Source organism: Anarhichas minor, unplaced genomic scaffold, assembly GCF_050575085.1.
Source record: "Anarhichas minor isolate MPS153535 unplaced genomic scaffold, ASM5057508v1 ptg000062l, whole genome shotgun sequence".
NCBI lineage: Eukaryota > Metazoa > Chordata > Actinopteri > Perciformes > Anarhichadidae > Anarhichas > Anarhichas minor.
The window spans coordinates 5,369,666-5,437,969 of NW_027466508.1; the positions used below are offsets into that span (position 1 = coordinate 5,369,666).

The 68,304-nt window shown below is 42.2% G+C and overlaps 6 protein-coding genes across 6 annotated transcripts in view; 3 read left to right on the forward strand and 3 right to left on the reverse strand.

Moving 5' to 3' along the window:
- Window positions 1–62: 62 nt before the first annotated feature.
- Window positions 63–11,139, forward strand: LOC142933629 (aminopeptidase N-like). The gene is made up of 20 exons (XM_076077785.1): window positions 63–667; window positions 1,366–1,508; window positions 1,817–1,956; window positions 2,186–2,312; window positions 3,214–3,368; window positions 3,843–3,956; window positions 4,085–4,228; window positions 4,655–4,720; window positions 4,961–5,026; window positions 5,119–5,294; window positions 5,888–5,964; window positions 6,115–6,248; window positions 6,447–6,502; window positions 6,581–6,728; window positions 7,395–7,486; window positions 7,670–7,780; window positions 8,028–8,195; window positions 9,789–9,929; window positions 10,185–10,266; window positions 10,396–11,139. The coding sequence occupies exons 1-20, from the start codon at window positions 63–65 to the stop codon at window positions 10,546–10,548; spliced, it is 2,898 nt and encodes a 965-aa protein (XP_075933900.1). The 3' UTR covers window positions 10,549–11,139.
- Window positions 11,140–13,886: 2,747 nt separating this feature from the next.
- Window positions 13,887–23,185, forward strand: LOC142933633 (aminopeptidase Ey-like). The gene is made up of 20 exons (XM_076077791.1): window positions 13,887–14,551; window positions 15,820–15,962; window positions 16,187–16,326; window positions 16,830–16,956; window positions 17,055–17,209; window positions 17,339–17,452; window positions 17,629–17,772; window positions 18,030–18,095; window positions 18,236–18,301; window positions 19,139–19,311; window positions 19,453–19,529; window positions 19,622–19,755; window positions 19,837–19,892; window positions 19,974–20,121; window positions 20,322–20,413; window positions 21,526–21,636; window positions 21,828–21,995; window positions 22,128–22,268; window positions 22,689–22,770; window positions 23,027–23,185. The coding sequence occupies exons 1-20, from the start codon at window positions 13,887–13,889 to the stop codon at window positions 23,183–23,185; spliced, it is 2,961 nt and encodes a 986-aa protein (XP_075933906.1).
- Window positions 23,186–24,255: 1,070 nt separating this feature from the next.
- mespaa (mesoderm posterior aa) lies at window positions 24,256–25,164 on the reverse strand. The gene is made up of 2 exons (XM_076077606.1): window positions 24,469–25,164; window positions 24,256–24,342 (listed from the first exon to the last, which is right to left on the reverse strand). Exons 1-2 carry the CDS (start codon window positions 25,162–25,164, stop codon window positions 24,256–24,258), a joined length of 783 nt encoding a protein of 260 aa, XP_075933721.1.
- A 2,158-nt stretch (window positions 25,165–27,322) lies between these two features.
- On the reverse strand, window positions 27,323–31,590 carry LOC142933691 (uncharacterized). The gene has a single exon (XM_076077891.1). It carries the CDS (start codon window positions 31,588–31,590, stop codon window positions 30,766–30,768), a length of 825 nt encoding a protein of 274 aa, XP_075934006.1. The 3' UTR covers window positions 27,323–30,765.
- Window positions 31,591–37,907: 6,317 nt separating this feature from the next.
- sv2ba (synaptic vesicle glycoprotein 2Ba) lies at window positions 37,908–48,522 on the reverse strand. The gene is made up of 12 exons (XM_076077901.1): window positions 48,048–48,522; window positions 43,703–43,883; window positions 42,606–42,757; window positions 42,056–42,189; window positions 41,415–41,504; window positions 40,552–40,665; window positions 40,334–40,422; window positions 40,013–40,177; window positions 39,771–39,904; window positions 39,325–39,525; window positions 39,080–39,239; window positions 37,908–38,091 (listed from the first exon to the last, which is right to left on the reverse strand). The coding sequence occupies exons 1-12, from the start codon at window positions 48,520–48,522 to the stop codon at window positions 37,908–37,910; spliced, it is 2,079 nt and encodes a 692-aa protein (XP_075934016.1).
- Window positions 48,523–66,274: 17,752 nt separating this feature from the next.
- The window catches only part of LOC142933741 (gastrin-releasing peptide receptor-like), a 6,674-nt gene continuing 4,644 nt past the window's right edge, over window positions 66,275–68,304 (forward strand). Inside the window, exon 1 of the mRNA XM_076077957.1 lies at window positions 66,275–66,576. Coding sequence (XP_075934072.1) covers window positions 66,275–66,576 — 302 coding nt within the window. The remainder of the gene's footprint in view (window positions 66,577–68,304) is intronic.

Below are 68,304 nucleotides of genomic sequence, written 5' to 3' on the forward strand. Positions count from 1 at the left end.
CTGTACTGGATAAACACAGACTGAGACCCCTCAGAGTTCCTCTCAGCCCTCCTGAGTCAGACATGGGGAAAGTGTACTATGTCAGTAAAAATGTGGGCCTCGGGATTCTCGCGCTGGCGGCCATTGCTTTGGCTACGATTATAGCTCTGTCCATCGCCTACGACAAGGAACGGGCCAAGAATCGAGGCAAGCCTGGAGACGGAGACTCAGACAGCACCAGCGTGCCCACGCCCTTCACCACCCCCTTCGGCCCGAAGAAGCCCTGGGACCACTACAGACTCCCAGTCTCCCTTGTTCCTGTCTCTTACAATGTCACCCTGTGGCCCAGACTGAAGCCCGAAACGGACGGCATGTACGTCTTCACCGGACGGTCAGCGGTGGTCGTCAGATGTGTGAAGGAAACGGACCTCATAATCGTCCACTCCAACAAGCTTAACCTCACCCACATCTATGGGCACCATGCTGTGCTTACTGGCCTGGGTGAGGCCACCGCGCCCGCCATACGGATGTCTTGGCTTGTCGTGAAGACGGAGTATCTGGTGCTTCAGCTACAGAGCAGACTAGCTGTCGGAGCGTCATATGTGCTTTACACTAAATTTCAGGGGGAGCTGGCGGATGACCTGCAAGGCTTCTACAGAAGTGAATACACCGAGGACGGTGTGAGGAAGTAAGCAATGGCAGAGCATAGCATATTGGTGCACCATCATTGTTCTCTCAAAGGGAGAGATCACCCCAGGTATTTTTCCTTTTACCTGTAGTGCTATTCATCAATCTAGGTTGTTTTGGATGGAGTTGCCTAGTGTTGGAGATATTCGCCATGGAGATGTCTGCCTTCTCTCGACTATAATGGGACTATAAGGCAGTCGGCTTGTGGTGCCCAAAGCTCCAAAGACCTATCTTCTTGTGCAGCCATATCACGATGCAGGAGGAAGCATGCATCTACTCATGGTCGAGTGGATCGTGACAGTGCGAGATGTAGATTAGTATCCAGTTGGGTAAAAAGAAAAAAGTTCCTGCGTGAAAGTGCAACAAGAATCATGTGGATTATCCTGAGTAACCGGGTCATGACTTCTGAAAAGAGACATTGCTGTTGAGTTTTTCACATGTATTTTTTTACCACAGGCTGAGTGCCAAATAGTCCCATTATATTTTGAGGCGAGGCGAACATGTCTACGGCCGATATCTCCAAAACTAAGCAACTCACACTAAAACAATGCGGATTGATAAATAGCACTACAGGTATGTGGGAAAATGTTTATATCTGATTTTGGGGTCCCTTTAACAGTAGCACCTAATTTCCATGGCATGGTATTCCGCCTCGTTGCTGTCTATTTTGTGTTAATGCTTCATTGGAACATTTTGCAGAGTTGTTGCTACCTCGCAGATGCAAGCCACGTATGCCAGGAAAGCCTTCCCCTGCTTCGACGAGCCCGCCATGAAAGCCATCTTCAACGTCACCATCATCCACGACCAAGACACCGTGGCTCTGTCTAACGGCATGGAAATTGGTTGGTTTCAGAAACACAGTCCTTTCTAATTTTTGTCCTGTCACAAATCTCCATAGAATCTGGGTCAGTGCAAAAGCAAAATTGTGTGAAATTCACATAAAAATAGAAAAACATATTGAAAACACAATCGCAGTACAACACAAATGGTGCTTGGTAGAATATATATGAGCTGTTTGTGATAAAAGTTACTTTCAGAGCAGAGTGTGTTATGTGTGAGACAGTCAATAATTAATAACTTTTACATCAGCAACTAGATGCTGTTAATGCTAACAGAGTGTCAGAGTCTAACTCTTCCCCTCCCCCAACAGGCACTAAAGACTCTGTCATTGACGGCGTGCCTGTCAGAGTGACTACATTTGAGCCCACAGAGAGAATGTCCACATATCTGCTGGCGTTTATTGTCAGTGACTTTGTTAACATTAAGTCAACCCAAAACAACGATTTGTTGGTAAGGCATTTTTGTTCCCTTTATCTTTTTACATTACCTGTGTGGTCAGCAAACAAATTAATTTGGATCATAGACCAAACACAGTACAAACAACCAGTGTTAATGAGGGTCAGAGGTCACACCATCTGGATTCTATTCCTCTGACCTCAGAATAAAAAAATGTTAGAAAAGAGAAAGGATTCCTCTTTTATTCGTTTTTATGGACTCAAAGCTGCCTCATTCTTTGCAGATCCGAATCTGGGCTCGAAGAAAAGCCATAGATTGCAGACAGGGTGACTATGCTCTCAACATCACAGGGGCGATTCTTCAGTTCTATGAGCACTACTACAATGCAACATACCCGCTCTCCAAGTCAGGTAGGTCAACTATGCATTGACATGCGGGGGCAAACATTTTCCTTTGAAGATAGAAATATGAGTCTCATTTCCTTTATCCCACTTAGCCCCAGCATTCTTTCAATTCAACTGGACGTAACAAATATTATCCTGCTTTAAGTTGAAACCACAGCAGTGCTTTGAAGTAAAGCATGCCAACATGTTCTAAATGGCAATGCTAACATGCTAATGTTTAGTAGGTATGTTTCATGTTCACCATCTGCAGGTATTTGGTCATTAACCAAAGTGGAAATTTGACCTAATGATGGAGCCATATAGAAAATGAAAGGACTGCAAAAGTCATCACGATTCATCCTGAGGGGAACGTGAATATCATGACAAGTTTCAAGACAATCCATCCAACAGTTTTCCCTCACAACCACAAATGTCAACCTCATGGTGGCAAGTAGAGGAAAACTCAGAGGATCACCAAAGTCATTAGGATTCATCCTCTGTGGGCCACGAATATCTTTACAAAGTGTTTTCCTGAATATGCTCTATTGTCTCTGCTCAAGCTCATTTAAAAACCTTGGTTTTCAGCAGACATATACTTAGATGATAAACAATGACTCGGGGTAAATAGGTCCCTCAGGGGTGACTTAATTAATTCAAGTGCATTTCAACCCCAATTTTCTTCTATTTAAAAAAAACAAAACGTTTTTTAACCAACTTCTTCTTTTATCAAATACACCATGTGGATGGTAAACAACCAAACAACTGATATTCTATTGGAACGAGCACTAATCGTGGGATCAGAAAAATGCCAAATTTAGCCGCCATACCCTTCTTGGAAAATGTCCTGAATGTGTCTGTCTGAATTGCAAGGTAACATTAAAATGCTGAAGAACTCTCAGATTTTTGATGCATTTCTTATCATCCCCAGATCAGATCGCTCTGCCTGACTTCAATGCTGGGGCAATGGAGAACTGGGGTCTGGTCACATACAGGGAGACGGCCCTGCTCTTTGACCCGATCATGTCCTCAACTGGAAACAAAGAGAGAATTACAGTTGTCATCTCCCACGAACTCGCACACATGGTAGGCCATAATATTCCTGACAAATTGCTACCATTGCATCTGATCCGGTTTAATTAATCCGGAGAGAAATAAATATTTTATAGTAAGTTGAAATAGGAGTTTATGATCAGGACACTCGTTTGGTGCAAACTCAATCTCAGCTCCACTCTAGTAATGTTGTAAACATACACTTGGCCAAAGTAGTCATCCTCCCTTTACAAAGGCAGATGACAGATATTCACCCCCTGCTCCCTTTTAGGTCGATTGAAAGCCTGTCATCATAAGTAATGTGAAACTCTGTGGTTGGGTATTTTCTTAAGCTTGTTATATTTCTTGGAGTTGAACTTCAGTGGTAATGTTGGCCAAAATCTTAAGTCACAGTCAAACAGCAACAGTTTTCATGGTTCCCTGAAGCTAAACTGAGGCATGACTTTGATCGAACTCTTTATCGCTTTACTCATGATGCGTTATGTTTTTTTAATTATTTTTTTTAAGTGGTTTGGCAACCTGGTGACTTTGCAGTGGTGGAATGACCTGTGGTTGAATGAGGGCTTCGCGTCATACGTGGAGTACCTTGGAGCCGACTACGCTGAGCCCACCTGGAGCATTGTAAGAGCCAGGCTTGTACCTTCAAAAGACAGCGGGCCTTGTCAATTGTATTTCGCGGATCAATGTGGTCCCACAGGTACGGTTGGGTCAGAAAGCTTTTCCTCACTCATCCATCTGCTTGGCTGCAGAAAGACGAGATCATAATGTCCGACGTGTACAAGGTGTTTGCTGTGGACGCCCTGGCCTCCTCCCACCCGCTGTCCCGACGAGAAGAGGAGGTCAACACCCCTGCTCAGATCAGCGAGATGTTCAACACCATCTCCTACAGCAAGGTTTGCTTCTCTGACAATATGCCATACCTTATCTGATGTAGGATCTTATACAGACATACAGTTACAATATTACCCTTTCGCACATTTCCAAAATGGTCATTTATTCGTATTGAGTAAGGAGCATACCCAAAAATGAGGCAATACCTTCTGACATTGGTATAATTTCAAGCCAATTTAATTTGTTTTTGATTTTCCCCTACAGGCAGTTTTACCTAATCTATTATCTCTCACCCGAGAAAACTATAACACCTTTGAATAAAAAAATATTCAGTATGATGAATCTTATAATTTCCTGAATCAGGAGCCTTGTTGCCTCATTGTGAAAACATCTTGTATTATTATATTGGATTTGATGCAAAATGATTTGCTGTTATGAGAAGTTCAAACCAGCCAATTTCTGGTGGTTTCTGTGTTTGGTGTTGTCAGGGAGCGGCGGTGCTCAGGATGCTGTCGGAGTTTCTCACCGAGCCTGTGTTTGCCAAAGGACTCAGTGTGAGTATTAACTCTGTTAAAGGGTCTCATCACCTAATGACTACTGCCACTGTGATTGTGTGTGTGTGTGTGTGTGTGTGTGTGTGTGTGTGTGTGTGTGTGTGTGTGTGTGTGTGTGTGTGTGTGTGTGTGTATGTGCACACACTAGAAGCCGAACCAAACCACATTCATGTTCATTCATTCTGGTGTGTGAGTTCACTTTAAATTTTATTATTTTATTATATTTTATTCTCTTCTCAGTCTTACCTGAACAAATTCGCCTTCGGCAACACAGTGTACACAGACTTGTGGGACCATCTCCAGCAGGTCGGTACAGTTAAAAACTGCAATTGTCACCTGCCAATGAGTCCCTGGGTGTGTTTCTTCTCAAATTCTTGCGACTCTTTGTTTGTTGACAGGCAGTTGAAAACACACCAGGTATGAATATTCCTCACACCATCCACGACATCATGAACCGCTGGACTCTTCAGATGGGCTTCCCAGTGGTCACTATTGACACTCGGACAGGAAGTATCACCCAGAAACATTTCCTGTTGGATCCAGACTCTGTCGTGACCAGGCCCTCTCAGTTCAAGTAGGAATCAGTTCGACCTTATCGTGCAAGTTCCATGTACTTAACAAAAGGTACAGCGGAGGCTCATGGGAATGTTATTAGCTTTGCAAGTATTTGGAAATGTTGAATTTTGATGAAAAGAAGACGAAATTTATGAGGACCACCAAAGTTATCGCAATACATCATGAGGATGACATAAATGTATGTACCTAATTTTATGGCAATCTATCAAATGGTTGTTGAAACATTCCACTCAAATACACAAATGTGAATCATGTGCTGGTGCTGGATGAAAAAAGTTCAGGCATTACCAAAGTCAACAGCATTAATTCTCTGGGGACCATGAATATCTGTGCCATATTTCAAAGCAATCCATCCAATAGTCTAACAGAAAGACCGACCAATAGCCTGACATTCAATTCAATTCAATTTATTTTGTATAGCCCAAAATCACAAATCACAAATTTGCCTCAGAGGGCTTTACAATTGTACACATACAACATCCTCTGTCCCAGGACCAGGACATTGTCATCCCTAGAGCCATGCCGCTAGCATGGCTTGGAACCATCATTGTTCCACTTTGTCACTCATCATCTTTATCTGTGTCGGTCCAGTTACACGTGGTTTGTCCCGATCAAATGGATGAAGACAGGTGTGGAGCAGCAACAGCACTGGCTTCTTCAAGAGACAGGTACTATCATAGTAACACCCATTGCTTTTCTATATTAGATCTGAATACTACAGAAGAAATGTTTTCCTACCAGAAAAGTGGACTCGACCAATCTCTGGTCATGGTGTTAACTGAATATTTTGCACATCTTTCTTTAATATTTCCCATCAGACACCCACTCTCTGATGAGAGTTTCAGGAGAGGACTGGGTGCTGGCCAACACCAATGTAGTTGGGTACTTTAGGGTGAACTATGATCTTGACAACTGGGATCGTCTCCTTTCCCTGCTCAACACCAACCATCAGGTGAGTCACATGCCCATTCACAGAACTTTTTCATCCTATGCAGTGACAACTTTTTGTATGTGCTGTATGTCCACTTTTAGATGCATACAAAAAGAGAGGGCGTGGCTTGTTGCAGAGGTAGCGGCTATTCTGTTTGATTCGGGTTTGGTTGTATGTGAATTTGAACATGTACTTGTTTGTTTATGTTGTTTCTTTCAGGTCTTATCAATCATCAACAGAGCACAGATAATAGATGATGCGTTCAACCTAGCAAGGTAAAGAAAAATAACTATTTTAAGTATTTTATCCTTTACACATTGGATGTCTGCAAAGAATGTGTTTCCTTTGTGTAGAGCCAAAATAATCAATACAACATTGGCCCTGACAACGACCAAATACCTGTCCAAGGAAAGAGACTACATCCCCTGGGAGTCAGCTCTGAGAAACCTCAACTACTACATCCTCATGTTCGACCGCACTGAGGTCTACGGAGCTTTACAGGTTGATACTGCTTAACTATGAATACTAATGCTATGTTCACACTCAAAGCGACAAAAGGGCCAAGCGTGGCCAGCTACATTGTCGCCAAGACGGTGTGAAGAGTTGCCATAGTTGTGTCGTTAAATAGCACCTGGCCAACGGCATTTTTATGCCTCAACACTGAAACTTTTATTTCTTACGTTTGTCCGTCTGTCCATAGATCTGGTGCATTCTCGTGAACGCGATATCTCAGGAATACCTAATGGGAATTTCTTCAAATTTGGCATAACCATTCAACTGGACTCAAGGATAAACTTATTAGAATTTGGTGGTCAAAGGTCACTGTGACCTCACAAAACCTATTTTTAGCCATAACTCAAGAATGTATATGCTAATTATGACAATTTCACACAAATGTAATTGAATAAAATTATGAATTGATGACATTTTGGACAGACATGATGTAAACTGCAATTTTGATTTGTAGCATGCCATGCTCGTCATACAGCGACAAGTGTTAGGCGGCAGTATGTAGCTTCATGTCACTGGCTTCCATTGAAATGGCCTTGTCGCCTGCTGCTGTGTCCCTCCTAGTGTGAACATAGTATAACAGGAGAAATGGATAAAGGGAAAGTATAAAACAACTGGACATAAAAACTACTGCTGATATATATGTTTGTATTTTAGCCATACCTCAAGAAACAAATCCAACCACTTTTTGAGCACTTCAAGACGATTACAGCTAACTGGACCAAAGTACCTACAGGACACACTGACCAGTAAGAATTTGTGCACCAGAGGATGTATTCTTTATAGCAAAAAGCAGGTGACTTACTATTTGGTGACGTGATTCAATTCAATACAATATTTAATTTAGAATGTTTCTATATCTCTCACACTTATTGGGTATTGTCATGCTATATTGCAGTTTCCCGCAATTTCTCAAACATCCCCCTTCTCAGGTATAATCAGATCAATGCTATTGGAATAGCTTGCAGTATGGGTGTGCAGGGTTGCAGCGAGCTGATCAAAAGCTGGTACAGACAGTGGATGGAAAATCCACATCACAACCCGTGAGTACAGAGCAGTTGAAGGCTGTGGTTTTGTGTTTCAAGATTTCCTATTCCCACAACTTGACTGGTTGTGCAGGCCGAGTTAATTCGCCAGAAAGCCAAAAGACAGCCAGTGAAACGACTGTACAAACATTAGCTGTAGCTAGCTAGCTAGCAGTGTTCCGTTACACACCGGCTGTGGGGAGAGAGTCTATGTGTTTGGTATTCATTTTCTACTCTATTGTGTGTTTACTTTGATGTTGACCAGGATCCATCCCAACTTGAAAAGCACGGTTTACTGCAGTGCCATAGCCTTTGGTGGTGTGGAGGAGTGGGACTTTGCCTGGAGAATGTTCAAGAACGCCACTCTTGCATCCGAAGCTTCCAGGCTCAGGTCGGCCATGGCCTGCACCAAAGTCCCATGGCTGTTGAACAGGTATGTGCGACATCCAAATTTGTGGGAGTATTCACCTTTAAGGAGTTTGCGAATGAGACAATCATCTATCCACACAATGCACAATGCTATAAAAGTTACATTTTTATATTTATTTTCTGTACTCTCAAAGACAGACTTGGGTAATTAATAAGAATTAAATTAAATTCATACGTTGGATTCTTGCACATTGATCTAAACTTTTGTTCTACCATTTGACACAAGTTGAACCTAGAGATTTCCTGTAGCATGTGAGACTGTAGGATGTGCGGATGTAACTTTTGTTGAACAGCATCCACTTTGAGCACAAGTAACAATGACAGGACAATGGCACGTAAAAAAAACACTGCATTTTTTTTTTGTAACATCCTTAAATGGCATAGGAAAAAAAGAGTCACAGTCAGCAAACTGACTCAGTAATGTCGGTTTCACAGCAATATTTACTTAATTTTTTCTTAGCGTTGGCTAACGTTAGCCACCGTAAGCTAATGTCAAATAAGACCAAGAAAGACTGTCACAGCAAAACACCTAAGTTTATTAATGAAAACAGTTGTGTTTTATTGCTCCTTTTTTCATTTGTAAGAGGGTGATTGTGCCATTAGGTTATTCAAGAGTCAGTTGTCTCACTTTTAGCATATTTTTTACTATTTACTCAAATTCGACCACTGGCTTTTGCCTTGTGCTAATTCGCTGTGAACTTACGTAGCAATAGCTAGCAATATACACACCGTGTGTGTTTGTGTCATAGCTGAGACTTAAGCTAATCTCAGAACTCACCAGTAAAAATATTTTCTACTGGGAAAGTCCACCTTCACCTTAATTCGTGCCACAGAGAGCAAATATTCGCTTTGCATTCTGTCTGAAAACACCTTTAAAGCACAATTGATTACTCTTTTAAGTAGGTAACCCTAACACTATTGTAACAACCGTACCACCCATTTTGTATGCTCCCAGATTTATTCAATTGCCGTGTCTTAATTTACTTACGTTAGCACACCTCCATGTAGTACACCGAGCACTCTATGTACTGTACTTACTTGCGTTGTGTGTGAATTTCAACAGGCTAGTGTTGTCTCAGATGGCACATGGCTGATGGCTTACCAGAAGCTCGGTAGATCAAGCGGTGATAGTCAGCCACGGACATCACGCCGTATCGGCAGTGAATCAATTCAGACTGATAAAATAACCCGACGATGGCTTCTATTCGACTTCAATAAAATGGTGAAAAAGAACCCACATGTATAACTTAAATGTTTTAAATTTGGTGTTCACTGTTTCATTAACAACCGCTGCAGCTTCCTCATCCGTCATTTTACAAGTTAGAAATTGTTGAATGGTTGGTGGTTGGTGGTCCCTCCTCTTCTGCTACATAGCAAAGATGGTGACCATTGGCGACCAGGGTTCCACACTCAACTTTTTGACCGTTATGAGTCCCCCATCTGGGTACTCTTACTTGGCTGCATTTTGCCATACTTGTCGGTGTGAACGCATTTATGCACTTAACACAGCAAGTGTAACAAATGATCTTCAGCTAAATATATTAGAATAGTGTTTTGGCAAAGCTTGCTTTGTAAGAACATGTTTTGGCTCACTCAGGTATCTGGAGTACACCCTAGACCCAACTAAAATCCGCAAGCAAGACGCCACATCTACCATCCAGTACATCGCCCAAAACATTGTTGGGATGCCGCTGGCCTGGAACTTTGTCAGAGCAAGATGGAGCTACGTTTTCGAGCAGTAAGAGCATCCACACAAGCAATAATAACCATATATTAAGTCCTTCTGATGTTTTGAACAGCTTTTGAGCCTTCACGAATGTCCACACCATCAGACTTAATTTGCAGTCTTTCCTGTTTAGAGGGACATTTATCTGAGGTCAGACAGATGTTCAATGAGGTCAACAGCAGGATATAACCCAATTTCCCTCCGCTGATCTCCATCATTATATCACTTTACCTTTCAAGTGAATAGCATCTTTCTTTTCTCTATTAGGTATGGACAAGGATCATTTTCCTTCTCTAATCTCATCAATGGAATCACAATGAGATTTTCTACAGAGTTTGAGTTACAGGAGGTAAGCCTACCCACGCAGTCACAACCACACTGAAGTCAACACAGTATTTCCCTGTATTTAGAGCAAAAGCAAGAACAGAACAGAAATTCACTTTGTCTTTTGCTTGTTTTTGTTTTTGTCTCTCTCCAGCTGAAGAAATTTAAAGAAGACAACCTGCATGTTGGTTTTGGCTCAGCCACCTTGGCCCTGGAGCAGGCTATAGAGAAGACCACAGCCAACATCAAATGGGTGGCAGAGAACAAAGCCCATGTGCTGAAGTGGTTTAATGACGAGTCCACATGAGAACACTGGGATGCTCAAAATTACACACTCTTTTTGTTTGTACCGTCAGGGATACGTAATGAAGGACAATCACTATAATCATCTTCTTGGAAACACTCAACTGACACTCACTGGTCATCCACTTAAGTGCAAAGGGTCAGACATATGGTGAGCAGTAGGCCACGTGTGTCAAAAGATATCAGTAATGCAGCTGTTACCTCTGGTCTGTGATCGTCAGAGAGAAAACCATTTAACAAATGATTGTTTCACTTAAAAGACATTTATTTTTATTCTCAGATGTATGCAATGCACCCAATGGACCATATTCATGATGGGATGTTAACTTGTAAATTAACTTTTCCTGCAGCTTCTTGTAAAGTCATTAACAAAAAGTCCCTCTCAATGTTAAGTCATTCTCAACACTGGCTGTCTTTACATTGAAAATCCATTTGCCGTTCAGTGATAGGAGAGAAAGAGCCTGTTTTGATTCTTATTAGGCTTCTTGTTCTTGTCTTTTTTTTTTTCAACTTGATTAAATCATAAATCATTGCACTATATGATGTACCAGTTGTCTGCAACGTTTATGCAAAGACTCAAATGAGAAATAAATCAAAAAGGCTCAGAAAGACCTGATATCTGTGTCTATTTTTCTTTATACAAAATGGATTCCCTGATCTCTGATAGTCACTGTTAACAGTCTGTGTTTAACACTGTGATAAAAATGAAAGGATCCACATAAACCCCTCTCTGTCCATAATTATGTGTGTATGACTCCACTCCTTTGGGAATCGGCTCTGCCAGTAATATACCAAATACTGGAAATGGAATCTTAAAGGAAATTCTCATTTAGACATGTTGTGACAGTTCAAGGTGGCAGCATGAGCTGATAAGCGGTTTTACAGACTCTTTATGGCCTCTATATAGTTGAAAATAATGAAACGGTTAAAGGGGCTCTCTGTCAAAGTTCACAGGGAGTATATACAGTATATATGTACTGCACATCCTGTGAAAACAGTTGTGCAATGCCTTCTTTGGCTTTGGAGAAGGTGACATCATGCTCAGGCTTGAGAAATACACATTTTAAACAGGCATTGAGTATAAAATGTGTGTGCTCAGCGCCATTTCCCTTCATTTCATGCTAACCGAACAGGAGGTCCCCAAAGCTACTTTGCTTTACAGGCAGAAGCTAATCACTCTGAATTGTCAGTCAGAAAAAGCAGATCCAATTGTTCCACAAATGTACCAAGAATTCTTGTCCCTGCATCGCGTTAGGTAGCTTGGAACTTGGTGCAATCAGTGCAACAAAGATGAATTTGTAAAAAACAAAAGCGCCTCGGGCAATGCTGTAACGCACTGGGTGGTCCAGCCCACGGTCGCAGTAATGTGGTAGATTGTTGTGAATTCAAACAAAGACATTTGATATATTTCAACAAAACCTCTCAGTTATGTTTCAGAAAATCATCATGGTTCGGCTAAAATAAGTGCGTAAACTAAGTAATAATAGAAAACACCTCTGGGACACGAACACTGGTCTCCTGGTTGAAAGTCCTGTGTTCGTTTTGGGGGTTTTAAACTACGTCATCAGACTCTCTGAGCATTTTCCCTGAGCGTCTAATAATAACGCAGACAGGTTTACATTGTAGATACGTGAAAGCTCGCTAAAGGGTGCCTTGTTCGTCGGTATCACTAGCGTGACAAATGAGAACAGGCTGGACTTTTTAATAAAGTGACCGAGAAATGATGGTATTAGACCTTTACCTCAATATTCTATTATACATTTTGTAATATTATTGGACACAATTGTATTCAAGAAATGCATCACACTGTATTTATCTTCAAGACAAAGCTCAACAAGTTCAAGAGCAGACACATGAGCCATGACTGTATATTCAGTTTGAGGATTGTGCAATAGCCTGCTGCAGGATTTGGAAAGACAAATCTGGCTTGAGTCAGGACGTTTGGGATTTAGCTTGACATGGTATAAACAGAGTTTTCCTCAGCACAAATTATCAAAAGAGTGATCTGGGGCGTTTCTTGGAGCAAGTGGATAAGCAGCTGAAGTGCTAAAAGGGAGTGCAGTGCTGCAGACATCGCTGCTTTAAAACTGGACTCCACCATCAACAGGTGAAAATTTGGCTTTAGTCTAAACTACCTAAATGCAAGGTAAGTCCAATTACCAAGGAAATGGTTTCATGTCATTGTATTAGACTGTAAATTGTTTTTTAATGGTGTGTACCACACCTGTGTTAAGAAAGGAAAATGTATAAGGGACTTCTAAGGTGGGGTGTCAGAGGAGCGATTAAATATGATCCAGAAAGGCAAATGTTTGGGGAGAATTTGAAGGCTTATCAGAAATGTAAATACCGTGTTTTCTAATACTATGAGACAGATTTTACAACTACACTAACCGTGTTCACACCACAAGAAATGTTTGCAACAATTCAAAAGTTTGCATCAAAATTGGCTTGAAAATTAAATGGAAAACCAAAACATGGGTGACCACACAGCATTATCGTGCCTGAAGGCATCCTGACTAGGCCCTGACCGAGGTCTGAAGCTGCAGCCTGTTTAGACAAGTTGTCAGTGTCTGTCTCAGTTGACATACGAGTGTGTAATAGTAGGTGTCTGACTGTCAGATTCATCATCCTACCCTTTGCGCAGTTGAATGTTAACGCATCTGTTTTACTTTTGTTATTGTGCAAGAGTTACATTCCACGATCATCAAAATTATTTGCATATACATTTTTTTCTTATGTTTGCAGACCATAATCCAAATATCATGATGTTGGGAAAACATTTCTGTGGCAGCTGTGTTGACATATGGGTTCTTGCACAACACATGTTCTTTCAATTTAACTGTTGGAATATCTCCATTCCTTAAAGCCACAACTGTTTGGGTCAACCAAAGCAAACTCTGAGTTTGCACGATTAAAGCTAAAGAAAAGTTTATGCAGTTTTGTAAACCCTTCTTTATCCCATTTCATTATGCAACTCTGATTTCCTCAACATCGGCAGATCTGTATACAGTTGACATTTGCAAATTGTACACACACACACACACACACACACACTCAGACACAAACACAGTTCTACTGTATTTCACATGGTTTAGAGTAGTGTATAAACAGAGATAATCTTCTAAAGAGGGCCTTTATTCAGAGCCACTATGCTGGTGTAAAGTTCACAGAATAGACAGGGCTCTATCTTATCTCAAGGACTTTTTACAACTCAATGTTTTGGACATTCAGCTCTTTTCCCCACACAGAAAATCAACCATTAACTCTGGGCTGAATCTGACAAGGCAGGGCATAAATAGCAATCCCATTCCTCCATCTGTCTTCACTTTCTCTGGCGTAGACATGGGGAAAGGCCTCTTCGTCAGCAAAGCAGTGGCAGTGACCTGTGTGGTCGCAGCCATCGGTGCTGCAGCCACCATCATAGCCCTGTCTGTGGTTTACGCTCAGGAGACTTCAAAGAATAAAGTGACGCCTTCATCCACCACCAGCCCCAACACCAGCCCCAACACCAGCCCCAACACCAGCCCCAACACCAGCCCCAACACCAGCCCCAACACCAGCCCCAACACCAGCCCCACCACACCCTCCACCCCGAAGGAGCCCTGGCAGCGATACAGACTCCCAGACTCCCTCGCTCCCGTCTCCTACAATGTCACCCTGTGGCCCCGGCTGGAGCCCAACGAAGGCGACCTGTACATCTTCACCGGACACTCCGCGGTGGTGTTCAGATGTGTGAAGGAGACCGACCTCATCATCATCCACTCCAACAAGCTGAACCTCACCTCCTTCGAGGGCCACCATGCCAAGCTGAGGGGCCTCAACGGAGCGACTGCGCCCGGCCTGAAAGAGACCTGGCTGGAGATTCCCACTCAGTACCTGGTGGTTCAGCTCGACAGTCCGCTGCAGGCCGGCAGCACGTACGAGCTCTTCACCGAGTTCCTTGGAGAGCTGGCCGACGACCTGGGAGGATTCTACAGGAGTGAATACACGGAGGATGGGGTGAAAAAGTAGGATGTTCTTTTTAATCTTAATCTGATTATTTAATTGGTTTTCAATATTTTGGTCTAGTTCTGAGAATTAGTGCAATTTTAAACAATGTGTAAATGTTAATATGTAATGTAATTTAAACATACATTTAAACCAGACATTCACTTTAAGACATAGCATTTTGGGAACTTACTCACTTTCTTTGCCCAGAGTTAGATGGAGATGTCTGTCCATTAGATAAGAAGCTATGGCCAACAGTCTCTTAGCTTAGCATATAGACTACAAACAGGAGGAAAGGAATAGCCTGACTCCGTACAAATGTAACAAAATTCTACCCACACCTCTAGAACTCACACATTAACATATTGTATCTTGCATGTTCAATCAGTACAAAAACCAAGGTTTCCAGTCTTTTTGCTAAGCTAAGCTAGCTGGCTGCTAGTTGTAGTTTACAGTGCTGTACAGACATGAGAGTGGTATCCATCTACTCGTTTAACTTTCGGCAAATGTTTGTATTTCCCAAAATGTCACATGTTCCTTTAATTAGATTAGATTAGAGAAGCAGTGTCTAGTCTTTTTAAATTATCTGTTCATGTTATGTTTTAATAAAAATGTATATGGTGGGCTATTAATAACGAGGAACCTTTAGCTCTATTTCTTGATCAGTTCAATGGATAAACTTAGGAGAATAGAAAGTCTACGTGGATGTGGTTGCAATGTTTGTTGATTTTAGAATAACTTCAGTACAGAATGCAAAAGTATGTTTTACAAAATAAATAAATGAATTAAATAAAACAATATATATATATTATACTTTCTCGAACAAAAACAATATATATTTTGTAGTGTTGTATTTGCAGCCACTATGTGTAAGATTAGAAATATTGTCACTTTGGTTACTCCTAGTGGTTTAATACACACCAAAATCCCTGTCTCACATTCCCTTACATAAACAAAAAAATGCCAGTGATTTCCATGCAGTGAGGTACATTTCAACCCTTTAGCCTGTGTGTCTTATCTTGTCAGATAATTATGTTCTCTCCGTTTCCCACGGGTTGCTGGAATGTAACCCGTGGGAAAGAGGTTTCCCTCACGAAGGGAGAAGTGAAAAATACTTAGGTTTGGTGAAAGTGTTTACACCTAAAAGGTAACAATCACATAGTTCCAAAACATACTAGAACACATTGAACGGGGATTATATCTAAGTGTGAGAGTATCTAAAGTGGAGAGCTCCTTTAACATTTGATGTGGGTGTTAATTATTCCGTTTTCGTATCTGCTATTGTCAGAGTTGTGGCCACAACTCAAATGCAGCCGACGGATGCCAGGAAAGCCTTCCCCTGCTTCGATGAGCCCGCTATGAAAGCAGTCTTCCACATGACCCTCATTCACCCCCACGAGACCGTGGCTCTGTCCAACTCCATGAACTACGGCAAGTTCTTCTCTCAGCGTCCAGCGCTACGTTTCACACGTCAACTGTCCATGTGTGATGTGTCCTAAAGTAACCCAAAGCTTTAAGTGTGACGTACCGATACACATTTCACTCGCAACAACAGCACACATAAAATGTTCAGCTGTATTGTACAGTATATTGATACAATGCGCTTATTATTCCTCATTGGTAATGAATCTGCTACTGTCTCCCCCCCCACACAGATCCTTTAAACATCACTATGGAAGGACACAATCTAACCCAGACAAGCTTCGAGCCCACGGAGATCATGTCAACCTACTTGCTGGCTTTCGTTGTGTCTGATTTCACATTCATTTCGAATCAAGCGGATGCAGACGTTTTGGTAATTATTTATTACATCTCACCATACAAATGGAAATGGGTCTGTACTTGTATTATTATTGTTACCATTTTGCACTCACTCTTTCTGACCCTTGACCTTCCTGGAGGGTGGAACAAGGATTTTGCCCACTAAACACTGGAACGGACCATGTTATCACAGCCGTGTAACCAACGTGACTGGATCATACAGTGGTTTCATTTCAATCATTGTGTATTTATGCTTCTGATTTAACAGTTTGTGTTTGTTAACTGCATGACTGATTGAAGATAATTCAAACTAAATTAGTTTTCAGTAATTATACAGTAAATGCAGCGTTACAGACCACTGCTCGTACTACTAGGACTACAAGTACCATCACAAACAGCAGATGTTGGCTCGTCTGTGGCTGCTCTGCTCTGTTGGACGCAGTGTTACTATTCTGCCCTCTGCTGGACTCCAGGCTTAGCTCAGGTCTACTATTTTTTCCCCTTCTGTCTATTTAATAAAGCACTGTTTGTGTACAGATCAGGATCTGGGCTCGCAGGAGGGCTATAGAGGAGGGTCAGGGGGACTATGCCCTGGAGAAGACTGGGCCCATACTGGCATTCTTTGCGAACTATTACAACTCTTCTTATCCCCTGAAAAAGTCAGGTAGGAACCACACGCACAGACCAACACAAGGACAGTGAATAGGTTTGCGCTACTGTATGCATGCTGTTAAACGATATTACTTTATGATTGTTTTTTAGACCAGATCGCACTTCCTGACTTCAGCGCCGGAGCCATGGAGAACTGGGGCCTGATTACCTACAGAGAAACCGCCCTCTTATATAACCCCGGCGTGTCATCCAATGGAGACAAGGAGTGGGTGGCAACAGTCATCTCCCACGAGCTCGCTCATATGGTATCAAACTAAAAGACACTCTATGGCGTTCTGCCCTCCAGAAACCAAATCATATGTTTGATGGTCATCGTGTTTAGCTTTGAAATGTGTTTCAAAACCTGCCGATAAAATGAAGCTCTGTCCTCTCAGTGGTTTGGGAACTTGGTGACCACACAGTGGTGGAATGACCTGTGGCTCAACGAGGGATTTGCCACCTACGTCTCTTATCTTGGAGCCGACTATGCTGAGCCAACATGGAATATGGTGAGTTTTGAATATACCACGCTGAATATAATGAACGGACCTCTTTTTGAATTGCTCTGGTGTGAGCCCATTCCTGACAAGGTGGATCCATTTAAAATATGTGTAAAATGTGTGTAAAATGTGTCCGGTCATGCCACAATGCACATTTCAAAATATTTCCTCTGTGCATTTTCCAGAAAGATTTAATCGTCCTGAATCAGATCGTTGGTGTGATGTCTGTGGATGCCTTGGCCTCCTCCCACCCGCTCTCATCCAAAGAGGAGGACATCCTGACGCCAGAGCACATCAGCGAACTGTTTGACTCCATCACATACAGCAAGGTGCGGTATAATTGATATTAACACGTCTTAACCCTAATGTATTGTTCTCTTCAAACCCCAAAAGACAAGATGTCGACCTCCGCTAAACAAAAAAGAATGAATTCATTTTTTCCCCCGGGTGACCCTAATCAAAGACTCATTGGGAACTACAGAATTAAAGTACTAATGAATCGCTGATCCTTGTTAACCGAAAGCTGTAATTGTGTCCGATATTTCACCCGCTAACATTGCTAATATCCTTCTGTGTTTCATCACAGGGAGCTGCGGTCCTCAGGATGCTCTCAGAGTTTATCACTGAAACCGTCTTTTCCAAAGGGCTTAATGTGAGCACAGCTGATTCAATTTCGTTTTGTATTTTGTTAATGTTGTTTGTAATACCACCATTTTATTGCGGTTCATCTAACTTTGTTCACAACAAAAGCACAACTCAAGCATAACAAATACTTTGATGATTTGTCTGCAGACATACTTGGAGGAGTTCAAGTATAGCAACACAGTCTACACAGACCTCTGGAAGCACCTGCAAATGGTAAGATAGCACCATCCACAAATCAGACACTTATACAGAAAATGTATCTTTTAAAATGTATATTAAAGCAGAAGACACAAAACTGATAACCTCATGAAGTTGATCACGCTAACCTGTCAGAATACATTTGCCTATTTCAACATCCAGCAGCAGAGAAACATTAGTGTTCATTTGAAGTTGTGTTTTTGGACACCGGTCCAGTATAAGTCCAGTATTCACTCTCCTATTAGCTCTGTTTTTGGTCTCCACCAGCCCGTGAGCGAAATATCTGGCTCTTCAGCGGCTTAACTCTCCGCTATGTTCACCATGCTAGCGGCAAACTTGTTTTTGCTGTTGTTTGGTGCTAGGGAAGTTAACATCGGTCGACATTGAGTTCACATTTCACTGATTAGTAGAGTGATATTATGTATAACTTTTGAAAGAAGTTCAGTCCACTTGGTGCAACAGCCTGTTCTCGTATGATAAGTAGCCAAAAGTGGCCAATGTAAGCAAAATGTAGGTAGCCTTGGTGTTGCTGTGTAGCTGACATTGTCATTTTGGTGACTTTTCTACACTCTTCTACTTTTACTGTAATTTCCACTTGGGACCACAATCACCACTGCGCAACAGCAAAATATGTAGCCTCCCTTTAAACATTTGTAGAATGAATCTGCCTGTTGTTCATTGCGACTCATGAGCAATGGTCATTTCAGTTCCGTTCAGTTCCACCAATTCAGTTCTGAGATCAGCTAAGGCACCTTGAAAAAATATTGAAATAAATAAAAAGTAAAATAATTCCTCTGCAGGGAGCAACAAACGGTCACAATATTACTAATATATGAATATTCCTCTTTTAAGGCAGTGGATAACGCCAACATAGAGCTGCCAGACTCTGTCGAGGTTATCATGAACCGGTGGATCCTACAGATGGGGTTCCCGGTGGTCACCATCAACACCCAGACTGGAAAAATTACCCAAAAACACTTCTTGTTGGACCCAGACTCTGTAGTAGACAGACCCTCAGAGTTCAAGTAGGAAATATTCTTAATGTTTCTTGTGAATATGCTGAATATACCGAGTGTGGTCATATCGGGCCCTGGCATAAGAAACTCACCCGCTCTCTCTGTGTACTCCGTGTTTACATGTGTGTGGCGGGATGAATGCGGCTGTAGATATGAGTGGTTTGTCCCTATCACGTGGATTAAGACTGGAGGAGCCGAGCAGCAGTACTGGCTTCTTAACAAAGAGGGTAAGGTTTATTTCAGGTGTTCGTACAGAGCATTGCAAAGATGATGAACACGATAGAAAAAGGTGCATTGTTTTTTGTCTCCATCCAAACAGCTACAAACGCAAACATGACTCTTAGTGCTGATGATTGGCTGGTGGCCAACATAAACATGAAGGGCTTCTACCGAGTCAACTACGACTCCGACAACTGGGAGCGTCTCCTCGCCCAGCTGAGCTCCCGACATCAGGTGCGTGACGCCGCGCTGCTTTCCACAATGCCCCCCTCCCCCCCTCCCCCACAAAACTCAATTCCTTTGTTCGCTTTTCAGGACATCCCAGTGATCAACCGAGCTCAACTCATCGACGATGCTTTCAACCTCGCCAGGTGAGGCCATGTTTTTTTGTTTTGCAAAGGGTCTGCCGTCAAATGCTGAAAGAGAGAGCTAAACGTACGTGCCTTTTTCAGGGCCAAGATGGTGAACACAACTCTGGCTCTGAGGACGACCAAGTTCCTCGATACAGAGGTCGAATACATGCCCTGGGAGACAGCCAGGAACAGCTTGAACTACTACTTCCTGATGTTTGACCGCAGCGAAGTTTACGGGCCCATGCAGGTGTGTGATGAACGGTCAACCTTTGCCGTGCATCCGCAAATAATTAATTCCAATGCTGATCCCCAAAGAACAGCAGGGTGACGGTGTTCATGAAGGAATGCAGATTGGTTAATTGAGGGAAAATATACCTGGAAATCAGCAGATTGATCACAAGTCTTTACTTAATCATTTTTCAAATGCTCCTTTCATCCACTCCTCAGGCTTACCTGAAGAATCAGGTCACCCCTTTGTTTAACCACTTCAAAAGGATCACTGTCAACTGGACGAAGATCCCAGAAAATCACACCGACCAGTAAGGATGTTAACATGCCGCCTGTGTTTTAAACCATGTCTGTTTCACCCTTTTGAACACACGTGTGCTATAGTAACCTTTGGCGCAATCAACGTATAGGCTTTGTAACCCTATGACAACTACAACATACTGTAGTATTTCTTTTTATGATAAACCATGATGACTAGACTGATGTTTTTTCCTGGAAACCGCAGTATTTACAGGATGATACTATCGTCTGGGGTTTCCCGAAGGGGAACTCTGACGAGCACAAGATTCACATTATTTGATTGACAATTTAGGTTGCACTAAGCCGCAGTAAACCGTGTCCCTGTGGGCTCCTGTAACGTAGATTAGATGAAACTTTAATTATCCCCACGGGAAAAACTAGATAATGCCAAAATAATCTACCCATCCTCTTTCCAAGCTGCACCTCCACTCCACTCTGTATCTCTTTAATGTGTTCACTCCAATTTACTCTTATCTTGAGAGAAATAAGTTTATGTTGCATATTCACCGCTGGAAAACTTTCCTGCAGTTCTACTGAAAAGATGCCTTCATCAGGCGTGGTGGGATTTACTCGATGTCATTACTTGAATGATATTGTTCCCCTCATCGTGAGGGTCAACCCTCAAAGAGTTTGGATGAATTCCTTCATTAGTGAGAACATTCAAAGATGGTCCAAGTGCGCATGTGCGGGGCCCCACATTGGAGAGCCAATGAGAAGAGGTCTCCGTACATGAGATGCTTCACTTCCTTTTCTACCTCGAAAACTTTGATGGTTAATTTATCTCATTTTCAGAATGAGAAAGTAAATCTACTGTAATTGGGAGAAAAAAAAATCCAAGAGAGCCACACACAATTAAACATTCAGGTATGACTGGGTATATATAACTTTAACTTTAGTAGTATTCTAGTATTTCTTAAAAGCGGACGTTAACACTACGACAGCAGAGAAATGTGACTGTTTTCAAATTTGGTAAAGAAAGAAAAATCTTCTAAAGAAAGTGCCGCATCTCACTTACGGTGCCCAATCTCACTTCTCAGACCTGGGGGGGGGGGGATTCGAGTCTGCAGTTGGACCCCTCCTGACATTCTCCTGACCCCGTTTATCATCTCATGTCCCAATATAGGTACAACCAGGTGAATGCAATCTCCATAGCCTGCAGCACTGGAGTGGAAGGCTGTAAGGAGCTGACCACCGGCTGGTTCAGAGAGTGGAGGAACAACCCCACGAACAACACGTATGTTCACACCCTGACACTTTCCTTTCGATCTTTCTTTTCCATATTGTCTTCCTCTCGGGATTAATATGTGGGATTCTCCTAAACTTGTTAAATGCAGCAGTTGTTTTTATTTTAGTTAAAGTATTTTCTTTGCCAAGCCACCGCTGTCATTGCCTTTAACTCTCTGTCACTTTCTTCAATGGTTGCAGGATTAGTCCCAACCTGAAGTACACAGTGTACTGCAGTGCGATCGCAGCGGGAGGGGTGGAGGAGTGGGACTTTGCTTGGTCCATGTTCAAGAACACCACCATTGCTACGGAGGCTGACAAACTCATGTCCGCTCTGTCCTGCACCAGACAGCCCTGGCTGCTGAACAGGTCGGTGTTACTGACATCGTTCTCTTCCTCTGGTCATTTTTAGTCTCACTGCAGGGTTTCGATTGGTCCTACGTCAAACACTGTTGCAGCAGCAAGTAGAACGTTTTGTCCTCACTGTGAGTTGTGTTTCAGGTATCTGGAGTATTGTCTGGACCCAGAGAAGATCCGTAAGCAGGACGCCACCTCCACCATTATTTCCATTGCTAGCAACCCCATCGGTCAACCTCTGGCATGGGACTTTGTCAGAGCCAAATGGGACCATATATTCAATGAGTGAGTCTTCCCTCATGCACACATGTATAGAATGTGACAGTTAAAGCTGAGGTTACGGTTAAACGTATACGGAGGCAGAAGGAGGATTTGATAATTGCGTTGTTGATTATCTATAACTATTATTGGAGGGATTGCAATGACATTTTGCTGCTATTCCCTTCAACCTCCGGTCCTAATTAGCTAACATGCTAACATGCTCAACTACGATGGCGAACATAATTATACCGGCTTAACATCAAAATGTTAGCATTGTCATTATTAGCGTGTTAGAATGCTGAAATTTAGCATTTAGCTAAGTCTAGCATGGCCGCGGACCTTTAGTCCTGTTTACAAAATGTCCAACCAAACAGCTTTACATACACAGCCTGTAGTTGTTTGCAAAATGATCACAGCCCGTGTTGTTTGGGCCTTTTTCTCCAGCTATGGTGGCGGATCGTTTTCCTTCGGAGGACTTATAATCGGACTGACCAGACGATTCTCCTCTGAGTTTGAGTACAAGCAGGTACAGTTTCTCTACAGTGTTCATTGTTGTAAGACCCAACGAGCCAATATTTCATTCCACGAGGGCAATTTGTGAGAGTTAATATTTATAACGAGACTATTGTTTGCAAGGTGCTGTGCATCAGGTACAGCATGACGCATGAACGTGTCGTTACACAAGTACGGTGGTGAAGAAAATGTTCTTATACCCTAATCCTATAGTTTATACCGACATTCAGAATTGAATTCCAGTAACCCCCCTCCCTATTCCTCTCCAGTTGCTGCAGTTCAAAGAAGACAACGCCGGGCAGCTTGGCTCGGCCACCACGTCTCTCGAGCAGGCGCTGGAGAGTACCAAGGCCAACATGAACTGGGTGGCGATAAACAAGGAGCAGGTGCTTGATTGGTTCACCAGCGAGACCTCTTTACCAGTTTAACACAAGTGCAGATTGTCTTACTGACTTTTACACCAGCTCGAACCAATTGTGGTATTATAGATATCCTGAATGTAATGTTTTTTTTCTTAAATGTAAAGGTTTGATTATGCATTTTTATGGATATTTGATACAAATTAAAAACATGTTTTGATGCTGTACATACTGTAAACATTTAAGAGGTTTTGAATAGATGTCACGACACAAGCGTGTGATATTCTCTGCTTCCCCGTGTTTTTTTTTGCATCTATTGTTGATGCCAGTGTTTTGAATATAAGCCATATTAGATTGTGACATTTTGTACCTCCAAACTGTGAGCACAGTCCATTTAAATGTAAAATATCTGAAAATAAATGTCAGCAAACTTTCATTTGCTGCGCGCGGCCTCTCCGGGCATCTCACAAACATAGCAACAGCGTAAAACATCAATTCACAAAATGGGCCATACAACTTCAATGACTAAAACACATTATGTACCCATATTATTAACTTCTGGGTCACACATGGACACTGCAGAGAAACACTTTCGAACAGGAAGTGACAATCAAGAGTTGGAGTGAAATAAAGTATTGACTTCGGAGTTTCTGAGCTGAATCCAGATCCGTTTATTTATCATGTTTTATGATCTCAACCACTCGGCATGTTTACACAGGATCGGAAAAGGCGCCAATTAACTGGTCCCAGCTCAGCTGCCACTTCACTCAGTGGGGGTCTTTCCTTAAGGACTTTAGCGGGGATGTGCTCCTTGTTTAGCACCTCATTGTCACGCTGACAGCTGCAGTGTTTGTGTAGGGAAGCCGAGGCCAAGCACCAAGTCTGCATGATTTCATTTGTTTCGTACATAAAAACATTTGGAGGAATGCAACAAACTCGAGGGTTATTTTTGATAAATTACGTTTATTTCGTTCACGCTGTGAAAGCTCAATAAATATACAGTTCTATGTATTAAATAAAACGCAAACAAAGGACAGAAATATATTTTGTTCAAAATAACAAAATTGAGAAGTTTTGTCCATAGATTTGGTTAAGAGGTCATTGCTGCAATGAAAATATCGGATTGATGGCCGTGTCTCTCAGCACTGTCCAGAGAAGGCAGCGTTTTGAAGTTGCTGCTGTGGCATCCAGAACTGCTCGCTGGTGAAGCGAACTCCGTTTGAAACCTGAAAAGAGAAGACAGATTTTTGGTTATAAACCCATTCAACACAAGTTCACTGCAAAGCAAATTCTCTTAAGCTCAAATGCTTTTAAATCCGTGGAGCTGTACAAGACCATGATATGAAACATACCTGATATGAGGGCTGCAGAGAGGACAGATGTGCTGAGCTCATGGTGTTACAATCTGGTTCTTGATGGCAGTAGCTGGCTGCTGGCTGACCCAGGAACTGGCTGAGGTTTTGAGGCTGCTCCAAAAACCCCGAGGCGTTCTGCTCCGGCGCCTCCTCGCTGAGGCCCAGCTGAGCCGACAGGTAGGAGATGTAGCGGGTGGTGAGGCGCAGCGTCTCGATCTTGGTCAGGGTCTGCCCGGCGGGTGCCACCGAGGGAGGCAGGTATGTCCTGAGGTGCTGCAGGGCTTTGGTCAGATCCCTCATCCTCAGCTTCTCTCTCTCGCTGGCCGTCTGCCGCTTCTTCCCCGGATACCTGGATCTGGGTTTCTTCACGGTGGAGGACGTGGCCGTGGAGGATCCGGGGCAAGGCGGAGGCTGCGTCCCCTGGGTGAGGCTAGGCGCTGCCGGGCTTTTGAAGACGAAACAGTCCATGGCGTTCGGTTCGCTTCCGGCGGTCTGGAGGGAGGCGGGGGAGAAGCAGAAGGAGTCCACAGAGGAGGTGGGAGACAGGCTGCTGCTGCTGCTGCTGCCTGCGCTGAAGTAACCAGGGTCCGAGGCTGGATCGTAGGCCAGAGGATCGTAGGGCTTGTCCAGCAGGGACTCAAACAGGAAAGAGTTGTCCTGGAGCTGGAGAGGAGAGCAGTAGGAAACCTCCATGGCTGCTGTCGTGGTCGTAGTCTTGGTCTTGGTCCGAGCAGTCAGTGTGTTGCCAGTGAGGCAGGTAGAGAGGACAGTGAGGAGGACCAGGGAGGCCGCTCCATATATGTGGTGGGAGGTGCGAGTTTGCACCTCCGGCAGCCACCTCCGGTCCCTGAGAAGCTCTGGGGAGCAGGGCCGACACCTCTGCCAGGGGGGGGAGTCCCATGGGAAACATGGCAGCTCCGGGACAAGGTGCGACCGGAAGTAGACAAGTTCACACGACACGCTCCTGCAGCCTGGGAACACGACAAAGGGTTTGTCTGTCCCTGAACCCAGAGGACTTCTTTTTATTAGAAATCTATAGCGTCTTGAGCCGTGACTGAATGATCTGTTCCCAAAAACGTCAATAATCCACGGCTGGATGAGTGAATAAGCCATGGAGCTGCAAGGTCTCAGGTTCAGAGAAGCACAGAGACGCCCCGTCATACAGTAAAAGTTGTTTCATGTGACACTGTAGTTAAATGGCATGTGTTTTTTTTTCTTTTTTCGCCCTGGTGACCACCCCCCCCCCCCCACAACAAGGTCAGGCTGCAGAAGTGTGCCGGTAGGCAGCTGTGAAGTGTGAGGAGTTTACACCTCGTCCTGTTTGGACAGCAGTGCGCCTCACTGGCCTGGGAACTCTGATCTGCACAGGAAGAACATACAGAACCACGCTGTCTTTTATTAAGTTCAGGTCCACGCTGGCTGTCCCGGCCACCTCTTCATTGTAGAAGAGATTTTTCGGGCCTCAGTGGGACCTGGTTGGGATCTAGATTGGTACCAGTGGGGTCGAGTTTCCAGATTGTTATTATTAAAAATCCACCGTGATTAAAGTATTGTGATGTTGAGAGAAAGAACTGTTAAAAATAGATACGGTCTGTGGCAGAGGGGAAGACACGATACATTACGTTGTCAGTCTTCTATTGTTTATTTAGTTTGCAACTTTATGGTTCCCTCTTCAGCACCTTTTTTTTCTTCTTTTTATACCTTTTTTTGCAGTTATTATTAAAAATGTTATTACCACGCATGCATCTCTTCTCCCTTGATCCAATAAAATTTGCTTCTGGTTCACAAACTGCTGCAAACAAATATGCTGTATATCACCTCGAGTTAGAGGGTGAATATTGGCGAAGAGTTTTCTGCGTGTGGATTTTCATTTCAGATTGTTTCAACCTCTTTGTTGGTACGGGATGTTTTTTTTTTTTTTAATGCCTCCATCACTTATTCTAATTCACTAATTACTGTGGATCCGAATCCTGAGCAGTGTTCCCACAAACTGCCGCGTCACATTTGCCTCCTGCTCTGCAGCAGAGGTGAAACCCGTGAGCGGGGACGTGTGAACCGGTCTCGCGCAGCTCTCGGGCCACCTCGGTTATGCAAGAAAAACAGACATCTGATGCTAAGAGAAACATCCAAAGCGGAGAGATGGGACGTTAAAAAATCAACAATTCAGAACTCATTTAGCTGAAGCCGGTTTAGTTTTTAGCTTTAGTTTAGTTGGAGAGTGTGTTAGGTGACACCAAACTTACATGTAGATAACATTACAAATAATTCTAGCACTTTATTTTTGGTTGATCGTTTGAAGCTTTTTACAAATGAGATCCTGTCGGTTTTACTTAGTTTTCTGCGTTCTTTTTTTACATTACAGGCATTTAGCAGACGCTTTTATTCAAAGCAACTTACAATTCAGATTCTATCACGTTTCTACACCGTAGGCACAGCTACGGGAGCAATTTTGGGGTTAAGAGTCTTGCTCAAGGACACATCGACATGCAACTAGCAGAGCCGGGGATCGAACTGCCGACCCTCTGATTGAAAGACGGCCCTGCTCTCCATTTAGCCACAGTCGCCCACAGTTTTTAAAGGTTTATTTCATTCGTGTATATTTTGTGGGATGTACATCTTTCACTCGATTTGTTTCAAATGATAAACTATTTACTGAATATTATTTTCCGCTCTAAACCTTCGTCAGAGTTTCCCCCAGCTCTCAGCTTCCCTCTTTCCCTCCCCGGCTGATGATAGAGAAGATCGGCCTTCTCTTAATCCACATTAAGCTCTGACAGTGTTTACTTACATGTAATGAGCGAATAATCACCACAGCGGTGCTAACCCTTTCATCCCCGACCCTTTCAGGGCCAGAGAGTTTATTAGCTCTTCTGTGATGAAAGGCCCGAGTGGGCACATTAGGCTTTGTATTGGGTTTTGCCGGCCGCATATCAGATGAGCTGCACGTATGTGGCAAACCAAACACTCGGGCCTAATTCTCCTGCCTGCCTTGAAGCTTCTCTATGAATATTAAAGCCCTCTCTGTTGACTCTGGCAGGTAATTAGGGCTGTAGGTGAGAGAGAGTGAAGGGGGGACAGAGCAGGGAAGATCTTATATCTTTAGTCTAGACTTAGCGGTGCCAAGGACCTCTCTGTGTTTGCTCAGCCACATTAGCAAAGACACACTAAATAAACTAGATAGCTCTGGTCTGCTTAGATGCATTACACCATGAGAGGGACTTACTGTAATGTGTTTCTCGAGGGGCTTGTGTCTCTGGTAATGTCGCATGATCCCATGTTTAGGGTATTTATGTTACATATTGTGGTGTTCCAGTAATATTCACATACGTATCGCGTCTCTATGGCATTTTACTTTTGCCTGTCACAGTTGCATAATCTGCTGTAGAATTATTATTTTTTTTTTTCAGGTGTTTCACAGACAATCTAAAAAAAAAAAAAAAAAAACACAAATGTGGTTGAATAATACAATATATTTTCATCCAGTTGCATCATGGGGTCTTTCACAATTTATTTGTTTCTAAAATGCAAAGTCTTTGTTGTCTTTATGTGTTTGGAAATGTTATTTTAAGTTATATTTTTTCTAAAGTCTTCTCAAGCTTTTTTTCCTCCCACAGACGACACGTCGTGTCTCAATAGCAGAAATCACAGGCGTAAACGATAGAATCAATGAGGTTTAATTCAGCTGCCTCAGTTTCAGGGAGCCATCGTCACCGTCATTAACCACACCTGTGCGTTTTCCTGCCACAGCGAGACAAGTTCAAACGTCTGCTGAGTTTGAAGGGAAACGTTAATAAAACGATGCACAGGAACTCTGCAATATTTGATTTTTCTTTAAACATTTTTTATGTATTACGTTGTTTACAGTGACGATGCTGACAGGGGGCAGACGGGGGACGGAGACAGCTAAGAAAATATTCACTTTATTGTCTCATCTTGATGGTCGCTGCAATCAAACTGAGCTTCGTGGCAATGTGTCCCCACTGTCAGGCCAGCAGGACGCCCCTCCAGTATTTGACATTTTGACATTATTTGAGGTTTGAAGATGTCACTCATTTCTTTAGCTGTAGCTTCAATGAAGAGTTGCACTGCAACACGCTGATACAGAATATCTACGTTAAGTTTAGACAAAGTGTTAAATGGACGGACAGTTTTTAAGGTTAAAACAGGCTTGGCTTAATATAATCATTCCTCCTGTTCACTGGTTAATAAGAGATCCCTTCCAACATTGCTTTCAATATCAGTGATGAAATCCACAGTCTTTATTTTGTGCAAATAGATAACATGAGGCTTCAGCAGTTAACCAAATAAAGCAGAGTTACAACCTCTTTGGTGTGAAATCCCCTCACTGTGTTTCCTTGTTGAGCAGCAGTGGAAGTGTATGAACAAAAACAGTTGTTTGGAAAGAGGACTGTGGATTTTTGCGCAAATGTCACTAACATTGGAAGCAAGGGATCTCTTAGTAACAGGAGAACGGATTACAGCAGGCAAACACTGTTTGTATGTGAGCCGTGTTGTCTTTTTTGTTCAATGAGAGCTATGAGCTTAAATGTTTCACTTCCTCTAAATTGTAATACAATCAACAGTGTTACCTCGTACTGTAATATATCAACCGTCTCTGATGATCTGAAAGTCTTGACGAATCTTTAAACCTAGGTTGTTGTTTTTTGTGTGTTGTTGTTAGAGTAGTTTTCTTTAGTGTCATGTCCCCTGATGAATGTCCAATATTCTCTCTTTTAGCTGCAGATTCAGATGATAATTCTCTGTAGGCTCTGTAGGTGGCAAACGACCCCTTTGACATTGTCACGTTTTTATTTTAAACATGTATGAAGATACAAATCATAGCCGCTTTCTTTTTTAAAAACCTAAAAAATATGTATTCAAACTTTGTAGTAGCGACTACAACATAATCTAAATAAATAAATAAAAAATGATAGTGAGGCTGGCCATTTTATGATATTTGTGTATTTTCGTCACTGGGGTGCCAGTGTGCCTTCATGACCAGCAGAGGGTGCTCTGTAGCACTCTTCCCAAGGTCCTGCCATATAGGCCGAATCCCAATGTCCCCTATGGCCTTAAACCCTGAACCCTCAAGGACTTACTGATGTCACCTGGAAGAAGGAAGAAGAAAAAGAGAAGAAAAAGAGAAAAAAAAAGAAGAAAGAGAGAAAAAAGAAAAAGAAAAAGAAAGAAAAGAAAGAGAGAAGAAGAGAAAATAAAGAGAGAAAAAGAGAGAGAAGAAGGAAAAGAAAGAAAAAGAGAGAAAAAAAGAAAGAAGAGAAGAAGAAGAAAGAGAAAAAGAGAAAAAGGAAAGAAAAGAGAAGAGAAAAGAGAAAAAGAGAAGAGAGAGAAAAAAAGAGAAGGAAAAAAAAGAAGAAGAAAAGAAAAAGAAAAGAGAAGAATAAGAAAAAAAAGAAGAGAGAGAAGAGATAGAGAAAAAAAAGAAGAAAGAAAAAGAAAAAGAAGAGAAGAAAGAAGAGAAAAAAAGAAAGAAAAAAGAGAGAGAAAACGAGAAAGAAAAGAAAAAGAAAAAAAGAAAAAGAAAGAAGAAAAAAAGAAGAAAAAAAAAGAAAGAAGAAAGAAGAAAAGAAAAAAAGTAAATGCTTGATTGTGAGAGACTATAAGGGCTTGAAATGGTGTAAATACGAATGGGAAATATTCTCTGATTTCAAGTTTATTTTTTGTTTCGTCTTTAACCCTTAATGTTTCTGAGTAAATTTAATATGACAGGCGGAACACCCATGTACCGTCTCCATGCTTCCACTGGTTACCCTGTCACATTGCAATGAATTGTGGGTAATTCAGTTGGGCAAAGTCTGCATCTAATGCTGACTTACGGAAAGGGTTCATGAAGGGCTCAAAATGTCTGCCAGAGATTCAAACACGAGGATTTGACAGTGGGACAGTGACTTTGGGATTGGGCCATACATTCACACCAGGTGAAGTGAACTGCATCATGGGAACCAAGCTTGGGAATGACGACAATGACTCGCGTGGCATTTAATATTATATTTATTATAAATAGTGGCATAAGGAAATATAAAAATAGTTGTTAGACATATCAATATTTACATGCAGCATTTCACAGGACAAAATAAATAAAGTTGTAGAGTAGCATATATATTTCAAATAAATTACGTGTTTCACAGTGAGGCAGTAAAGACAGAGAAGTAGTTTGTGTCTGTTGTTGGATGACGACGACAAGTGTTTAACCCCAATACTCTCTGGGAACCAACGGCATGCAGAAGTCTTTGCCACACATCTGAAAAAAATTAAAATAATCAACAGGAAGTTTGATTAGCATTGTGTGCTTTCATTCAAAAAGATGCGAGAAGTGTGATTTGCATATATATTCATAATTAATGTTAAACGTTCACATACTTGATAGCACGGCTGTGTTGCCGGAGGGGACTGCAGGATGCCGTCCATGCTCGTGTCTCCCATTGGAGCTTCGATGTACTGCATGCTGTACTGATCCGCTCCAAATCCACAGCTCCCAGAATGCAGCACGGTGCCCTGGCTGTGGCACTGGGTCTGATACAAGCTCTGGTCCTGCAGCGGGACCTCCTGTCCTCCCACGGGGCCGTGCTGGAAGTAGCTGAGGATGTCAGGCGAGGAGGACTCGCTGGCCGAGGTGTCGCCCTGTTCCCTCCTCTGGAAGAGCGCCTCCTCGCTGAGGCCCAGCTGGGCCGACAGGTACGAGATGTAGCTTATGGTGAGCCGGAGGGTCTCTATCTTGGTCAGGGTCTGCCCTGCGGGGGCCACCGAGGGTGGGAGGTAGGACCGGAGGTGATGCAGAGCCTTGGTCAGATCCCGCATCCTCAGCTTCTCCTTCTCGCTGGCGCTCTCCCTCTGCTTGCTGCGCATACGGCTGGCTCGGCCCAACTTCCTGCCGCGTCCGGACAGGGAGCAGGGCGAGGACTTGAGGGTCTGGGGGTATCCGGTCTTGACCGCCTTGGGAGTGGACTGTGGCAGCTGCTGGTAGCAAGAAGGAGAGAGGCTGGAGTCCATGGAGGGCACAGGGGAGAGGGTCTCCATGGAGGAGATGCTAGAGAGGTCCGAGTCGGAGCACCACTGGTACTGCAGGGCGTAGTTGAGCAGAGGGACCGAAGAGGTATCCATGTTGTGTGGAGCGGGACTCTGTGGTCTGACTGGAGGGACTGGGAGGCTGTGAGTGCCGCTCAGCTCTGTTGCACTGGTTTATAAGTCCAGGCCAGGCCACGGAGGTGTGAAGTGACACCTCTGCAGATTCTCACAAACCATCACTGTCTCTACAGCGGAGGCTGCTGCCCCGGAACACACACACACACACGCACCCACACACACACACACACACACACACACACACACACACACACACACACACATACACACTCCCTCTCTGGGACCTTGTCTCAGGACCTCTCCTCCGTGTCTGGGAAAATCTAGCTACAGGAGTGGAAGTGTGAATTTTGACTCCTGCTCAAAACAATAAACAGTTTTTGCTTTTTGGGCTTTTTTGTCCCCGAGGCAACCCAGATGCATTTTGCACATGTTTAAGGGACGGGGTTTGTTTTGAATGATCGCATTGTTCCCGCATTCACTTTTCAACACTGAAACCAAAGACACTTGGACAGTATATGATAGTGTGAAAAAGCCTTACACTGTTGAATTATACCAGCCATTACACTGAGTTAATTGACACATTATCTTATCTCATTTAGCACATGATGATTTCAGTATTGTTTCCAACCAAATATAAACCAAATCACTCGTTCATTCTGCACACATGTCTCCAATAAAGTCCTGTGATAAAAACTTTACCACCAAATACACATCAGTCAGTGAATACAAATCCAAGGATCAAGCACATAATCTCAGGATCTAAACATGGTCAACGAACCTTTACAATAAAAGGCATTTATACATCTTTATGATGTCTAGATTTAAATTTGACATTTACAAACATATAATTAGAATATGAAGTATAGTTTTTTAAGATTTGATGTACAATATATAAAGAAGTTCAGCTCCAAATCAACCAACTAAAACATTGGAATTCTCATGTTTACATATGAATGTATCAATAATAACGATAATCTGATACACATAATATTATAGCACTCTAAAAAGGGATCATTTTGCATGATGAGTACTTTTACTTTTGATAGTTTAAGAACATTTTGCTAATAGAACCTTTTTTGGATGGAGTACTTTCACTTGTAATAGTGCACTTTAACATTGTGGTACTGCTACTTTTACTTAATAAAGTGTAGGTATTTTTTCCTTCAGCGATAATTTGCAATGAAGCTCGAAAGACAGATAGCAAATATGTGGGTGACCTGTGCTATAAGACTACAGATATCTACCTGAGTGAGTTTTAAATGACTAATTATAGAAGTAAATGGATGATACACACTGGGGTTGAAGTGTGTATCATTGAAGTGTGTATCATCATGTCAGATGTGTCAAAAGTCAAGGGAGTTCTCATTATTAAGAGAGCAGCGATCGCGTCCTCCTTGGAGGTTTCTCGCCATCGTCCTTCTCACCTCATCCCGACCTTGAACCTGACATGTGTGTGTTCTGTCCTCTGCTTTATATTCCAACACTTCTCACCAACAATATTGTTTTATAGTCACAGCAAGTCCAGCTGTGATCTCTGATCCTTCTCTTTATCTCGATTTGTTACGATTTGTTCCTCTGCTGCTGCTGCTGCTGCTCCCGTTGTGTGTGTTTCTCAATAGGCGTCTACGTCCGACACGGCTGAAATGAAAAATGTAAATACATCTAATGAAGCATAATGACCTGTATCATGCAGTTAAAGCCGAGGTGTGATGGTTTCACACCGTTGAGAACTGATGAGTCTGGAGGCGTCGCTTCACACCTCAGCTGTGAGAACCGGGAATGCTGGGAAATACTCCTAACCTCTCTCTGTCCCCTCTTTTCCTCTGTGTTTCTCAGCATCGCTTTTGGTGTAGGCATCCGATCAATTTGGGGAGAATGATGCATTTTTTATTCAGAAATAGTGAATAGTGCACTTTAAGAGCACAGTACCAAAGCACATTGCAATACTTTGCGATACACGGACAGTATTGGACTTCTTGGTTTGGTTGGTTGAATTAGAGTGGTGGTGTTCAATCTATGTTGCTTATTAAATCATCGTAACATCATCATCGTTACACCGTCATTATAATCATCATAACTTTTCTCGCTTCAATTTCAATGAAACACCAGCTCTTTAGTGATTGGCTCAGTATAAAGGAGTTATCGTCTGGTCAGCAGCAATGCAGATGACTAAAAAAAAAATCATTTTTTAAATGTTGTGATACAAAAAGATGAAACACAAAACTGTGCAAAAATGCGGATTTGTCTGGTGTTTATAGAGGGTGTCTTTCAGCTTGGAGCCCCTTTGAGGATCTTCTCCCAGAACACTGAAGCCCCTAAAAATTTGATAGAAAAATTAGGTTGAACCAGTGCAAGGTGAGGTGTTTAATACAACTGAATCAACTTAAGAGGAAACATATGACACCCCAAGAAAAAACTAATGGTAATACTTGAGCTGTGTCGGGCTGAGGGCGGCGTGAACTGGGGTTGAACCCGCACTGCTACCCTGCCAAACCCCCCCCCGACCAAGGTGAGGCTGTGGGAGCCTTCCTGGGAGTTTGGCACCTCTGAGGGGCGCACACCCACAGCAGGCTGAGGCTGGGCTGCCTGCCACCTGTCTGGGCCTCCTGAGCCCATCAACCCCACCACGACCTCCAGTGCGCTCCCTCCTCGGCTTGGAATAAATTCAAATTGCACATCATTTCGATGATTCCTGCGGGGACATTGGGTCGGCGCCACGGCAAACAGTGGTAACAGCAGAGACAACGAGAGCACAACCGCAGCGTAATCTGTTGGAACAGGCAGTTAATGCTGCGGTCAGACGTCAAGTCTGCAAAAGATGGGTCCAGATTTGATAATAGAGCTATTTGTTAAAAGTTAAAATAAATACATTTAAATGCTTCCATACAGGACACAGGGGCTCACTGGATGAGTTGATATAAAAGTGTCAAATGCTATGGCCTTCATCTCGACCCAAATGAACATTATGACATCATCGTCATCAAAACACCAAATGAGGGAATATATTTTTGCAACGATGAACAAAGACATGAAGATCCCAAAACAATCACAAGAGTTGATCTGTTTCTAACTCCACAGTTTACTCTTGATGAAGTGCATTATTATGAAACTGCGTCACATTTGACACTGTCAAATTAAAGTCAATTGTAATGAGTTTTTTCTTAAACTTGTGTGGTCATATTAGGTCTGTTGAAAGCTTCATTGTGTGTGTGTGTGTGTGTGTGTGTGTGTGTGTGTGTGTGTGTGTGTGTGAGTGTGTGTCGGTCAGTGAGTGAGGTGGCAGGTGAGGGGGATACATTTTGCACCCTAGGTGTGAAACATAGCTGGAGCTGGAGCTGGAGGGGTCAGCCAGAGGTGGACAGTAAATTTCCTCTAATTGTAAGAGAGTGACATCGACAGAACATAACAAAATTCAAAAGAGCAACTTAAGATAATTAATTGAAATAAACTAAATCATTGAAACAAAAAGTATAGGAAGCAAAAGTTGAGGGTTTACTTTGTGTAAATGTTGATAATATGATATTAATCCGTACCACCTAATGCTAAAAAACCCAAAGACATGTTATCAGCCGAATCTCACCCAAGTCATATTATTTACTAGAAGTGATTTTATTACTACTCATATTTAGTCTTCTGTTCTCTGTCTTGTAGTTTGACATCCAGGTAGACCTGTTGGACAGATCAGCAGAGTGTTCTTCACACCTCAGCCAGAGTAAACACATCCTCATACTACCGGCACTTGCTCACACTTCTGTGCTGCCATGTTTTTACAAGCCCCCCCCCCCCCCCACCCCAACACACAGCTGTCACTGACATGGGAACAGTTATATTCAGCTTGTGTCAGTGCAAGAATGAGCAAAACTAAAATTAATAAATACAATTCAACTTAAGAAAAATATTTTTTACATCACAGAACAAATCTAAAATCTCAGTGTTCCTCTGTCTGCGTTACAAAAGACACTGACGGTGCAACGCTGCAATGCTAACCTGCTCTGTTGTAAATATATTTTTATTGTAAATATTTTCGGTGTAGTTTACTTTGAGAACATATTAAGCTTTCTTTGGAAGGTTTTCTGCTTAATCTGACTTCTTTAGATCTCATGATGACCACAGTGAAGTAATGATATCCCCTGTGATTTTATTTCACAGCATAACATATTTAAAGTTTATTTATAGTTCAACACATTTCTTCACTTCATTTCCAAAAATAAAATGAGGAGATCGATACCGACTGTACGGTACATAAAGCTACAACCAGGAGCCGTTTAGCTTACCACAAAAAACGAGTACCAGCCTTCTCCGTTCAAAAGTAAAGAAAGAAAAAGACAAATAAAGTTGCGTGCCCCTGCCAGCAAACAGTCCGACACATAACCTCCCATATAGATTAATCAAATGAGTTCATAATGTGTTAATTAATGAGCTTTGAGGTGTGTTCCAACCCGGTCTCACTCCCAACTTGTCAAATACCAACAGTTAGTCATACCGACCATGAAGGCACCCTTTAGCATCCGTAAGCAACGCACCAGGCTTTTTAAAAACATTTAAAATCATAACTCAGAAACACAAAACTGATGCAAGAGGGGTACCGCACTGACCAAGTGTCAGTATTTGACAAGATAGGAGTAAAAATGTGTTGAGTGTTCGGACAGAAAATGAAACGTCACTTGACCGCTGGACCGTTGGTGTTTATTAGTCCCAAACGGTGATGAACCACCTGTACAGAGTTAGCTGTGAGCTAGCTAGCAACAGACCCACAGACCGTGTATGTGTGCCGTTTGTGTTTTTGTGCTCACCTCAGCGTCTGACTGAACTCAAAACTCAACAACTCCTTTCTGTTATATGTGTCAAGTTGAAACATTTTCAACATTCTAGCTGTTTACCTTTATTTTACAGTCTGACGGCTAAGCTAAGCTAAGCTACCGGGGTGCTCGTAATAGCTATATACTTAGCGCATAGGCCGACATTGTGAATTGGGAATCAATCTTCTCATTTAACTCTCTTAAGTAACCTATTTCTTAAAGTCTTGTCTGAAACCCTCTCATATTCATGAAAGTGTGCATCTCAATTATTAACCAGACAACCGGAACATAAGCCCTCAGCTTTATTCAAGTCATGATGGAGCTACTATTTTACAACAAATATACACAGGTCTACAATATGTACAACAACAAACATAGTTTCATAGTCAGACTATTGTGTAAATTCACAGACATATGGATAACAACCACACGCACGCACGCACGCACACACACACACAGACACACACATACACACACACACACATAGCTCAGCCATGCCATCAAAAAAAAAGTAACATGGTGATTAGAAATCTTGACACATGTCAGAAATGCAGCAAAACTGTTCTTCATCAGAACATGAAAATGAGAGCATCTTATCAAAACATGTTCTCTCACAGTTTTGTATCAATAAATCAATAAATAAATTCCGTACACGTTGTCATGGCAAGATGTGACAGATGAGACTCTGATTCTACGTTACTATCACCACCTACAGAACACAGCGCTACAGTTAAGAACAGACACAACGCCTCAGTCGGGGACAGGACGCCAAACAGGAGGAGAATGCGGTTGGATTTGGATCAGCTGGGAGAAATGAACAGGAGTGGATTCAATAAAATTTAAAAAAAAAAAACTCCTACATTTAATAAAATGGTCAATCCAGGTTTATGTCTAGAGAGATCAGACCAAGCAACTACATGTGCACTAGAGAAGACTGTACACCACAGGACAGTGCAGAATAAATAAAGAATGGGTGAACAAAAGAGGTGTTTTCTCCAAATAACAACGCCAGCAGTAATATTGCTGCTGAGCCTCGGCATCAATACACCGGGATTCAAATTATGACTATAAGTCCTCTCTCTTTCCTTTTTTTTCTTCTCCAGCGGGGAATGAAATCAAAGCACAACATGGCAACATGAACTACTTCACCTTTCAAGTACAGACATATTTTCATCTCATATTAATTTTTCTTTTCCACAAACCTCAAAGAAAAAAAATGTTGCTACACTGTGTGTGTGTGTGTGTGTGTGAGTGTAGAGGATGGTTCAGGAAATGATTAAAAGGAAATGATAAACACAAGTTTTACATGACGTGACAGAAATGCTGGGCAGCCTGAGGAGCTCACAGAGGGAATAGAAAGCAACCACAGGTTCACGTAGGCAACCAGACAAAAACATTTAAAATCATAACTCAGAAACACAGTTAGCGCAGCGTGGACGTTCTTCCTTGTCTTTCCATTTAAGTTTAAGCTGACAATCAGCTTTCCCCATAGCTACACAGTGGTGGAGGTCCGGAGGTCTGCAGGAGTTTGGCTGTTCAGGAGAGGATTTTCTCCCGGGTTTCGGGCAGCTTGAGAGCTACCAGACCTCCGCAGACGAGAGCGATGAAGGCCAGGAAGATAGGGACGATCTTTGTGATGCCGATGAAGGCTGCAAAGATGAAGCTGGCAAGGATGGCAGCGAATTTACAGATCCCATTCAGGATACCGAATGCTGTCCCTCTGCAGAGTCACAAAGGCAGATGAAGATTACGTGACCGGCAATTAATTGAATTTGGTTGTGACAGTGCAAGTATGTTTTTTCTGAATAAAAAATGATATACTTATGCTATCTGAATAAAAATGATATACTGTTGGGCTAGAGATCATCTTGGAATCAGATGGGATCCGATCAGCCGCAACACCAAATCTGGCCAAGGGTGTAAATGGGTGTGGTCCGGCTCCCTTGTTGGTCCACTGCTTAAATTCTAAACTGGGAGGCCGGATTGTCCTGAACCTTTGGGTGCTTTGTTGGACAATACTTTTTAGGGCAGAGGTTAAATTGGCATGTAGCTTCTGATACAAAAGTCAACAGGCGATTTAGATGAATACCATTCTGTCCCTAGCAGATCAGGTTAAATTAGTAAACTAGCATTAGCTTATTAGTTGATACTACTAGTAAATCAGTAAAATTCAATAACTTAAATGTGTCATCCACACACTCTTGACACAGCACAGAAAAGCCCATTGCTACCGCCAGATGAGTAACATCTTTATTCAACAAATTTTCTCTAACCAGTGTCACATTAAAGCATGATGGAATTCGCAAGCTAGCTGGCTAATTACATCATGCTTTAGTGCTTCATTGGCTACAGGAAATGAGCGAAAAAAGCGTGCTGGTGTTCAGCAGCAGCGCTGTGCTTAACGGTCCCTCCAAGATAGACAACCTACCAAGCAAACAAGACAGCCATTAATCTGGAGCTGCGTCCGATCTCTTCCCGGCGAGCATGCGACAACACTTAACGGTTCCACTGACGTGTGTTGTCACCACAACAACAATCTCGATAGTCTTCTGTACTAGTCAGATGACCATGGAAATAATTTCAATGTCTATTCTACTCCTATTCTTTTTCTACGGGTGAGGCGTTTAGCGAACAGCTATCGGAACAAACTTTACAGAGAAGGGGTAGAGATGAACAGTGTGATGTAGAGAGGGATAGTTGGACTGTACCTTTTCGAGGAGGGGTAGAGTTCCACAGAAATGACCTCTAATCCATTCCAGGCCGCCACGCTGGTGCCATAGAAGAGACACTGCCAACATATTACAGCTCCTTGACTGAAACTTAGCAGCAACAGAAAAGTGCAGGCAGCTGACACCAACATAGAACCACCTGGAAAGACAGATGGATGATGACGAAACCATAATAAAGTCCCACCTTACTTTACCAATGCTGTGACACTTGCTGCTGATCCCACCTATTATTCTGATTCTTCCTATCTTGTCCATGAACAGTGCGGAGATGATGTTGCCAGGCAACACAGCCAAACTGCCCAGGAAGCTGACCATGTAGATGACGATGTCGTTCTCCTCCTGGAAGTTCAGATGGCAGCCCTTTTTAGGGTGGAGGAAGGTGGTGTTCTCCATTCGACAATCTTTGAACTTCTCCTGCCAGAGGTCTGGAGAGAACACCGGGATTACATTAGGCTGTGAACAGAGGTTTTCTCCTCTCTGTGCTGGACGATGACCATATTGCAAATGAGATGAGACGTTTAGGGTGGCATTAGTGTTTTAATATTTTACACCACTAATTAGTTGAGTTTATTGAGCCCTTTTATTGAAACTTTAAGGACCCAGCGGTGTAAAAGTTCTTTACATTTTGTATTACAATCATTATTATTATATAATCATTTTTGTATGATACCTGTGTTATAGAAGACAGTGTTTTTGATGGTGCAATTCTCAAAGAAGGTGTTGGTTGACTTGACATCCTCAAAGTAGCAGTTTTCAAACAGAGAATCCTCGAACTTGACAGACTTTATCTCAATGTTTGCAAACCTAAATGAAAGGAGATGAAACTCATTAAGCAGCAGTATAAACAACAGTAATATAAGTATATAGTATATATATACAGTATAAGTGAGGGGCAGTGTCAAGGAAACCTACTTGTCATGGATGTACTCTCCCTCACGGTGGATCTGGTTGACCAGGGAGAAGTTGAAGTGGAAGCGTTCGACCCGTTCTCGGTGGAACACTTTGACCTTGGACTCGTACTCCTCGTACTGCATGTATTTGATCATGTCTGGAAACCACACTCCCAGCCCGTGGTAGCTGATACACAGAAACATACAAACCCGAGTGCATTAAAACTCAACGATCTGCATTGCAACATATTATGTTTTTTTTGTGTGACTTAGTAACATTAACAGCGACATTTTTTCTCTCTTAAGATAGCTCTGCCTACAGGCTACATAGAATTGTTTCTACCTGAAAGCCAAGCAGAACCAGACAATAAACAGGAAGAGGCCTTGCAGTCTGAGCTCTGGGGCTGATAGGGACATGATGTTAGCCATCACCTGAAAGAGGAACAGATAATAAAAAACACACATGGTAAGGTCAGCTGGAAAACAAATGCAACGTGTTTTTGTTCAATTCTTCGTATTCTTTTCTATCTTAGCATTTTAGCGTAGCAGTGATCCGCAGACCTGTTGCAACATGGTCATGTGTCTGACGGTCCAGCGCTGGAAGGCCGTCCCGGTGTCACTCTGGATCTCTATGAAGTCGTCCTCCTGGGTTTCCGGTGTCTTAATGTTGGTCGCCTTCACAAAGAGAGAGGAGTTTGGACATATTAAAGACAATAACTTCATATTCATTTCCCAATTGTGTCCCAACGGAAATTCAGATTTCATCATCATTTAATATAAAGATTTTTAAACAAGGATTTCACAAAAACCTGAACATTTTTATTTAGGAAAGAAAGAAGGACACATTGACATTTCTTTACTTAAAATGTAATTTGTCTTTATTAGGACATCTGTGTAACATTCTCACTGATATTAGAACATGTGTAGGCCATTCGGTCACCTGATAATAAGCCAGAAGTGGAGTTTATTGCTACTTAGTCTTTTTTTGTGTGTGTATACAAATCACACAGCATGTGACACGATGCACAATAACAAGACCCTGAAACCGAAGCAGCTCAGTGGAATTCAGCAGTCATTCATTTTTATATTTCCACCTGTGCTCACCTGGCTTGAAGAGTTCCACCTGTGTAGTCTGATGAAATAGCTTTCTGAAAGCGAACTGTTTTTATCTGACAGCAAAGACAGATTTTGATTAGAAAATGTTACTGCCAATTTGAAATTTGACTGTGGGTCGGCTTTTTCTTGCTCTAAACTATTATTGCCATATCGGCCTTTAAAAATCCACTATCGGTCTGGCTCCATATCGTTGCTTACAGTTGAATGCCATCATTTATGTCATTTTTGACGATTGATATCATGTGCATTTATGTCGTTAACGAACTGCAAAATCTGATAACTGATTGCTGAGCGAAAACGGCACTCACAGTGAACACTCTCTCTGGCTCCCCCTTGGCCTTCCAGTTGGTGTCGTGAACTTGACGCAGGATCATCCACGCCTCATCATGTCGGGCACTCTGGGAAAAAAACAACACACACACAGACATACGAACGCATCAATGAATGTCAACAGCTCAAGAGCATACTGTGAAACCTCTCAGGGTTTCCGACACGTTTATTTCCCAGATGCAGCTGAGCAACAATGTTCCCATGATGTCTGCCTCTTATCAGATAGGGGGGGCGTGTGATAATTTGGCGGGTGTGTGATATGTTGGAGCGGCCCTGCTGTAACATGCAAACACAATACCACATGTGGTTAAAGGGCTGACAATGAACGTGGGTGAGAAAGCAGGGGTGTGTGGTGTTCTGGTGGCGCCTTAGCAGCCTTTCGCTACCTTTGCACAGCAGTGGGATGTTGCAGTGGTGGCCGATGATGACTCAACATTCTTAGCCAATCACAGTTTGACGTTTAATATTGGACACTGACATAATGAATATTATCAATCTTAAGATTCTTAATCCATCCCGTATTAGCAGTGCAGATAAATGTGTTAAAAAAAAAAATGCTTTGCAGACAATAAAACCACATATTTTAATCTTGTTTTTATCTGGCGACATTGAATCTGACCTCCAGGAGGAAACGTGGGCTCTCCGGCATGAAGACGACTCCGACGAGTGCAGCCAGCGCAGGGAAGAGGCACACCAGGATGAATAACCTCCAACTGTGGATCTGGAACTCTGAGCCGATAGCGAAGCCCCAGCCTGGAAAATCATCCAGCAAAGAGCATGTTATATTTAACACACCTTTGGTTTATACAAAATCTATTTTTATGCACCGATGAATCCATTTTGGCATGAGTTGTTGCATTTGAAAACATTGAATGGATTTAAAAACTGTGATAACCAGTTGGATTCCAATAGAATTATTTTAATTTCCTGACGGTGGCATTATTTTGATTTATTTTAGCGTGAGTTATTCATATTTATTTTCCTGGGGGAAATTCTCGAGATGAGGCTCAAGCACAACAATTAATTTAACCCCATCCCTGTCGTTCGTGGAGGCTGAGAAGAAAAAAAGTGTCAAACAACTAAATGCACCTCCAGTGAAGTCAAATTCAAACGTGAGTCTCATCCATGTGTGTGTCTGGTTGTGTTGAGTCAGCGCGTGCGTTCGTTACCATAGTGAGGGATGATTCCCCAGGCGGTGAAGGAGGCGTACAGGCCTCCCAGCATCCAGAACATGCAGAGCCAGCTCAGGTGCTCCCCGCGTTTATCCATCTGCAGGAACTCGGCGTAGTAGGTGTACACTATCGGGATGGAGCCGCCGATTCTGGGGGAGGAATCGCAAGACGCCTGAGAAAATGATCTCCCTCAATAAACACCTTTTCGTCCATCATTCTCTGAGGAATTGGAGGATGATTTGCTGGGATTTATATTAGTGATTGTGAGCTCATTCATTCTGATGACTTTACTGCAAGCATCTTTAAAAAAAAGGTTGATTCCCCCAAATTACACAAAACACACTTACTATGGATGTCTAGCTACACAGATACTTTTATTTATTTGTCCAGACTTTGAGACATCTGTCTCTGACTCCAACCCCACACATTGGAGGTGCATGGAATTACATTTTTAATGCCGGAAACGTTAAATATTACATTTAAAAGACTCAACAGCAATGTGCAACAAACTCTTAGCAATATTGATACAGTACGTTCAACATCAAGATAACCATTGACTTTCTCTTGAGTCTGCCTGCTCCTTGTGTCTTGACTAACACGGGGCTCATCATCAGCAACAGAGGACTGTTTTATTCTGGTTACGTCAGCTTTGCAAAAAGCTCAATTTAATTGGTGTAAGAAAGAAATGCTCTAATGGAGTAAACAAACAGACATCTCCTCATGTGCGGCGTACAATGTAAATGTGCTTTATTAATGAAGAAAATAAACTGACAATTTTATCGACTGGTGTTCCTGATTTACGTCCTCTCTCTACCTCTGGCTGTTCTCAAAGGGCCCCGGTTTGGTTTAATGGAAGTGCTTCCCATCACTCATCCCCCCTTAAATGCCAAGTGTCTTATTTTGGAACAGACGCCGTCAAATACAAGGGGGGGGGATTCGTTTTTTCCCGCCAAAAAAAACTGAAATGTTACAGACTTTTCCACTAAAAAAGATTAATGATGGCAAAGGTCAGTGATTATAAAAAGTCAGTCAAGGCGTCTGACTCTCAGGCAAATGTGAGTGTGAACATCCATACAGAAGTAAACGCGTCTCACCCAAAGCCGGAGCAGAACCGGAAGAAGAGGAAGAAGCCGTAGCTCTGAGCGAAGCAGGACAGGAAGGAGAAGACCAGGTCGATGGTCAGGACGTAGATCAGACACTTCCTCCTCCCCATCTTGTCAGATAGACCCCCCCACACCAGCGCCCCCACCATCATGGCCACGTACACCAGCAGACCTGTGAACACACACACACAAATACAAAACCCCATTTGACCTTTACACTTGAAGGTCAATATGCATGTTTTACTCCCTTAATGCACACTGGATGTCATTGAAACACACAGTGTTTGGCTCTGCATTAATACTGTATGTACTTGCACACATATGCAAACACACAAACATCACTGGGAGGAAAAACTGTGGTAGATCTGTTATTAAAAAAACAAGAGCCATGATCTCCACAAGGGGGCTCTCTTCACCCTCGAATGAACACAGAGCAAGTGGGAACTCATCACACTTTGCACCGTGATTCAGTGTGAAGCATCCTCACACATGCACGCTCTGATCAACAAAGAAAACGTAAATAAGACTGATAATGAAGCTCTCAAGGTTTTTGACTGAGCAATAAAGGTCATAATCATTTTTTAGTGCATCACTTCCACAATATTCACCGTCCATATATATATATATATATTCTCCTTTTAAAGTTTGACATGTTATTGTTACTTTGATTACACGCTTTAACAAGGCAAAATTCGTTCTGTCGCATTTTATTTTATGTTATTTCTTAGTCACAGCGACCTGGAGCATATCCCAGCATGCACCACACAGGAGGTCTACTCTGCCATTAGATTTTTGTTGCAACGGTTACCGACTGTGCCCAACATTAGAGATAACAATGATTGCTTCCTGTTTATTAATGTCTCTAGGGAGAGTATTATGCTCGAACCTACAACCTGGGCCGTCCACCTCGCCATGTTGCTTAACCCTCCAGACCCATACCTCCTGCCTGCTCTGTGTGTTTTACTACACACAGCCCTAATTACAGTGGGACTAAGCAGCTTAACGGCACGTGGAGCCGTAGTGTGCACCTTCCCCTGTGGATTACGAGGCCATCCGAACGCTTCCACACGCCGCGCTGCACATCCCCCTAAATCATTCAACAAGAGACTTTGCTGAGGGCACCGGGAGACGAAGAGTCAGGGCTAACATGTCAACTAATATCTTGGCCAAGTTGTTGCTGAGGGCAATATGTATGCCTTACGTAGGCACATGGGCCGGGTGACAGGAATGGCCTTGTGATTGGACGGTCCGTCCTTCAGGTGGAGGCCGAGGATCAACACCTGCAGTAACAAGCTTCTATCTGTCTGTTGAGCACAGCGGAGACACGGAATCCCTGGAGGGCAAAGACCAATTTTCCCTTTTCTGTTACAGCATAAAAAGTGAAAGCACTGTAAGTGCACATCACACATCTAGATGCAGAGGCAATTATCCTGCAGACACCTGGACGGCATGCATTTTCCAAGTATACAATATGTTCAGACTAAAGAAATGTGAACCCTGTGTACATAATTCAACAGATGAGCATTTTCGGTGTGCAGATGACTTTGTTATGAGAAATTAAACTCATTACTGATGTTGCAGTATTAGCTCCATTTCTACAATCAAAACTTTACAGGATTGATTGAATTTGTATCCAGTGAATGAAAGTTACAATTGTTGGAAGCAGCTGTTCGCAAATTCAGACTTAGCCTATATAACATACCAGGCTGCACTGCAGAAACTACTTCTTATCTAGAGAGTTGTTATAGCTGGTAATATGTACAGCCTGTCATGGTCCTGTGGTTGTTTCCTGTTTTATTTTGATATATTCACCTTTTGTGTCATGTTTGGTTTTACTTCCTGCCTTTGTGTGTTTTTACCGCCTTTGCGATTCTGCTCTCGATGTGTATTCAGTCTGTGTTTCTCCTGTTTCATTGTCAGTACGTCGTTGCTCCTTTTGGGTAGTGCTTCATTAGACAGCGCTAAAGATTTCACAGCAACTGATTTACACGTTCCTTAAATTTGAATCATATAACCCAATTTAGTAAATAATCCCTTTTAAACTAGCTAGTTGTTACAACTAACTAAGGAAGAACTTGACATGCAATGACTAATGATAAATTGGCACAGTTTAAGAGAAAATTTAACATGAGTGTAGTGAAGCTGTCATTGCGTAAACGGACAAAGAAATTCTCTACAAACAGTAAAAAAATCAAAGTTGATCAACAGGAAAAAGACGGAACTTGAGACATCTTGTTTGGTTGACATGTGAATAAATCAATTAATGCGAATCACCAAATGTATTCTACATTAACCCTTGAATAGCAGCGGGGAAGCATCATAAAAGATCTATTTAATTGCAGTTCCAGTTCTATTACATATATACGCATTAGCTGCATTGCTATTTTGTATTGCTATTACATTACAAGTTTAACAATTTCCTTGAGATAACTGGTTAAATCACATGAAGTCTGAGATTTAAAACCTGCCATACCTTTCCCTTCTTTGTCTCCAGCAATGTGTCTCCCACTATTAGCCTCTTGTGTTTACACCAATGGATTAAACAATAAAACCACCATGCAGGCCGAGTGCACCGGCTATCCTCCTCTTGTCAACAAAAGGTTGGGAGTCTTCTCTGCTATCCAACACTCAGGTTAAGATTAAGTACATTTCTGCTCTGGTGAGTCTGGTGAACAGAGCATGAGGGAGAATCAAAAAAAGGATCATCCTGCAGATCTACTTCATATTCTCAGCCGATGATCGGCGCTCCCCTCCCGCTCTGCCCAAACAGACGCTGTGATTTCATTTTTGCCGGGGCCCTCCTCCTGCTACCACAGCCTGTCAGAGGCCTGAAGCGTATCTGACAGCTCCGCACCAGGCGCTGCAGGCCGCCAGGCTCTCTGACTGCTGCAACATGCTCCATATTAGCCTGGGAACACACGTTGAATACAATCACCTCCAGGTTCCTCATCAATCTCTTGCAATGCTTCAACCCAGGAGCCTGTTGTTAAGACTAAATGAGCTATGCACAATCTGCCACATTGCCTGGCTGCATGCGAGGCCTGGGAAATAAGGTGAGGGGCTTTAATTTGCAGTTTGGTTGTCTGCACAGAAAGTGAGGAACAGACGCTTTCAGGGTACATTTCCTAGTAAGTTGGGTCTATGCTGCATACAAATTTTAGTATTCATTTTTTTGCCATGTTTACTGTTGTGGTATAATATTTGGGAACGAATAAACCTGGCAGGCTAAGGAAATAAAGGAAACTCTCTCCACAGTATATTCAACTTTCAAAGCATATTGAAAGCAGGCGCTTATTTCTGTGTCTGGTATCTGACATATTTAAACAATTAACATGTGGTGTCGTGATCCTCCAGTCAACTTTCGGACATTAGGGTCCAATGCCAAAGCTCATCCGGTGGACCTAAACTCTTATGAGGACACACAATGTTGCCTATTTTCTTAATTTTTGTATTTGCTTAAAAAGTGCCAAGCTTTGCGCCAGCGCCTGGGGGATATTTCTGTCTGTGGTCTGCGACCATGTGCTGTCAAGAGCCAAACATATGCAGGATTTTGTCTCAGCCAAGCACAACAGCAGATCATTTCACTAATGGGGTTTCTCGTCTCTAGGTAAAATTTGGAACCCTTCAACAGATCATTATAATTAGCTAGACTTGTAATTAGCTGGTTTGGAGAAACGTGTTTGCTAAACCAGTTTTTTAGCCATGCTAGCTGTACAGACATTTATCGTACAAAGAGGGTGAATTCTATCAACTCAGGCGGTCCTCTGGCATTTCCTGTTACGCCATCAGAGAGTTGAAATTTGTGGCTTTGCGTGAAGTGTCTCTACAACAATTTCATATATTACTATGCACTTTGATACACAAATTCCTGTTCCCCTCAGGATGAATTTGAATGGCTTTGAAGACGGTATCATCAGATCAAAACCTTGGTTTATAACTAAATACCTGCATACTAAATGACATTCCCATCAGCCTCAGGTGTGTTTTGGGTTTAGTGCTAATTAGCAAATGTTAGCATGCTAACACGCTAAACTAAGATGATGAATATGGTAAACATTACACCTGCTAAACATCAGCAAGTTAGCATAGTCATTGTGAACATGTTAGAATGCTTAAGTTAGCATCTCAAAGCTTTCTTGCTTACATTTTGTTTTACCTATTCTATCCAAAGAAACCAAATTGAAACCAAATGTATATGTATATATATTTCTTTTTTCAACAGGTGGTTATTTAAATTTGGAATGAAAAACTGAAGCCAGGTTCATGTACGTTTTTGCCACACACACTTAGTAGAAACCTCAGTTTTTCCACCTTCCCTCCCTCTGCTGTCACTTACCCAGCAATCCTTTGTCGGAGTTGGATATGCACATGTCCTTCTCAGCACTGGGCAGGACGAAGCCCACCACGAAGCCGTCCACTCCGTCGGCCATCAGCGCCAGGCCCAGCACGAAGAACAGCATCCACTGGAAGCGCCCGTGGCCGCAGTCCTCCATGATGGTCTCGTACTGCTCTGGCAGGTTGTCCTCCTCTTCCTGCTGGACAGCCTGACGGGCTTTCCTCCTGGCCTCCATCCGAGCCGCCCGCCGCGCCTCTTTGATCTCGTCGGGGTGGGGGACACCTTGGTACTCCCCCTCGTACATCTGCTCGTCATCGTCCGCGCCCTCCGTGGCGTCGCTACGAGCGTCCTCGTCCTGCGGAGGGTAGTCGGCCTGGTAGGGGTAGCCATCTTGACCTCCCCCATCCTGGGTGTAAGTGTATTCCCCACCTTCTGTCACCTGCTGGCTCACGTTGTTGTGATAGGGGTCATCCATGGTTCCTGCTGGGTGCAAACTGACTTTGCCTTGTCGCCGTCGTACTCTGAGGAAGATCAAGTTGTCAGCTATAATGGCATAATCCTCCTGAGGAGCTGTGAGTTGCTCTCGGTGTTAGTGCAGGAATTCTGTGCGATCTTCTGGGAAGTCTCGGCCTCAAATGTAAGGCCTCAATGGCTGCCTTGAAAGATTTTTACCTTCCTTGACGCGCACAGTGCTGCATGCTGAACCTAAAACACAATGCACACCACACATTGCAAATTATCTGTCAGCAGAACGGCAAATGAGAACGCACTTGTAGAAGGCAGAGACATTGCCATGCAACAGTGCCCTTTGGGACGGCCTGTGACCTGCCGAGTCAAGTCACAATTACAGTCTCAAAGGGCTCAACAACATTCATATTGTGGAAACATTAAGGAAGTACATCATGACCTTTGACTCTCTTTGACAAAGTCCTTGAAACTATAGAAGTATGTGATTTGCGGTTATTTATTACTTCATGTAAAGGACTTAAAGTCATACATGAATACAGGCTATTATTCTAGACAGAAATTAAAAGTGTAATTTGGCAGGACGGAGCAGTTCAGGACTTCCAGTCTCCCTTGCAGGCTGCGTGTGCTTCCACACAACCAGATAATCTCATTGTCCCTCTACCCTCAGATGCTGTGACGCCATTTTGATCCATCACACAGCGCTGCTGCAACAATGACACATTCAGATCTGTCTTGATTTTCATAGTGACCAGAGGCCAGGGGCACCAACAGGATGACAGTAACACAAATTATTTATCGTTTTAGGAAAGTTGGTTGTCACATGCTTTATTGTCATGATTAAGTGACTTGCACAGTGAAGAGAGGCACATATTCTTACAAATCAAGCATCTGTCAGCCTGGGGCTGGCTCCTCTGTATATTACAGATAAAGAAAGATGACATATAACGTTGTGTGACAGACAACCAGGCAGCATAGCAAAAAGTAGAGCACACAATTAATGAGAAATGAGTCACTTTGTTAAACTATAAAGTAACACAAACCTTCATTTAACCTCCATGCTCACATTTAGTTTTTTTGGTATTACTTGTTATAAAGCTATTACCTATGGGTATTACTTGTTACATTGGTATTACATGTTATATACGTATTACTTGTTATATGGGTATTATTTGTTGTATATGTATTAATTGTTGGATATTACTTGCTATATCGGAATTACTCGTTATATGGGTATTAATCGTTATCCGGGCGTTACTTGTTACACGGTTACTACTAGTTGTGTGTTAATTGCTATATGGGTACTTGTAACATTGCATCACGTGTTATATGGGTATCACTTGATATATGAAAGACTTCAGGAACTTATCGTCTGACAAGTGGATGGCCGGTTTAGGTTGGTCTGTCCTGGTTTGGAGCCAACATGACGAACACTGTAATTTAATCCAGATTAAGAGTGGAGATTTTTTTTTTAAACATTTGGCCCTCGTTGCCTCACATCATGTTCGGCATGAAAGTCATAGAGGTGGCTGGCAGTGGATTATGGAGTCTGGATTGACGCACTGAAATGTACCTGCTGCTCTTGGATGTGTAGTTTGTGAAATCCCAAAGTCGGCGTTTAATGCAATGATCATTTTTGTTGTTGTTGACGGGAGTAATGAGCGGAATTGCAGTACCGTGATTTGAGCAAGATCATCTTAGCGCGTCATGCCATGTTGTTGTTTGTTTCATTTGTTGTTTCCTTCAGTAACCTGAATAATACATGAACAATTCAGGGGAGAAAGTGAGAGGACGGATGCTCACTCTGGTCGAGGGAAGCGGTGTTGCTTTCATCATCCTGCTGCTGCAGCGCCTTTACTCACACAGCTTGCGCTTACATAACAGAGTACAGCTGCCTGTACTCCCCCCCCCCCCATCTGTCTCCCTCCCTCACCCTTCTCTTTTATCCTATCGATCTGTGTTTGAGTTTATGAATGTATCAAGTCGACCGCCTTTACCCCGACTCATGCACATTAATTCAGATGTCAAATCAGCATCTTTCGCCTGTGCAGAGTTTGAATAGGTCGTGATCTGCCTTCCTCCGGGAGCGTCCACCAGGGTTGAAAAGTCAAAGAGCTCCTTTGAATCATGAAAATCAATGTGAGTCTGAGTTTTAACAGGAAGCAGATAGGTCACTGTGTAATTTACCAAAAGCTATCTCAATTTCACAAGTGACCTACCGTTGCGATCATTTATTAGTTTGCCTGAGCCAAACTCTGTCGACTTTGCTTCGTCAGCTTCTGTTGCTTTTTCTCCGGAGAGTGACTTAGCCGTACCTACGAGTGAAGTAGCATATTAATGCTGCGGTAGCAGACTTTAGAAGGATGGCTGTATCAACACGCAGTAGATAAAGCCGTTCTAGCATCATTTACGCCGCCCTGTCACCTGGAATTCACTCGCCCACAAGCTTCCTCTGCTGGTCACAGAGCAGCTCCAAGTTTCTGGCTCTGCTTTCCCATAAGTGGTTACAGACAGTTGGGGAAGTGTTTATTTATTGACTTTCTTCACCGATATTTGCACATCCAGGGACTTGGATGTAAGCTGTTATAAAAAAAAGGATAATATAATTAAAATCTTGACTTGTTTGTTTGTCTGTCACGGTTATAATTAAGCAATTTTAACCTCAGATGCGTTCCATTATGTATGTACGCTTTGCATTTTGTCATCTTCATCCCTTTTTCTTTTATAATCTTTTTTTGCACAAGATGTTTTAATCAGCCCCTCTGGGTGACTCCATTACACGTGCACAGTTTGTATTAGTTGTTTCCCCTCAATATGCTTTCATTGCGTTGTTTTTATTTGTACTAAACTTGGAACTCAACCAAGAGAGTTGATTTAAAAGAAAAATCCCTCCCTGCATCTACAATGTTTGATCCGAACCTGACAGCTGATTTGCTTTATCATACATGCATGGGGAAATAATGCACCTGAACAGTTATTGAAAAAAAACATGCTGCATAACATGATTTCCATTTGTCCTGGCACAAAAAATGTCTGGCACCTTTCTTCCAGTTTGCACCAATCAAGGTTCCACTGAACAGCAAGGTAAAGGGGGTTGAATGTCACTGAGGCCAGAGATATTACACACACACGTACTGTTTCTTTAAAAACAACAAAAGAAAACATCTATGATCTACCTATCTACTGCATGCTTTGTATATGTCGGTGGTAAAACTCAACTGTCACAGCGGTGAGTTTATTTTAATCTCAGCTATTGTGTGACCTCGAGAGGTCAAAGTACGATCCAACACGATTTCTGGGGACCACCTGTCCGCTAACCTGTCAGGTTATGTTTATTAGCAACATGTTTCTGAGTCCCGTAATGTCACTAGGTCAGTTGAGGACCAGGAGTTGCCATTTTGGGCCTTATTAAGAATGTCACTTGATATTTGCATGCCAATACCTTTGCTACCGGGAAACGCTGAATAGACCCTGATGACAGAGACAGTACATTCCTACATTCAATATCCTCTTTCCTACACATCTCTACGCATCAGCTCCAAACAAAAGCTGACAAATGTGACCAATGATACAATGTGTTGCAAAAACATCTTGTTTTAAGAGTAGCATGGGGAGTTGAGATTGGCAAAATAACAATTTATTCATGGCCTGGAACATTTCTATTTTGATGAAAGGATTCGGTTACACGCATGTTGATGGCTGATCTATAACTGCTACATTTTGATGTTTTTGTAACAGATAAAACGAGAAAAATAAATGATGGCACCGCAGGTATCTTTTCAGCCTAAATGATTCCTCGCTCCCTCACGAAACTGTCAAACTAAATGGCACAATGCATCTGAACAGCAGCATGGAAGGAAAACAAAGTTGTTGTCTTACCAGAGTTGGGTATCTCCTTAATGTCAAAATGACTTCTGAACAAAACAAACATAAATAAAAATGTGCAAACGTCCAAGTAGCATTTTCCAAATGTCCAAAGCCTACATGTCGGTTTATCCTAAGGCCGAGCTGCAGCCAAGGCTGAGGGATTAAGATCCAGCCTCACGATCCCCCGCCACCACCAACCCCTCCCTCACCAGGGCTCATCCCTACAGGAACTAACGCCCCCACCACACCCCCCCAACCCCCACCTCTAGGACCCAGTGGTACAGTCCTTCAAGTGTAAAGAGCAACAGGCTCCACAGATAGAGGCTGCAAAATGTGGAGACTCTCCACAGGGCTTTTCGCGATACTCTTGATCCCTGCAGACGCTCCTCCACGGAGAGGTCAGGGGTCACCGTCATCTGGCAGAACAAGCAGCCCTGGAGACCTTCAGCGGTCTGCAATCACTGTTAAGTGATCTCCAAGAGTGTGCTCGTTTACAGATTCCATTCAAACGCCACACCGGGTGTAGTGTCATCACAGTGGTGGACTGGTTTTATATTTGGATGATGGCCTGCCTGTAGTTACACCAGCCGAGATGAGCCCTCCTGCTCCCATAAGGGCACGGCCCTGCAATAGCTGTGTGTTCCGTCAAAGTGTCCTTGAGTGAGACATCGCCTCTCCGCAGCTACTCATCCATCCCGAAGTAGCTCCGGATATGCACATCGGCAAAAAAAAAGAAGAAAAAAAGGCTAAAATATCCCTCTTTCCTTGAAGCAGGAAGAACGGTTCGTTTTATCGGGCGTGGATGAGAGCAGATGTGGTAATGAATGTGTCTGAGTGGCACCTATACTGCGAGGGGATGGATAATCATAGCTCTTCCTGCACCACACATCATCCCTGTGGTTTACATACAGAACACATACGGAGTGGGGAGTAGCGGCAGCATTTATACATGTTGGGTGATACGGTGGATCGGTGCCACGCTCGTCTCAAATTATAGTATATTATATGACATGAAAAGCTTTTTTATATGTGGATGGATTACTTTGGGCCTCAGGAGGCCGTCACTACCTTCCGTCTGCAGTCTCGCTCGGCCAAAACGTCTTTCTGTAGTTTAAACCGAAAAAAGGCTTTTCTCAGTTTCCCTAAACCCAATTTCCCATCCTCTAATTGATTGTTTTGTCGGATGAACACTCAAAAACCCCTCAGATATTCAGTATATATTAAGCATTGCACGCATTGCACAATGTTACACTGACAAGGGCCATTCTGCTGATGCATACTTGTACTAATTCTTACTTTTACTTTGGATACTGAAAGTACAGTTTGTTGCTTAATTCTTTTGTACTTATTGGGGTTTCTACTTTGTCTTAAAGTGGCAATCACGAAGATTTTCATTTCCATAAACGTCTGTTAAGTCACTATCTATGGCCGAATGGGGTAACACAACACAACACACACTAACAAAAATATTGCAATATTTGTACATTTGCAGTATCACTAAATGTGTCTGTGTCTGAAGGCTCTATTACAGTTTTTCCTCCGTTGCATAATTGCCACTATATGGATATAAAATGGTGATCACCCCCCCCCACCACCACCACCAGTGGAAATGGTACGGCCTGCTATGGGACATCATTATACAGAGTAGATGTCTTGCATAGAGGCAAAGCCCTCTAATCCGAAGGCCAGATAATTTGAGTGCAAAGAGGATTAGCTCCACCACAGCAGAGCCATTGGCTAAATTTAGCCCCCATACTCTTAGTCTCCATTTAACCCCTCCTCCGAGCCCCACCCTCGACTCCTCTCCACCCATCCACCCAGACGCACTGTCCACCAATCACACTTCGCCATAACGCCATCTCTCCAACTGAATAATCCAGCATCTACAGGCCCAACACTCAGGCCCTGAATCCTGATCATGTTCATGATAAAGTGTGAAAACCTGCGTATCGGCGCGACCACGTAGAGTTACCCTGAGAGGAGAAGGGGCTACCAGCACGCCAATCTCCCCCCCGATGCCTCACGCCATTTCGTCTGCAGAGCTTTGTCCTCTGGGGGACGCGCCGGGATTACGGTTGATGGTGGCTTTGAGAGGAGGGGCCTAGCCCACACAATCCCTGCGATGGCGAGCAAACTGGATTGCAGAGGCGTCTCATGTGAACATCCGGGAAATTAATAGCTTCCACGGGGGTGGATTCTGGGGAGCAGTGATAAAACCCAATCCCTGTGTCACTTTTATTACTGGTCTAACTTTAAAGCCACTGCTACTTTATTATGTTCCTCTAGTGGACTCCATGATGAGTCCAGGATCATATAAATGATTGTTTCCTCTCTCCTTGCAGTTAGATGATTAGATGATTTACTCTCTCTCTTCGTTTGCTTGTCTAACATGAGCACTTGATAGATGTTGGGTCTTTTCTGTCAGATGTTCTTGAGATATATTGTTTTGAAGCCCCTCAGGGATTCAGTGTCACCTACTCATGCTTCAGCTCTGTTTTTTAAGTGCCTCATCCTCTGTTCGTGGGCGCCCAATCACTTTAAGATAACAAGGCAGAGGAGAGACGCAGAAAACAAAGCCCTGCTGGTGCAATTACTGCGACATAGTTATGTGCTATTTGTCCTCCGCTGACTGGGCCTTAATTAAGGCAGTGGATGGTGGATGTTTAAAAAAAAAGGTGTGGGGCAAGTCCTGGAACCATACTGGGGGTTTTCATTTGGCTCATTTTCCCTTCCGGTCTATGTGCTTGATGTACATGGTGAAAAAAATACAATAAAAATTCTCCGACGTGAATCATAACGTGAAAAAAAAATCCAGATAGGTAAGTGGTTCACTTTATGACCGTGTCCTCTCTTCTCCCACACAGAGTAAATATGAGGTTGTACAGCCTATTCAACACCAGACTAATGTATTTACATACAAATATTGTGTTAGCAACAAGAAGTCAGGCCCCTCTCTGTTTAGTTTCCCCAACTGTGCTTCTTTTGGAATTTTCTCTCTGGAGTGGCTGTGCCTTCCCTCCTCCTGTTTGCTCCTATTTAAAGAGGGAGTTAATCCGCTGGGCTTCAGTGAATGGAGGCGGGATGTGGAGGCGGGTGGGAGGGCAGCGTTGGTCCCACTCGGTTGGACGCGCCAGGCTCGAATTAAGCCACCTAACTTGGTTTCTGGCATGCATCCGGGACTGCATTACACACACACACACACACACACACACACACACACACACACACGCATGTAAACTTTGACCTAAACACAGGCCTTATGAAGAAAAACGTACAAACGATGTTCAATCATAGTTTTACTACATTGAAAATCATTCGAACACTCCATTCTTAGGTCTGAAGAATGTTTTCATCCAGGAAGACTGGTGGAACACACACTCGCCCACTCACACACACACACCCAGAGAGAGAGAGAGAGAGAGTTTGTGTGACAGTGATTTGTATTGTGGTGTTTGTCTCACAAAGACACTAAATCCCAGTTGATGGGATGAGCTGGATTTACTGACCCGCAGCACCACGGACACTGACATCTTGTGGACAAGATGATAAAAGCTTAAAGCTGCACCTCACCTTGATGCATCAGCGCCAACAACGATGTATTGCTCACAGCGTTATTCCAATACTCCAGCCAGTTATATAATCATAACTACCTCCATTTATTTCAATAAATCCTGGAAATAAAACCCCAAACAAAAAATGTCCCTCATACTTTACAATTTTCTTACCTTGTCTGTGACACACACAGGCCCTTTGGTCTGAAGACGTAAACCGCAAATGTGTTTCCTTTTTTTTTTTAAACAGCTTGGCAGTTATTTTTAACAAATGTTACTCAAACAGGCGTAAATTGTAAATTGTACTGAGGACTATTTTTAGCAGCGGATTAATACCCATTTTCTTTTTTCACAAATGGGTGTACTAGAACCCCATACTTTGGAGTAGGGCTGGGAGATAATTTAATATGATAATTCATTGGTTTTCAATGGAATTATAGCGGAATGAGATATCAGGATACACAATTACATCATCTTAACTGATGATAATAAGAAACACATACTTACTCAAATTTCTCAGAAAATCTGATTATTCTGTACTAAAGTTTAAGTTTTTAAGTTGAATAAATGAGGAAATACTCAGTACTTTTCATTCGCCAACTATTTAATTCACACAAGAGTTAACAGAACCATGACATTTTATTATATTATATTTATTCATTGATTACCAGAAAACATGCTATTTCATGATATGTATCATTATCGAGATATGGAATGACCGACATTGGGAGAGAAGATTTTGGTTATATCGCCCAGCTCTACTACTTCATTTAAAAAAATAGCAGTCATGCATTAATCCTAAAATAATTATACTATAGTAAGTTCAATGAAAAAAATCTAAATCTAAGCTCAATAAACCACATTTTATATTCAATATTGCTATTTTCAATGCCATTGTTAACTGCCGTAAACTGTCAATGGCTCCAACAAACGCAATCAAGTTCACGATTACATTTCATATGTATTTATTTAAACGTTTTTTCAATTTAAGTCAATGGCAGAGAGGAATAGACTATATCGACAAATGCTTGTTATAAGGATCATAGTTGGTTTTAGCATTTTCATTGGATTTGTTAACAATTTAGAAAATAAAACATATATCACCAGCTTTATCCTTTTACAGGAGCACACACACGTCTGCTGTAAGGTGGCAGTGTTAGATATTACCCGATCCAACCAGCTGAACGACAGCAGCATGACCGGTACACTGTTATCTGTGCAACTACACCGCACCGCATCAAGATAATAAGATGCTCTTACACATTCTCACAAGCTTAGATGGAGAGACAAAAAAGTGAGGAGCTGCCGGAAAATCACACATCTGGAGTCAATTTGAATCTGACAGTTGGAGAGAATTTTTGTGAGATACCCTGAGAATTGTTTTACCTCTCGGGTTAGCATGTAGAAAAAGGCCCGCTGAAACAAACGGTGGGTGTCAGTTGAGTGTTGCCAAGAAAACAGACAGCTTCAACCCAGAGGAAGCTTTTTAGACATCTGCTTGGTCTTTGTGCTGTCAGAACTTTTCATATTGTGTCCACTTTGCCAAAATAACAATGATGAGAAACTTTAAAAGCAAAAGGGCATCTTGTGCTGTGATTTGTTTGTTTTTATCTGATACAAATCAAATATTTACAGATTTTAAGCGTGATACATTTCCCAAACAGATGGTTTAAGTTAACTTAAAGCTATACTAATCACTATTTTTATACATACAATGGATCAAATGACTTGAATCGCTCATAGTGTTGAACCCCCAGAGAATTATCACCCGACTTTTCAATTTCCCTTTAGCTCAATAGAGCTTTCTCCCGAAGAAAAAGTCAACTAAATCAATCTGCTATGGATGAAATAAAACAAAAAACTCTATTTCGTCTCTATCCAAACAGTACAGGGTAGAGGCAGCAGCAGAAATTAGTTGTATATTTTCTGGTTAGCCTAAAAAAAGGACACCTGTTGCTGTTCATGGATGATCGTACAAAGTGAACGCTCAGTGACATTCAACATGTAGACGAGAGCATCTCATCATCACTGATTGCGCTTGTTTCTCAGTTTATCACTCCGCTGAGATTCAGAGTGAATTCTCGGAAAAAGCTGCTGACAGAACAATCTCACCTCAAGAGATCTGATGAAGATCATGCGACATGATCAAAAGCACCAGGACAGCTGCTGGACGGAGCTTGAGGAGAGATTTTTTTTTGTCTTCATTTTCTTCATTCTTTATTATTTTTCGTCAACCACGGTAAAAAAAACAAGTGTTGAACCTCGACTTTATAGCCAACACGGTTGAGAAGACAAAATAATGTTTTCGTGATAACTGGGCAAACTGAAAGCTCCAGAACAGCCATTAAATGGACCTTGTTTTGGACCCTATTGTCCACGCGTTTGGTGTGAGCATTGGTTTGAATTCATCTGAACTGACATTCAAAGATTAACCCTTACATACTGTTCATATATAGTATAGTGCCTAAACCAAATTTTAAACTACAGATCTATTTAGAATGTCTAAATAGCCCGTGTCTCATTAATAAATGTATGATTAATCCTTAATAAATGTTTCAGAGAGCAGGGAGTGTATTTTTTTAAGTTTTACAACATTCGTTTTTGGAGAAAACATCTACTATTACACATTATCATGTCCTGTTTTACATAAGACATACAAACATAAAAGCCATAATGATTTAAATATATTTTATTGAATTTGAAAATGGCATGAACATTCTGGAACTGTATGACTTTATAATATAACCATGTAATCACTATCAAATCACCATCAACCTCATCTTGGAAGAACAGATCAAGGGCCTGTTGCACATTAAATCTTGCTGCCATGCTGTCAGTCACTGAAATGGCAGCTCAGGTACCTTTATAATGTTATGACCCCCCCCCCCCCCCCCAACCCAAATTGATTAAAATGTGTTACTTTGGAGAATATTTTATTACATTGCAGGTGCTTGTGCTTGCAGGTGCAGATCTTTTGTCTGTGACAAGGCATCCTCTGACCTGTGGATGTCTCCCTTTGTGCACCATATATGATCACTCCTGTGCTGTTTTACTATTTCACTGTTTCGAGGTTCCCCCATACCCCTTCAAAGACCAGCAGGTGTCTGTCTCTGCGGGAACCTGGGCAAATGTCGTGGGAACACAGACAGTTCTCGTGACAGTGTCGAGGTCCCCCATGAACTCTGTCACCACTGTCCCATAAAGAATACACACAAACATGGCCTGTACAGTTTCACAGTTTCAAGATTCCCTAAAACCACCATTTTCCTTGATTTGACCCACACTGGTAGAAAATCCATCTCAATAGATACGGGTCAAATTTCACCCGAAACAGCCTCAGTGTACAAAAACTTGTAGCACCTGTCCAAAAGTGTAACATTTTAGAATATTTATATTTTTGTGTATTTTGGGTCACTTTAGGAAAAGTCATCAAATTCCAGGCTAAAAGAATGACGTTTAGGGTATTTTTACTGCTGTCAAATGTCAAAACGGGTCAAATTTGACCCTAACAGTAAGGGTTAAGGTGCTAAATCTGGCCAGAATGTTGCATACTGCAGCTCGCAGTTTACTGACAAACATTACATATTACTGAAGTTCAAGTGGTTCAGAGCCTTTCTTGCTGCCATTTTGCTTTAGCTGGAAAAAAAACAACAACAAAACCCTCAAGACCAATGAAAGGAAATGTGGACAGCGCTGCCGAGTGTGCGCAGGCCTCTTCAGCCAAATAAGATGCCTCTCGCTCCTTCTCTCTCCTTTTGCAACTAGAGTTTTTTTTTTTGTCTCTCCATCCAAGTGGGTACTCTGGCTGGGGTACCTCTGCACAAAGGCAGCTACTTCTTTGTGTCACGCTTGTTTTCCCCGTCTCGCTTGTGTTTTCTTCGACATCCCCCCCCCACGTCCCTCCCCTCCTCCTCCTCCTCCTCCCAGACTGCAATAATGTGCCTAAGTGCAGCTGAATGCTTTTCAATACCACTTGCCATTTATCTGACCCTCGGCTGGTTGCAGGTGGAGGAGAGAGGGCGCAGAGCTCCGAGCTCAGATACGCTTGTGACGGGCGGAAGGTCCCCTTTTTTCCTACACCGTCCAGTCTCACGTTCTGCATTAACACATCTAACAAACCTTGAGACTCAACTAATTACGGATGAGGATCAAGCCATCACCTTGGTTTATGGTCTCAATACTCTTAAAGGGTACCTAATGACCTTTACTAAAGATACTAAAGATAAAGAGATGTGTGTACAACAAGCGCACATGGTCCTGTGATGAAATTGAATAACAAGCCGTGCACATCTGAGGCGGGAAATCATTTCTGAATGTAAGGAAACCATTAAAGTCAATTGCACACGCTCCACGTTTTTGTTGTTCTCTGCTTATAATGTTTTGCGGGTCTGTATGATAAATAAAAAATACGATAACCTTCTTAAAAAAGCAAACATCCAATGGAGCATTTTCCTTCACACCTTGCACCAGTTCAGTACTATTTAACAAAACTGTTGCACCGCCAATTAAAAATGCCACAAACGCCACAATAGAAAAATGAACACAGTAGTAACGCTACTGCAGATGTAAAAAAACAAAAGCAGTTCACTTACCAAAGCTTTGTCAAGAACCACATGAAGTCTTGCATTTTCTGCTTTAGCATCAAACTCCTCTATAGCCCCACTTCGCTCATGCGTACATTCATGAGCCCCATCAAATATCTTGTTACTGCAGTGCAGGAATCCATCTTTCTTCTAATTTCTGTAGAAGGCACAGACTGAGCTCTTATAAGTTCGTACGCGTCTTTCACTTGTGTCTCCAGACCTTCAGCAGCATCCATCATCTACCCCAAGTCTTGGTCGGAGCACTCATCCCTAAGTTGAGCAAGTGTTGCTTTCACCTTTTCTTTCCAGCTTTGATATCGCCTGAAGAACTTACTCTCTCCGTGAGAAGCCTCTAGTTGCTTCAGCTCCAACATTTTGGAGGTTAACTTTCTCTCGTGAGGATTTCCTGGGTTTAACTCTCTCAGTGGTAGATTGCTACTCGGTGTATTTCTATTTTTGCATAAATATCACCTATAAGTAACTCTAACCTCTCCCTTTCAACATCATCAGTTTGTGATTTTAATTGTTCGCTCAACTTAGTCAGTTCTAATTGCAAAGACTCAATTTGTTCAGTGAGTTGACCACCCTGTGATTCCTCACTCTGCACGGACATCGTACATTTCAGATATAACACTGTAACACCAAGTAACTGCTAACATGCATACAACCTTTACCACCATGTAATTGTGAGCAACCTCAGTGCTTATGTTTTGTAAGTCTGAGTAATTTTCTCAAATGAACCACTTAATATGCTCATTACAACGTGCATTTGAACTCTCAGATCAGAACATTATTCATAACAATGCTACTAGTAAAGCAAGAACAACAATTGGGCTATAATAGATGAACACACTGTCATAAGTAAACCAATAACTTAACCACAATGTCTTCTCTCTTTCAACTTAACAAATGTCCATACAGTTGTGGTGTAACAGAGCTGCAGGTTGCGCTGGCGAATGCTGCCCTCTGCTGATGAAGTCGCGGTACTCTCAACCCACCGATATCAGGAGCCAACACTCCCGTCTTCTCCCGTTAGTTGGCAAGCATCCCCTCCAACGTCCTCTCTGTCAGTTACACGCTGCCCCGGTGGTCGTGCTTCCACCTCTCTGGACACGTGCTGATCCTCACTCTTAACCGTCGGCCACATTGGCGGTATACGTTTTCACTGTAGCTACACTGGTCCAGCAAAAATGGCGACGCTTCGTGCTGATGTCTTTGATGAACTTTATTTGCAGCGTTCTCTCTCTCTCTCTCTCTCTCTCTCTCTCTCTCTCTCTCTCTCTCTCTCTCTCTCTCTCTCTCTCTCTCTCTCTCTCTCTCTCTCTCTCTCTGCACCTCAGACACCGTGAAAACTACAAACAAAACATAAACATTTTTACATAAATTGCGAGCTCTTCCTGGAGCCTCTCAGGCAAATGTCCGTTGCCAAACAGGCTAGCACATATTAGCACATTAATAATGACATAAACTACAAACTACAATCTCAAAAAATGCAACACATGTAAACGTAAATGCAGGTCAACAACAATACACACAAATATATGTACAAATGAACACTTTACCGTGTGCACCTCTTGGACCACGTGCAGAATCAGTTCAACCTGGGGTCGTTCACTCCTCTCTGCTTCTGTGCCAGCAAACGACCCACAACGCCACGGTCATATGCCCACGCCAACTCTGGGTGTGGCCCGTTACTTTACGACATTACATAACGAACTAGATACCTTGAGGCACATGTGTCTTTGACAGTTACAGTGGTTAGGTTTAGGGGTTAGGTTTAGGGGTTAGGGTTAGCAGCACTGAGAGAAGAAGTGGAGGACTGATTCTTAGAGCTCTCTTGTCTCTCCAAAGATGGAGGCAAACCAGCGCTGTGACTGTGTGGACTGTCCATCGTTTTTTTCTGTGTGGTCAAATAAAACCTAACAAGAGGGAGTTTCGTGTCAGTGTAAGATTGTCCAACTGTAATTACATTGTCAACTGTCACCTCTTGATAATCTTTGAGCTCTAACGCCAAATATGTTAAGGGGACCAGGCCTCCTGTCCTTTGAAACGTCAAATTGTCTTGTTCCACTTCTCACTTGCTTGAAAGCCTGTTTTTCATTATCATAATGCATCCATCCTATTTCTGTTTTTTCTCATTATCTTCAGAGCATATATTTCTGAAGTGGTTGTGAGTGCTCCCCTTGGTTTGTGCTGCAGTCTCCTTCATCACAAGGTTTTCTTTTGGACTATTTGTGTTTCAGGCACTCAAAAAGATTTGATTTTCAAGTGTTGTGGCTGTTTTCCTTCTGCTTACAAAATCCATACTGCTAGTGCAGGGGTCGGCAACCTTTACTATCCAAAGAGCCATTTTGTCCTATTTTCCACTAAATAAAATTTGTCTGGAGCCGCAAAAGCTATTTGATATCACAGCTTATAAAGTGTTATATATAGTTATATTATATATACAAAAACTATAGTTTGTTGTATTTATGAAAATATAGAACAAGAATAAAGACAATTCTTCACATTTTACTGCAATTTTACCTGATATAACAATATCAAACTCTTATGAAGAGCTCAGTTTGCTGCAGCAGTTGAGGAATCGCTCTTTTTCGCTCATCTCCAGCGTGACACTTTTCAGCACATGCTGTGTGCTTGTTCTGGAAGCATACAGGTAAGTCATCATCGTAGGCAGTGAAAGCAAATGAATACGTCCACGCAGAGTCAAACTCTCTATTTTCCTCCGTGACTTTTCTTTTTTTGGATTTATCCATTGATAGTTTACAGAGGGCGTGGGTCTGAAAATCATGATTAGCCGGGGGAAAAACGTGTGGGAATAATTAACATATAAGATTCTGTTCATTCTTGCTTATAAATTATATTCTCTCTGAACATGTTTCTCTTTTTGGAGAACGTCATGCGAGATATCTTCTTCGATCAGCGCAATTTCCCTGCTCTTCTTTCTATTTCCTCGTCTCTCCCCCGTGTGTCACGGTGTGTGTAAACCTCGCTCGAGTCAGGAAACTTGTCAGAATACCCATATTTGATTGGCTGAGCTGCATCACCTGATGTGATTTACAATGCATTGGTCGGTGTGTTTCCTGCACCGCCGAACAAGTGCAGTAACGGCTGAATAAGAGGCGCCGGTTAAAGTATAAACTTAGTGCCTAATATGTATAATTCCGAATTATCAATCGGATTTAGGTCCGGTGTCCGGATCCGGTCCGCCAGTTGGGGACACCTGATGTAGACTCAAGGAGCCCCAACAGAGGGGCCGAAGAGCCGCATGCGGCTCGCGAGCTGCAGGTTGCCGACCCCTGTGCTTGGCGATCACCATGATGGCAAATAAGTCTTTCAATCTTCATCTGTCATCAGCTGTATGGTGCTGGCATCAATCTAAACATGGACAATGGAATTATTTAAAAAACAGCAATCCTGATTAGATAACCTAATTATTTTTGATAATATTTAGATATCTACAGTTTAATGAAACAGCAAAACAAGAAAGCTCATGTTTATTTTCAGAAACAATAATTTAGAAGCAATAACAAGTGTCTATGAAAAGTACAGTTGTTCGACTCAAATATTCTGCTTTTGCAGTTTAGTACCTTCTCGTGCTCCAGGGTCTCTATTGTTTCCTCAGTGTCACAACCTGGCTCCTAGGCTATGACAAATACGGCAAAGACACAACAGATGATGGTTACGTAAAATATTTATTTTAACCAAATAAAGAAATAGTTAACTTTATGAAGTGTGTCAGTCAGTAACATCAGTAATGTCAACGTGGATGCGTGTGTGATAAAGTGTGTGTGTTGTCAGCAAAACCAAACATAACCGGCAGCAAATGGCAGAGATCACTCCACATATACCAGCGAGACAACCCGCGCCCCCAGAGCAACGCTGGAGCAGGGCTTTATGCTCAAGGACCAGGTGCTCTGCGTCGGTCAATCAGCCACGACTGCTGTTAGAGGCAGGGCCGTCACATCAGGAATATTTCTCTGTCCCAGGAAGTCACTTAGATCACCCATCCTGTGAGCATGCATTACAAGGAAAGTTATTGGAGGATATCCCCATGCATACATGCATACATCATACACAACAAGAGTCTAGGCTACAGATGAGCTATGATTCTAAGAGGGAAGTGACATTGTCACTTTGCATTTGTACAGTTTTTTTTAAATCTGTGACACCACTGTGTTCTGCAATGCACCATGGGTAATATTGATATGAATTTCAAAGGCATTGAAACATACAGGTTGGATACTGTAAAGCTTATATATAAGGCAAGTCACTTGTTTTGAGGTCTGAGGCAATCGCTCTAACTAGCGGGTTTCAGTAAACACTGCTGCTGTACCTGCAGTAAAGTCTCGGTCAAATACATTTTTGTAACAATAACAGTCTGCTTTTACTATCTTAATCTTGGTTCATGCCAACATTTGTTTAAGGATTACAATTTGAATCGCCATTATGAGACGAAAAACACTGATGCAGAGCGGGCACGGACCTCTGAGGCTTTGCTAAGCCAAGCTGCAAAAGCAACATCAGAAGATGTTGGTTCTCTTTGGATCTTTCTACATCTGTGAACAAATATTCTCCGTGATGAAGTTGAACAAATACAGATACAGATCTTCTTTCACTGACGATCACATGTCAAGTCCAACACAGACTAGATTTTTCGCACTGAACTGAAAAACAGAAAGTGAGGTAATACTCAAGTAAGTAAAGTACCTTGAAAGTGCACTTGAGTACAGTACTTGAGCAAATATACTTAGTTACATTCCACCACTGATCATAACATTTACTCTTACCACTCACAGCTTATCAAAACCATACAATTTACTGCTTTTTATAAAGAGGTGGAATAATATTGAGCAGGATTGAGTTCAGTCTATTGGTTCGGCCCTCCACAACAGTCCCTGGTTCTAATGTGGCACTTGAGAAAATGAATTGCACACCCCTGTCTTAGAGAGTCAGACACCCAGCACCTCTCCCTTTTCCTTTGATTTTGCACAGGATCAGACTTGTTCACAGGAAAGAGCATCACTGTCGGCTTCACACAACTTCAGGGATTTCAAAGAAGACCTGATGCTCACACATGTGGCTGTTACTTGGAGTTGCCACTCAGTTATGACAACTAGCCAGATTTTCCACATGAAGTGAATAAAGAACAACCTTCAGCGTCCAATAACTGCAGTAATATTCAAACTGTTTTGTATGTCAAATATAGGGTAACCTATTCCAAAGAGCTGCTTCTATGACTGTTGTGTTTAAGTATATTACAATTTCTATTTTATATCTCATAATTATGACTTACCAAGGGGATAATTTGGTAACACTTTATAATAACTACACACTATGAAGCATTAGTTGAGTATAAGTAAACACTTAATTCATCATTTATAAAGCATTGTTCCTACATTAACACTCATTAGTATGCAATTCATGAATACAGTTATAAATGTTTTATTCTTCATTAATAAGCTCGTCTATTATGTGTTTCATGATTGTGTTTTCATACTTTATAAATGATGGATTCCCCATTTGTAAATTAAGTATTATATATATATATTACAAACCAATTATTAATGATTAATAAGATAATTTATAAAGTGTAGGTAACTTACATTCAGTTTTCATCTTTTTTTTTTTTTCTGACGTAAATGCCCTTCCATAGCTTCTATAGGTTCACATTTAATCGTGAAGAAAAAAAGAGAAAGAAGTGGGAGTTAGAGGTGGAGCATTTGTGCCAACAGTGTCACAACTCTCAAAGGCACGGAGGATGTGGGTCACCGGTGTGGTCATCGCTTCAGTTTACGTTGCGATCAGCGTTTTGGGGCTAATCGTTAACATCACGCTCATCAAGACGTTCTGGTCTGCCAATTCCATCCGCAATGTGCCCAATATCTTCATGTCCAGTCTCGCGCTCGGGAATGTTTTACTGCTGGTGACCTGGGCTCCAGTCGATGCCAGCCGCTACGAGGAGTGGCTGTTCGGGAGAGTGGGCTGTAAAGTCATCCCCTTCATTCAGCTCACCTCCGTCGGGGTGCATGTGTTCACTCTCACTGCCCTCGCTGCTGACAGGTAGGCTACGGTTTCTGTTCTAATCATGTTATTGACCTATAATCACTTTAAAATAGCCTATATAGCAGCCTAATTAGCCAAACGTCCTATTGTTTCTCTCGTTATGAAGATAGTCACAGGCAATATGTACAATCTAAATGTTGTATTACCACAATGTAAAGCAACAATGCAACTGTGTATTGATCAGGGGGAGTATTACGCACGAGAGAGCTGTGCGCTTCTGTTCAAGGCTGCTGACAAGTGCGCGCTTGATAGAGGCAATAGATTCATTGCTGTCAATTTCTAATTTCAAAAGTTTGTTGTTATAAAGAAGACTTTTGCCTGTTTAGGGGATATCAATGTGTTTAAAATCATTGGCTGTGAGTGGAAACCTTGAATGATAGATAGGTAGATAGATAGATAGATAGATAGATAGATAGATAGATAGATAGATAGATAGATATGTACTTTATTCATCCCCAGGGGGAAATTTGTATGTTACAGCAGCAAGACACACCAAGAAGCAAAGTAACAGAGTAACCAAAATGCACAATATATACAATAGAATAACGGAGTAGGACAAATTAAATATCAGAATATAGAATATATAAGATAAAACAACAAAAATGCACAGTATATACAATGAAATAGAATAGTGTTAAATTAACTGACTAGGTGAAAAACAGTAGTGCAAAAATAAAAAATCAACCCCAGCAAACGACAGTGTAGCAGTGTGTAATTATGTGGAGGATGATCTGGCCTGAGGTGATTTATTGTAAAGTGTTGTAGCAGAGGGCAGGAATGTTCTCCTGTATCTTTCCTTGTGACAGCGGAGCTGGATCAGTCTGTGGTGTAGTTGTATAATGTTTTAAAAATGTGTTCCAGGATGCTTTAATTCACGGTTAGCATACGTGTTTCTGTTCTTCCTCTCATTATTTCCCATCTTTGACCACTTGTTGTGTTTTTTTCTCTCGACCAATGTGGCAGGAACCCCTTATTGCCTCACATACAGTCAGACCTTTGCGCTGTTATAAAAGAAGATGAAAAGATGAAAAGAAAAATGTGAAAATGAGAATACTGGTGAGCTGTATCCTGTGTATCTAATTTACATTTTATTTCTTTAATTATGAATTAATTAAAGAAATAAATTGTAATCCTGCCATCCTTATACCTGTGGCATAAGGTGAAATTAAAAAGTAAAATCGCTTTGTAACCTGTAAACTTGTCACAGACATAAACATGCATATATCTGTAATCTGAAAAATTAATCTTGGTCCCTCATTCACAGTTACATTTAGGAAAAAACTCATTAAAACAATCCCAAGAAATCTTGCTTTTTTTGCCACAGTATCTGTCAGCTAAAAGTAGCCACAACGAGCTTGACATTATGAAATAAAAGAGGTAGGCGCAGAGGAAATGAGCTCCAGCTCTCCAAGGTTTCACTTCATACTCGGTTGGCCAAGCTTCTCTATGTATCATTGGTAATCACTAATCAATTCAATGAATTGAATGCTGCAACAACAGGAAGGTGGTCAACGAGGCTGCTGGTGATGCGACTGTTGATGGGTCTTCACTAATATGTCTCAGTTATGAAACATATGAAACTAGCAACACACCCGGTAATGTTACACCCGCTCCAAAATTTCACCACTCGTTGAATTCAGTGTGTTATATATATGTTATTGTGGAATGCACGATTTGGTCCCTATAACCCCAGAACTTGGCTGAGAATCATCACGTTTTTTAAGT

Coding starts and splice junctions, on each gene's coding strand:
- LOC142933629 (XM_076077785.1), top strand. CDS start 63: ATGGGGAAAGTGTACTATGTCAGTAAAAATGTGGGCCTCGGGATTCTC. Junction 4,721..4,960: donor TGTTTGCCAAAGGACTCAGT/GTGAGTATTAAC, acceptor TTCTCTTCTCAG/TCTTACCTGAACAAATTCGC. Junction 7,487..7,669: donor CCTACAGGACACACTGACCA/GTAAGAATTTGT, acceptor CCCCCTTCTCAG/GTATAATCAGATCAATGCTA.
- LOC142933633 (XM_076077791.1), top strand. CDS start 13,887: ATGGGGAAAGGCCTCTTCGTCAGCAAAGCAGTGGCAGTGACCTGTGTG. Junction 19,530..19,621: donor CTGGCTTCTTAACAAAGAGG/GTAAGGTTTATT, acceptor CCATCCAAACAG/CTACAAACGCAAACATGACT. Junction 20,122..20,321: donor AAGTTTACGGGCCCATGCAG/GTGTGTGATGAA, acceptor TCCACTCCTCAG/GCTTACCTGAAGAATCAGGT.
- mespaa (XM_076077606.1), bottom strand. CDS start 25,164: ATGGAGGTTTCCTACTGCTCTCCTCTCCAGCTCCAGGACAACTCTTTC. Junction 24,343..24,468: donor CTCTGCAGCCCTCATATCAG/GTATGTTTCATA, acceptor TTCTCTTTTCAG/GTTTCAAACGGAGTTCGCTT.
- LOC142933691 (XM_076077891.1), bottom strand. CDS start 31,590: ATGGATACCTCTTCGGTCCCTCTGCTCAACTACGCCCTGCAGTACCAG.
- sv2ba (XM_076077901.1), bottom strand. CDS start 48,522: ATGGATGACCCCTATCACAACAACGTGAGCCAGCAGGTGACAGAAGGT. Junction 43,884..48,047: donor CTCCGACAAAGGATTGCTGG/GTAAGTGACAGC, acceptor GTGTGTTCACAG/GTCTGCTGGTGTACGTGGCC. Junction 41,505..42,055: donor GCCCACGTTTCCTCCTGGAG/GTCAGATTCAAT, acceptor TTTTTTTCCCAG/AGTGCCCGACATGATGAGGC.